General features: G+C 61.6%; 2 protein-coding genes across 13 annotated transcripts; one reads left to right on the forward strand and one right to left on the reverse strand.

Moving 5' to 3' along the window:
- Window positions 1-19,020: 19,020 nt before the first annotated feature.
- On the reverse strand, window positions 19,021-38,876 carry LOC123790578 (uncharacterized). 12 transcript variants are annotated; one of them, XR_015720880.1, is made up of 7 exons: window positions 38,186-38,819; window positions 36,835-36,910; window positions 36,447-36,652; window positions 35,741-35,945; window positions 25,389-25,529; window positions 24,314-25,062; window positions 19,021-20,062 (listed from the first exon to the last, which is right to left on the reverse strand). XR_015720880.1 is itself a non-coding variant. In XM_087853441.1 (6 exons), exons 1-6 carry the CDS (start codon window positions 38,300-38,302, stop codon window positions 19,920-19,922), a joined length of 996 nt encoding a protein of 331 aa, XP_087709567.1. In that variant the 5' UTR covers window positions 38,303-38,876; the 3' UTR covers window positions 19,021-19,919. The 12 variants fall into 12 exon arrangements, 3 of the variants coding, with proteins under 3 accessions (XP_087709567.1, XP_045651043.1, XP_045651049.1); XR_015720878.1 differs by having other exon boundaries at window positions 24,283-25,062; XR_015720877.1 differs by lacking the exon at window positions 19,021-20,062 and adding an exon at window positions 22,118-23,436.
- Window positions 37,657-49,621, forward strand: LOC123790653 (uncharacterized). The gene is made up of 2 exons (XM_087853442.1): window positions 37,657-37,812; window positions 42,786-49,621. The coding sequence occupies exon 2, from the start codon at window positions 46,753-46,755 to the stop codon at window positions 47,428-47,430; it is 678 nt and encodes a 225-aa protein (XP_087709568.1). The 5' UTR covers window positions 37,657-37,812; window positions 42,786-46,752; the 3' UTR covers window positions 47,431-49,621.
- The last annotated feature ends 11,578 nt before the right edge of the window (window positions 49,622-61,199 follow it).

A 61,199-nucleotide genomic window follows, 5' to 3' on the forward strand; every position in this document is an offset into this window, starting at 1 on the left:
ACAGGATCAGAACAGGGGCCGCCTCAGACATGCACACGGACATGCCCAGGACCCTGCGGGGGGGGGGGGGGGTCCCAAGGCAACGACCTAATCACCAGTAACTGCAAATATAAGAACACAACTACCTGTGAGCAGACCCGCAGCACGCAGCAGGCTGGGCCCAGAGCCCCAGAGAGGGGCTGTGAGGGCTCAGGCAGGGGGACCTATCCTCAGGCAGCCTGGACCTATCCTAGGCTCTTTGGTGGACATGTCCAGGTCCTTCCCAACCTCACCGCTCTTCCCAAACAAGGGACACCAGATCTAGGGGCCGGCCTGCAGCTCCTAGGTGGCAGGTGCGTGGTCTGGGGCCCTCGGGGCCTTGCTGCCCCCACCCCCAGCCCCTGCGGGCGGGTTCTGGGAGGCTCCCCCAGGGTGGGTGGGCGTCCCAGGGAACAGGCAGGGAGGGGCCCGCGTCCGTCCCCCTTTGGGTGTGGCCAGGGGGCGCACACGCCTGCACGTACCCTCCATCCCAGGCCGCGGTCCTTCTGAGCCGGGAGGGACTGTCGCAGAACGTGTGGGAGGTTCCCCTCCCAGCCCAGCCCGCTGAGTGACAGCCATTGCGGCCTCAGCCCGGGGCCTCTCCCAGCGATAGCACACTAGGGAGACGTTTGGCCGAAGGCCATTAAGCTGCGGTGGAGCTTAGGCCTTGCGCCCCCGTTCCTGCCCCGCGTTGAAGGGCCCGTGTGTGTGAGGTGTCTCTGCTGCCCATCTCTCCACTGAGTCACGGCCATTCAGCCGGACTGTCCCCACCCCCAGCTCTGAGCTCATCAGCTCTGCCATCACTCATCTGTCCCCAGAGCTGTGGCGTGGGGCCAAGGAAACTTGGGTCCCACGAGGGCTCTGCTGCCCCAAGCGGCTGGAATAGCTCCGAGAATGCCGGGGCAGGGCCTCCGTGTGATGGGGGGACACGGTCCTGAGGCCCCGGCTCTGCCCCTTCTGGCCCCAAGGCCGTGGGTATGTAGACAGGCCGGCTGCTCCAGCTGCTGCCTGAGTCTGAGGATGTTGGTCCGACTTCGAGGCAGAAAAGGAAGATGTTGTGTCCACACGATGATGCCATTTCCCCTCTGCCTGACCTGGCTTTGGCCACAGCCTCCCTGCCAGACGCAGGACAGCTCTGGCCAGCGCCCCGGAAAAGAGCCCCCTGCAGACCCTCACCACCTGCCTGAGCACCGGGCTCGGCCCAGTGCCCGGCACATGGCAGGGGCCCACACCGCCCCTCGGGGCTCATGGCGATCTCTCCACCAAGCTTTGCTGTCAGGAAGCCCTTGAAGGAGCGCGGACGTGGTGTCTCATACACAGCCCAGGGACTGACTGGGCTCTGGCCCATCCCTCCATGAATTCGGACTCAAGTCTGGACAAAACGCAAACAAGGAGTACTGCTGAGGACACACGAGGGGCTACGACTCTGATAGAAACCCCATCTTCCCAGCGAAAGAAACTGGGACGGGGCCCCTGTAGGCCAGGGAGCGGAGGGGATCCTGGAAGGGAGAGACGGACAAGAGGGTTTCCTCATCGGGTGCACGGCCCTGCACTCACCTCAGAACGACCCTGGAGGGCACACGCGTGAAGCCCTGCCCACAGAAGGCCAGGCAGGCCTGTGTGCCACACTGCGGTCAGCATCTCCAGGGGATGAGAACAGGACCCGGAGTCACCGCTCGGCATCCCGCTGCTCAGGACGTAAAACAAAATCACTCAGCACAAACCGGGAAAATGAGCCATCCTCAGGAGGACGGACAACGGCCAGATGCCAGCCCCGGGATGACCAGGTACTTACAGTGGGCGTCCTGACTATGTTTTCCGTGATCTCTCTCTCTCTCTCTCTCACAGACACACACAGAATATGACATAAAATGAATGATAAGAATTCTCAGCAGAGAAATAGGAAATATAAAAAATAAACCAATGAGTATTTTTGAATCCCAAAATACGGTATCTGAAATAAAAAATTCACTGATGGACTCATAGCAGAACAGAGATGAAGGAGAAAGTCAGTGAACTTGGAGGTAAATGGAAAATATCCAAACTACAGAAGAGAGACAGGAAGAGAAAGCAGAGCAGAGGCTCAGGGACCAGGGGGGACGACATCCGAGAGTCGGGTACACATTTGGAGTTCCAGGAAGAGAGGAGAAAGGTGGGGAAGGTATTTGAAGGAAAAACGATGGAAACACCCTAAATTTAGTGAGAGAAATAAAACATTCTAGAAGCTCAGAGAATCCCAAAGAGGATAAACTTAAAGAAAACCACACTGAGAAACATAATAACCAGATTCCTGAAAACCAAAGAAAACATCTTGGAAGCAGCTAGAGAAAAACAACACGTCACATCCACGAAACGATGATTCAGATGCTTGACGTTTGCTGTCGGAAACCGCGAAGGCTAGACGCCGCCGAGCAACGTCTCTAAGTGCTGAGAGAAAAGCGCGGTCAGGCCAGAGCTCCATTTCTGGTGACTGTTTCTTTCTGGAATGAAGGTAAATGGAGATAATCCCGGATGAAGGAAAACTAAGAGGGTCCACCACCTGCAGACCTTCGCACAGAAACGGTGTGGGAGCTCCAGGCTGATGGGCAGCGACCCCAGGAGGAAGCAGGCTGGTGATTCCCTGAGTAAATATCCAAGTTTGCTTTTCTTCCCCTTTAAAATGAAAAATGGCAATGCTGTGATGGGATTTTCAACACATGTAGGTGTCATAATGTGACAGCGGCAAAGGCCAGTGGGGCTGGGGGTGGGGCTGGGGAAATGGACCTAAATCTGAAAGCTTGCTTTCTTTTATGGGTAGGGGGAAAATACGAAGTCTACGCAGACTGTAAAGATCAAGGATCCTGACATCCCTAGGGCAACTAGTAAAAAAAGTATGTAAAACGAGACAGCCAAAAGCCAGTATATACATTAAAAGGGAATACTAAGAACATATTCATTAGAACAAATAACCAAACCCAGAGGAGACAAACAGAAAACAAAAAATAAAATGACAGACCTAAATCCAACCATGTGGGTAATTACATCAAATGCTAATGGTTTAAACATCCTAATTAAAAGGAAGAGATTGAGGGGCACCTGGGTGGCTCAGTCAGTTAAGTGTCCAACTCGGTCTCGGCTCAGGTCTTAATTTCAGGGTCATGAGTTCAAGCCCCGCATCGGGCTCTGCACTGGGTGTGGAGCCTACTTAAAAAAAAAAAAGGCAGAGATTGACGTAGTAAATATAAAGAAGCCAGATCCCAGTACATACTAGTTACAAGAGACACACTTCATATACAGACACAGGTAGATAAAGTCATCTGAAGGGACAGATATTCAGCTATTCCCCTCCCCACTCATGCTCTCTCTCAAATAAATAAATAAAATCTTAAAAAAAAAAAAACTAGGCTGTTTACTCCTGAGTTTTGAGAACTCTATATATTCTGGATTCAAGTTCTTTATCGGATAAGAGGACATGTAGATGTTTCCTCCCCGTCTGTAGCTCCTCTGTTCATTCTCTTAACTGACATAGAAAGACCGAAGTTCTTAATTTTTATTAAACTCAATTTACAAATTCGTTTTTTTTATGGATCCATGCTTTATGTGTCAGATCTAAGATCTTTGACCAATCCAAGGTCACAAGAATTTCCTTTTCCATCTTCTAGAAGTTCTATGGTTGCAGATTTTCTAGGTCTCTGAGCCATTTTGAATTAATTTTTGTATATGCTGCAATGCATGGGTCAAGAGTCTTTTCTTTCTCTCTCTCTCTTTTGGGGGAATGGGTGCATGAATATCTGATTGTTCCAGCGCCATTTGTTCAAAAGACTATCTTTTCCCCATTGTGTTATCTTTGAACCTTCACTGAAATCAACTGACTATATATGTGGGTCTAATCCTAGAATCCCTGTTTTGTTCTACATGTCTATCGAATCATAAATACCACGCTCTCTTAACACTGTGGCTTTAGAGTAAGACTTGAAATCTGTTAGTGTGAATCTGTCAGCTTTGTTCTTTTTCAAGCACTTGGTGATTCCAGCTCCTTTCCCTTTTCCATAGGTTTTGAAACTTGGTTTTCCAACTTCTACGAAAAGATTCTGGTGTTTTCGCTTTTTTTTTTTTCCCGTTTGTTTGGATTTGCATTGGACCTATAGGCCAGTTTGGGGGAAATGGACACGCTAACAATCCATGAACGTGGTTCATCTCTCCGTTTATGGGCATCTTAGCTGATTTCTATGATCAGTGTTTTGTGGTCCTCAATTTACAAAATTTACACTCATCTCATTAGATTTATATCTAAGTATTTCATAGGTATTTGGTGCCATCGTAAATGGTACCGTTTTTAAATCTCAGTTTGCAGTTATTCATTGCTAGTAAACAGACATAGGATTTTTGTATAGTGACTTGGTATCTGAGGACCTTGACAAACTATTACTTCTTGCGGTTTTTGTCAATTTTTTGGGACTGTCTATACAGACTCATGTTATCTGTGGATAGAGACTGTTTATTTCTCCAGACAGTAGGTTTCATACCAGCTTGTTCGTTGTCTTATTACGTTGTCTAGGGCTTTCCCCATCAAAAATAATGTTAAGTATGGGTTTCTTGTTTATTATTATATTTTTATGCCTTCAATCAGGTGGAGGAGTTCCCTTCTATTCCTAGTGTGCTGAGGGTTTTCATCATGAATAGAAGTTAAATACTTTCAAATATTCTTACAGCATCTCTTGAGACGTCCACATGGTTTCTGTTCTTTAAACAGTCGGTACGGGGACTACAATATTGAATAGCGAACCAGCCATGCATCACAGGGATAACTCCACTTGGTCATGAGATAATTTAATTTTGCTGAATTCAATTTCCCAGTATTTGTTGAGGAATTTTGTATCTGTTATAGACTGAACGTTTATGTCCCCCACCGCAAATTCCCTCAAAATTCGGATGTTGAAACCCTAAGTCCAATGTGATGGTATTTGGAGGCGGAAGTGATTAGGAGTAGATGAGGCTGTGAGGATGTGGCCCTCCCAGGGGGATTCTGTGCCACAGGTTGGGTCATTCCATCCACATGCATGCTACGGAAGGGCCATCTGAGGACATAGTGACAGGATGCATTCTGCAAACCAGGAAGAGGTCCTCACCCAGAACCAGATGGCCCCAGCACCCTGATCTCAGACTTCCAGCCTCCGGAACCGTGAGAGGAGGGGTTTCTATTGTTGAAGCAGCCAGTCTACGGTGTGGCTATGGCCACCTGAGCTGGCCAACACACCACTGAGGCTCACGTGGCCCAGCCCTCCCTTCAGCCTGTTTCTCCAGGGCCCACACCCGGCCAGAGCGAGGCAGACATGGCCAGAGCCCCCAGTGGCTGTCCAGGCATGTTGACATGAGCTTCAACTCCCCACAGCCAACCTGTCCTCCTATAGGCCCCATGGGGCCTGACGGGGAGGGGTGCTCCCAGCCAGATGGACCTGGCCTCTGCCCCAGTTGGCCACCGGCCCTGTCACCCCTCCTGGCTGTTGAAGTCTCAAGGTCATTGCCCCCCCCCCCCGAGATGACTTTAGGGGGCTCATCTCCACCAGATCTGAGTTCTGGGAGCAGGAAGGGGCTGGGCTCAGGGCCCACTGCGTGCTGTCCTCATGCCTCCCCCTGGCTGGGGCCCTCCGGCCTGTGGGGGCCTCTGTCCCCTCCCCTGAACAAGGGGACTGCCCTGTGGTCACCGTGAGGATGGCACAGGTAGATGCCCCAGGGAGGCCCTCCTCGGCCCACCGCTAGCACTGGCAAGGATCCAGCACGCGCCATCCCCACGGGGCCTCTCCGTAGGTGAGCTGGTGTGGGATGACAGCAGGCAGGTGTCAGCAAGGCGTGCGGGGCCAGGCGTCCCCATCCACATTCTTGTCTCTCTGCAGACCACCAGCTGCCCCACACCTTTGCCATCTGTCTCGGTGCCTCCACAGGGTGAAGAGGAGAGATGGAGCCCCACCTCCCTCACCCCTGCCCCAGCCCAGCCTGGGAAGGTCTGGCCCTGCACAGGGCTCTACTCGGAGGCTGGGACTGGCTCCCGGGCACCGCTGAGAGCTGGCATAGGAAAGGCCGGTTCAGGGCAAGACCATATTGTGCCCGTCACCTGCGCTTTGGTCCTTTGCCAAACCTCGGCCTCGCCCGGCACCGACAGACACCTTTGTGTCCAAGGCCCAGGGTGCCGGCTGGCTTTGAGCACTGGCTGTCTGCTGGACGTCAGGGTGATGGATGGGTTGAGTCATTGTCCCAGGATGAGCGAGGCCTGAAGGGACTGCTGGACACGTTGACTCGGGACCTGAGCCTCCTGCCCAAGGAGGCCCCAGGAGCTGCCTCGGACACAGACGTCCCCAGGTGCTCCTCTCCTCGCCCCCTGCTGGGTTGTTAATAGATCACCAGTATCGTGGCTGGGGAGAGGCGGGCATGGTCGTCCCAGCGCAGGCAACACCGTCTTCGGAGGATTTACAGACACTAGTAAACCCAGGTAGACGCCAGAGGGGTGATTCTCAGGAGGGGATGAGGAGTCACCACTCTGCCCAGTGCTGCCCATCACACAGTCACCCGCACCGGCCGTGCCGTCCCCGAGCCACCTCACCGGGCTACAGACAGGTGGGTGCCTCTCCAGGCGGGCAGGTGCTGGAGGCCGGCCTGTGTGTCTGTGCATGCCGTGCCATCCAGCCACCCGTTTCTCGCTGGGTCTTTGAGCTTGTCCCACAGATCCCCCAATGATCCTGTCCACGGCCCCAGCCCCCCGCCCTCCCTGGGGGCTCTGGGCGGCAGGCCCGGGCATCTGTTCGCACAAGCCCCGTTGCTGGGTCCTCCTCTCAGACGACCTGGGAAGCGCAGACCTGCCCCCCCCTCTGAGCTCCTCACCAGCCCCCAAGAGACCTTTGGAGAACAGAGCTTGTAAAGATTCTCTCACTCCACCCAGTCCCTTCCCCCCTTCAGTGGGTCTGAGATGGGGCCAGGCTCAAGTTTCAAAGCTCGGCAGGTGATTTAATAGGCAGGCCGGCTAGGAACCCCCAAGTCAGTGGTTCTCAAAGCGGGGTCCCAGACCAGCAGCGTCATGGAAACATGCGTTCTCAATGCCCTGGACCTGCTGAGCTCTGGGCTTTGACAAGTCCTCCGGCCGCACCTCGGGACACTGGGAACCGCTGCCCCATCCATCCCTACCCTCTCCAGGCCAGTGAGGCTGCCAAACTCAGCGAGCCCTTCCGCAGGCTCAGGGTCGTGGGGACCCTGGCTGTGCTCACGTATATACGGTCAGCATCCTGCGGGCAGGAGGTCGCCCTGTGGTCCTGCTGCCCTGTTCACTCGACCCCCATCAGGGCCCATGCGGGGCTGAAGGCGCTGCCTCGGAAGAGAGTGTGCTGGGCAGACTGGCCGGGAGGGCAGGGGCGCGGGCAGGGGTGTGGCGTGCGCAGGGTTCCGGGCATCGCATGGAGACCAGCATCGCGCTTCCCACCTTCTCTTGACAAGGTCGTCTGTGTAAGTTTGGGTTCCCCTTGTGGCAAGCGGAGTCTGGAAATCTCAGGAATCCAAGCTTCTCGTGTGGATGAGGAGACGAGACTCCCGACCCCCCCCACCAACCGTAGCTGCCAGGTTAGGAAGCTGGTCACCCCGCAGGCCTCGCGGGAGAACACTGGCCGTGGGCAAAGGACTGCTTGGGTGCTGGTGCAGCCCCGTGAGATCCCACAGTTGGTTAACCCGAGCCTCAGCTTCCCTTTGCAGACGATGGCACACGGCCATGGAGATGGTGCGGGAATACACGAGGAGGGGGACGAATGACCCTGGAATGAGCTTGCTACCAATTTGGACCAGAGCAGCTGAGCACCATGACCCCTGACCTTTGTGCCAACTAACGATGTCTTATTGACTTCACGCTCATCCCCTCAAGGCTCCGCTCCCACACCCACCGCATCACCTTCTTCCTCTCTCGGGTCATAGGTGTCAGAGGCCACAGGGCTCAGCTCCCCCTCCCCATTGACACCTCCAAGATCACCCATGCATTGACGATCCCAAATTCATACCAAGGTTCCAGAGCTTTCTCTGAGCTTGTCTGAGCCCTCGGTTCCGTGCTTGGCCCCATGAAAGCCCAGCAGGCGGCCCAGGCTCAGGGAGGCCAGGCAGCGCTGTCCAGCAGCTCCCCCAGGCTCAGGTCACCCCAAGCTCTGCCATCAACGCCTGAGAGTCTGGGCGTCCCCCAACCGAGACGCCTCACCTCACGCCCACCCTTTCTGTAGCTCGTGGCTTCACCTTCAAGATAAATCTGAAATTCCCCTTCTCGTCCCACCACACCACCGAGAGACCACCTTGAAGCCTGGCCTCCTCACTGCCCTCGGCCGCCACAGCTCCGCTTCCCTCCCCAGAGCAGCCAAAGGGATCTTATGGGCACGGGGATCAGGTGCGCTCCCCCCTGCACTCAGGATAAGCCCCAGCTCCATACCGGGACCCACGAGGCCCCTGAGACTTATCGGGGGGCCCCCTCAGCCTGGGCCCCAGGAGGACGTCCCTTCGGGCCGTGGACCACCCATCCTGTCGCACCCACCTCAGGGCCTTTGCACCTGCCGCTCCTGCCTCCGCAGTGCTCTGCCCCACAAGGCTGTGCAGCTGCTTCTCCCCTGGGCTCAGGCAACATTTCGGATACTTCTCCCCGGGAGGGGTCTTCCTCGACCCGCCCCATCAGGCCCATCCGCTCCGGTAGACACCTGACCGTCCCTCAGCTGCTCATTTACACGAACCGCCCCCTGACTCCTCCGCTAGGTTGTGACCCGTGGAGGCAGTGACCTCCTCTGTCCATTGTGTTCACTGAATCCTGCTGCCCACTGTGCTAAGAAGAAACCGCAGAGCCTGCTGGTGCCCAGAGCAGGGAAGGACAGAGCAGGATCGGGACCCAGCCCTGGGGAGGCCGTGGCCCCATCCTGTCCTGCACAGAAGGGACTGACCCCTGGCTGCCGGTGGGCGTGCTTGCCTGGGGCCTCTCCGCCACGCTCCCTCCACAACACAGCCGGGTTAGGGAGTCTGCTCCCGCGGGGTCCAAGCCTGGCCTTTGAAGGCTCCGGGCCAAGGCTGGTCTGACAGGGCTCCTTCAGGGCTGGGCAGGGCCCCCCAGGAGAGGGGCTGGAGCAGGGGTCAGTGGCTGGCCCAGCTGCACCCAAGCCCAGCCCCCAGGGCCGGGCCCCAGAATGTCCTCCCTGGCCCCACCCCCTCTGGGCGGGGGGTGGGGAGCCCAGAGGCGGAGCTAGGGGCCTGGGGGCGTGGCAGCTCCCTGAGGGGCGCGGCTCAGCTGGGACCAGTCTGCGGACTGGCCTGGGAGGAATGAAGCAGCAGTACTGAGATGAGGGAGCTCTGTCTCCCGCCGCCCGCTGCCTGTGGTGGGCCTGCCGGGTGGCTCTGCTGCTGCTCCCGAAAGTGCCTTCCGAGCCTCAGACCCGGGGCCACGGCACCTGCTGCCACACCCGCAGAGGCTTAGGCCGGGAGCTATGCAGCGGCCCTCTAGGCCTCAGTTTCCCCACTCCAAAACAATCACAGCTTTCCAGGGGCGGGGGTGACACTAACCCACGAGCAGGTGTGCCCCTCCCACCAGCGTCCTGCCAGCCCTTCGTGGCCGCCTGGAGCCCGCCCTGCCTGCTTCCTGTCTGGGTCAGCCTGCTGAATTATTCAGGCGGCATGGGGCAGGCCCTGGCAGGACGGGCAGGGGGAGCGTTCTCCTGGACCGCGTCCCATCCCTCCGATGCTCTGACTCAGCTCTGGCTCCAGCTCGGAGCTTCCGTCCTGTTAATGGAACCACAGTCCCAGCCGCCTCCCTGACAGCCTGACAGCCGCTGGGCGCTGCAGCCAGGCTGGCCCCTCCCTCCCGCAGCCGCTCCTCCCACCCTCTGCTTGCAGGCTGTGGGGGGGGGGGTGGGCAGAAGCCACATTCACCAGTTCCCGACGTCAGACGCGGTGTTTGCAAACACAGGCTCCAGCCAGTCGCTGCGCTGACCCCCAAACTCCACCGCCCACCAGGCAAGGGATGAAAACGGGCTGCAAGACTCCCAGGGCTGGGGCTGCTGCCGGCCTTGCCTTGTTTTCTCAAAAAGTATTTCCCAGGGACATGGAAAGGGCTACTGTAGGATTGCTTTGAGGTCTGTGTGTGTGTGTCACATTGCAACACTTTGCACAGAACATGGCTTCCGTTGCCCGCTGAGTCCCCTGTGTGTGCACGTGTGTGCGCACATGTATGTCTGTCCATGTGTGTGCGTGTGCGCGCGTGTGCTCATGTGTGTGTGCACATGTATGCGTGTGCACGAAGGCCCTGACCGAGCAGGAGCTGGAGTTCAGGTCCCGTGTGCTGCAGGCCCGGTCAGCCGTAGTGCTCCCAGATTTGGTTTAGGGCTTATCTTCCCTTTTCAGTTCCTGCTGGTTTGCCCAGAACCCGCACGGCCAGCACGTCTGGGTCCTGTGAACCTTTGGCACCAGGTCTGCGCAGAGAAGGGCCCCCATGGGTCGTCAGGCCCCCCCATCAGTCCGGTCCTGCCCCCTTCAGCAAGGAGAGGGTCTCTCGGCCACGAGGGCCAGGGGTTCCTGGCTAGAGGCCCCCAGGAAAGGGCTTGTCCAGGACGGGCAGTGTTCCCGGGGTGCGGGTCAGGACGGCCGCCTCCCCCACCCCATTGTGCCTCAGGCTGCCGGGAGGGCCAGGTGAGGGGACTCTGGGCAGACGTGGAACAGCCCTTGAAGGTCCAGTCCACGGGGTCAGGACCACAGCGCCCCCGAAGGGAGATCCAGCTTTGGGGTCTGCCACCCCGGACCCTCCTTACCCCCAGCCTAGGCCCCCCCCAACCCCGAGGGGGTTGTTCAGCCTGCTGTCCTGACCTCCGATGTTTCATAGAAGGAAACTCATTTGGACGCCCTCAGGGACTGCAGGGAGATCCCCCTCTCAGCGAGTGAGTCAGGGTTCCTTAAACAGAGCAGTTAAGAGGGGGACAAAGGTCAGGAGGAGGGGCCTCTCCAGAGAGCGGGTGAGCAGGCTGCAGTAGGAAGTGCGAAGGGCACAGAGGGGGTCCCGGGCAGGGTCCTGGATGGCATCCTGGATGGAGGTCCCAGGTGGGGCCCCAGAGCCCGCCCAGCTCCTGCACAGGGAGGGGTGGGGGCTGCCCCAGGGTCTGAGGTCTGCCCTGTCCACACCCGACCAGCCAGCCCAGACACTGGCTCATGTGTGGCAAAGGCTCCCTCGGATGGCCCCCAGCCACTGGCCATTCCCCTCTGGCTGGCGTACTTGGGGCCCCACCAGGTCTGATCCCGTGGTCTCCTGTGGGCATCCAGAGCTCCCCACTATCCACCCATCTGCACTATGGTCCCCGTTCCCAGCATGGATGGTAGCTGTCAACCGTCAAACCCACACAGCCACCCTCGCAGAGGGCCCCCCGGGGGCAGAGCCCTTTGAGCCCTCGGTGCTGACAGAAGAGGCTGACTTGACCACATAAATCCCACCCCTTCACTCATGGTGTCACTTCCCTCGGTCTCAATCTCGTCATCTGTGACATGGGGACGTCAGGGGGACCCTGCGGGAGGCATGTGCTGGGATAAAGGGAGGGGGCGTGGGGAAGTGAGAAGGGGGCCCAGCAATGCCCAGGAGACGCAGAAACCATGCTTTTCTGGCCCCCTAATTCCCCCAGATGCTTTCTCCAAGCTCAGTAGGCCCAGGGCCCCCACCCGGGGCTCCTGACATCGCAGGCCAGCCTGTGCTGGACCCAGAGGCCGGAATTCAAACCGCAGCTCTGCCTCCCAAGTGCTGTGTGGCCTTGGGAAGCTGCCTGACCTCTCTGGGCCTTCAGCTCCATCTGTGGCTTGGGGAAGCCACCTCCCCCCCACCCCAGTTGGAGCCATGGTGAGGATGCAGCAAGCTGACCACTGGCCCAGGCTGGATGTGGGGTCACCTTTCCACCAGCAGAGCCAGAGTCCCGGCTGTCTGTCTGGGGGGAAGCCGATGTGCAAATAGCCAGCCATGGAGAGCCAGGCTGAGCTGCCAGCCAAACCAGTAGTATAAAGAACGAGCTTTTGGAGACCAAGAGGCTGCCATTCAGTGTGGACAGCCTCACAGCAAAGGTGACCTTGAGCATGACCTTGAAAAACAAGTCAACTTTGATAAGCAGTAAAGAGGGTATTAGGGCAGGGAGAGCATTGCAGGAGATAGGGAGATACCCAAAAGCAGCACCCACGAAACACAGGTGCCAGGTGGAGCCCAAGCCCCCTGCCCAGCTGCATGGCAGAAGCCATCCTCTGCCCCAGGGCCTCCCTGAGGCACAGCACACTGACCCCCGGGACCCCCTTCTCTCCTGCTTGTGGTGATAGGGACTCAGGCCCCACAGGACACGGAGGCAGGCCAGGAAGGGCTAGTGTTTGAGCTGCCTGGGCAGGGGTCTGGGGAGCCGCCTGGGGGCCGTGCGGTGGGTCCCCACATGTGGGAGCGTGTCCCGTGGCAGCCTCCTCCCCAGCTCCCGTGAGCTCCTCGGGCACCTGCTGCCTGTGAACCCTGCATTGCTAACGGGAGCTGAGAGCCCCCCGTAAAAGGCCTTGGGAGATGGATTTGATTTGGTCATTCTTGCCGGTAAACCTGACTCAAAAGCCCTGGCAGATTTGTGGGAGATTGGTTATTCACGCCCAAAACGAGAGAGTAAATCTCGGCCGCGCATGAGTCACGGCCCGCGGAGCATCTACCGTCACCAGCTGCGGAACCTTTGCCTGGCAGGCCGGCGGCATCAAACTCCGCCTCCGAGTGATTTACAGACCCGAGCCGAGCCAGCTCGCTGCCCGCCTGGGTGTGCGGCTGCGGGTGTGAACGCGGCCCCCAGAGTGCGCGGCAGGTGGCCGCTCTCCCAGGTGCCTGAAGCTGGCAGGGGCTGGAGGGCCGTGGCGGATGTACCCTGGCCCACCCCGGACACCACCTTGAGCCCGGAACCACCCGCCGGAGAACATCCGTGGCCGAGAGTGGAACGTGGTGGGCAGGCTGAGATTGCGGGCGACCCACGCCTCCAGGAGACACCCCAACCAAGACGGGAGGGAGTTGTGGACAGATACCCAGCGTCCCCACTGGGGGCCGCTCCCCGTGTGCTCCCCGGCGTGTCACAGGGGCCTCGGCAGCATGTCTCACGACACGCCTCCTTCCTCCCCTCCCCTCCCGGCCTCCCCTCCCGGCTTCTCACCACACCTGCGGGCATCACCTCCACACAAACGATGGGCCCCAAACCTCTGACCCAGCCCCTGCTTCAGGGACCCCAGACTAAGACACCAGTACACCCCACTTAGGCAACCTTGATGCCCAGACCAGGGCTGGCTTTGGAGAGGGTGTGTCGCCCTGAGTTTTTCTGGAGGGAGAGCCCCCTCCTCTGCCCGCCGGCCTCCAAGTCCCTGCCTGGCTGGAGCTGCCAGCGAGGCCCAACCCTGGGCTGAAAGTCTGCTGGAATCAGCTCTTTCTGGAGTGTGTCCCCAGGACACTCGGTCTCCCCAGGCGCCCCAAGAGCTGTGTGGCCAGAGCCTCGGCACACGCTTCCCAGAGATGTGCTCTGTGGGCTGTGGTGCACACATCCGTGGGGCCAGCGTGGGGGGCTTGCGGGACGTCAGTGCGGGGTCTGCAGATGGAGCCCCACCCCAGCCGGCCTGTCCCCCCTGCTCTTCTTAGTAGCTCTCAGCTCACCCGGCCATCGACCAGACCTGCTCCCTGGGTGGGTGTCCTTCGTGCGTGTAAATAGTGTGAAGTCACCTCCTTGGACTTCCACACTCACCTCGGAAACATGTAGATCGCACGTCTGTGAGATCCCGAGAGCAGGAGGCAGGCGTCATCCTTGTCTTCGGGGCCCCCAGCAGCCCACCCAGGGCTGTGCGATGAGGACAAGCTGCCAGGTCCCACCGATGTCACCGGGCCCCGGGCAGGGCAGGGTGTGTGGTGTCAGCAGCCCCACCGTCTGTCACCCCAGGTCTGGACCTTGGCCCCCTTTACCCGAGGACTCACCATGGCTGAGCCATGCTCCCTGCTCTCACATGCCACACTGGTTTTCTGTCATCCCCATTTCACAGACAGAGAAACGGAGGCCCACAGAGGGGCAGCAACTTGTCTGGGTCACACGGTGCAAGCAGCGTCGGTCTGAGTCTCTGGGCCCGCGGCCCCAGACCACACTCCTGCTCTGCTGTGGAGTGCGGCCAGCTGGGAAGCACAGCTCTGGGCAGGGCCACCTGCAGGCCACCTGGGCCAAGAACATTCCGGATGCTTGCAGGCTTGGCTGCGTCTACGCTGTACCAGATCCGCCCACAGCCAATTCTCAGTGCACAGCCGGCCACCTCGTGGGCGTGGCTGCCTCGTGGGAGCAGCGCGTGCGGTGTGACAGCGCACGTGGCGCGTGGTGCCTGCTCAGAGAGTTCCTAATTCCTGCAAGTGCGCGAGCTCCTGGCGTCAGTTGCCACGGAGTATGGAAGGCCACGGTGGCCACGGGGCACACAATGGTTGATTTCACATCAACGGCCCGACCTCGGTGCCCACGTGTCCGGTCACCAAACACCGGTCTAGAGGTTGCCTGGAGGTATTTTCAGATGTGATTGACACTTAAATGGCCGACTTTGAGTAAAGTGGCTGAGCCTTCTGCAAGCCGCTGAGGCCTTCGGAACAAAGACAGAGGTTTCCGGAAGGACTTCCGTGGCACAGACACCCTGCCTGAGCGTCCAGCCTGCGGGGCTGCCCGGCAGGTAGAGAGATCTCTCTATGTTCGCGTCCAGAAAGACAACCAGGTGGGCTGCCGGCGGGCACACGGTGGGTAGATACAGAGACTTACGCCATAAAGGGGCCGACACCACGTCTGTCTGTCCCCAGGAGCCTGACTGACACAGGGAGACACAAAGCTGTCTCCGGCTTTCCGAACCTGTCCCATCCCGTCCTTGGAGACGCGAGTCCGTAGTCCGAGGGGCACCGTCTCGTTCACGGTCGGAGCAGCTCAGAATAACGCACCGTTCCCCAGATTTGCTCCCCCCTTTCTCCACGATCCCAGATCTCCTAGAGTCCCCAGCAGTTAAACTCCCTCTACCCCTGCAGGGCTCCGCCAGGCCGCTCCTGTCAGTCCGCCCACGGGGCGGCTGCCCTTCCAGCCTGGCCGTGGCCCCAGGCGTGGGTGGCGCAGGCGGGAAAGGCAGGGGAGCATGGCTACCGTGAGGGCTTCTCCTGTGTCGCCCATGTGCCTGGACAAATATTTTCCGGACAGCCTGGCTCCATGGGTGTGAATCACAGGACACTCCCATGTCGCACCTACACGGCCCTGCAAACTCGGGGCAAAGCACTAAATGCTTTCTTTTTAACCAGCCCGCCGTGTGGGGCCAATAACAGTCAAGCGAGAGGTCTGCAGTGTGAAACCCTCCCCCGGGAGGGGGCCACCAGCCACCACAGCACCCGCAGCCTGATTTCTCCGGACCTGGGATCTGTGCCTCCATCCACACCTGAGTTCTGCTTTCCAAAAGTTTCCAGAGCCACTTTTTCAATAAAAGCAGCCCTTGCAGCAGATTTAACATTCAGACTTGAGAAGAGCCTCCCACCCCCAGCCTTGCCCCCCACCCCCCGCCTCCCTGCACCACCGACTGCCTCAGCCACGGTTTCTCCACAGCCGGTGGGGCAAATGGTGTTCAAACCCTGTGCCGGTGTAGACGCTTTAAAGCAAATGGCCCAGGGGCACCTGGGTGGCTCCGTTGGTGAAGCCTTTGCCTTTGGCTCAGGTCATGACCTCGGGGTCCTGGGATCCAGTCCTCATGGGGCTCCCTGCTCAGCGGGGAGTCTGCTTCTCCCTCTCCTGCTCCCCCTGCTTGTGCTCTCTCTCTCTCTCAAATAAATAAAATCTTAAAAAATAAAATAAAATAAAGCAAATGGCCCCAATGCAGCTGCACTGTGAGCCCTTCCGTGACCGCGCGCCCTCCCGTGACCGCGCGCCCTCCCGTGACTGCGCAGCCTCGCATGGTGGCACAGACTCTGGTCCCAGACGGGCAGACCCGCCGCAATCTGGAGCTGTCCCGGAGGGCTTGGTGCAGCCGTGCTGTGATGTGCGCGCCAGGTCCCCACTGTCCTCACGCGGGCTACAGGGTCCACCCTGCCCAGGAGCTGCCCCCTCCGGGCTGAGGGCGTGTGGGCACCCACAGGCCTCTGGCTCCAGGGGCCCCTGCAGGCCAGGCTTCCTGCCAGCTCCCCACTCCCCACCCAAAGGATCGAGCACCGCGCTCCCCGGGGCCCGTCAGCAGCTCACGCAGCACATGGCCGGCCCCTGTTGGAGAGGAGGACGCTGAAGTTTGGGGCGTGCTGTCCCTTGCTCAGGTCACAGCAGGCTCCAGGTTGGGTCTCAAGGACACCACTCTCAGCCCCTCACAAGACTCTGTGCCTTTGCTTTTCCTGGAAAGCCCTCGGCCCCCATTTCCCACAGGCTACTGAGGTCCCTAAAAGGCTCCCCACCTCCGTCCCATAGCAAACCCCACCTGCTCACATCCGCGCTTTCCCAGCATGGTCGCTGAGCCCCACAGGGAAGTGCTGCCCAAGAGGGGCTGTGCCACGGGTCCTGCCGTCCCCGCGGTGTCGGCCCCGCTCCAGGTGCGCTGGGGGCACAGGGGGCTGGAAGGGACCCACGCTGCCCGTGCTCCTTCCTACCACTGCTGTGGGCACAAGGCCTGCCCGGTGTGGGCTCAGCTGAGTCCAGCCTCTGCCCAATTTCCTGGCTGAGATAAAAGCCAGCCTCCAGGGGACAAGTCATTCTTCTCCAAATGAGCCCCAGTCCCACATCCTCACGCAGAGGGGACACTTTGCTCAGGGGTGACAGGCCCGTTCCAAGATAAGTTGCTAAAAGGGAATAAAAGCAAGTTGCATGACTCTTATTCATCGTGCCAAGCTCTGGCCCTCGTCCTGCTGCCCCTGAAGGTTGAGGACATGAGCACATGTGGGCAGGCGCAGGGGTGGGGGCTGCTGAGCACCCCGGTTATGCTTGGGGCACAGCCCGCAGGAGCTCCAGTAGAGGGACAGGCCTCACAAGGACCTTTCCAATAACCCTCCTGGGGCCACCATCTCACAAGAGAGACAGAGAGAGAGAAGGAGGGAGAGACAGGGAGGGAAAGAGGGAGAGACAGAGAGAGAAGGAGTGTGAGACAGGGAGGGAAGGAGGGAGAGACAGGGAGGGAAGGAGGGAGAGACAGAGAGAGAGAAGGAGTGTGAGACAGGGAGCGAAGGAGGGAGAGACAGGGAGGGAAGGAGGGAGAGACAGGGAGGGAAGAAGGGAGGGGGCAGAGACACACACAGAGACAGAGAGAGGAAGAGGAGGAGAGGAAGGGGGGGCGCCTGGGTAGCGCAGTAGTTGAGCGTCTGCCTTCGGCTCAGGGCGTGATCCCGGCGTTATGGGATCGAGCCCCACATCAGGCTCCTCCGCTGGGAGCCTGCTTCTTCCTCTCCCACTCCCTCTGCTGTGTTCCCTCTCTCGCTGGCTGTCTCTCTCTCTGTCAAATAAATAAATAAAAATCTTAAAAAAAAAAAAAGAGGAGGAGAGGAAGGGGGAGAGGAGGGGAAGGAGGGGTCTGGGGCAGCAGGAACACGCTCTCTTGCTCTGGAACCTTCTGCCTGTGTTTGAAGCCGGCTTGGCTCTTCCATGAGACACTAAACTTGCCAGGGTTGGGCTGATAACGGCGATCTGGGTGGAAGCGTGCCTGTGGCCGTGCCCGTGGCCGGAGGTCACGCGGTCGGGAGACTCCTGGCGCCAGCCGGGCCCACACTGCAGGAGCCGAGACTTTCATTGTCCCCGGGCTGTTTTCAGCAGGGCTGTCTCTCCCAACACCAGCCCTCCGGATCTTCACTCCTCAAACAAGCCTATGCCCCCCACGTTTCCAGGTCGGGCGGGGGGAGTGATGCCAGGGATTGTGGCAGTTTCCAGAATTTACTCCAGAGCTTTCCAAGGAGAGAGATTAGGCAAAACACTCAGGGGTAGCAACAGCTACTCCACGCGCGCTCTCGCCAAGGGCCGACGCCTGCCAGGTCTGAGCCCTCGGCAAGGTAGCGCGGCCACCGTACCCATTCCACAGATGACACCACGGAGCCTCGGAGAGCGGAAGAGCCTGCTGCCAGCCTCGTGGCCAGGGGGTGAGGCCCTGGGACCGGAAGCCAGGCTGGCCTGGGGCTCCCGTCCCCCACGTCGCGTCCCTCTCTGCACCCGCCTGTACCCCTACTCTGCGCGTGAGCCGTGCTCCCCAGCGGCCCCTCCTCGCGCTGCCGGCCCCTCGGCGGTGCACCTGCGCCATCCCAGGGCAGGACCTCACAGGGAGGACGTGAGCCAGCAGCCCTCGACTAGTCACGATGGTGATTATTAGCATTGTTGTTATTAATTATTAATATACCAATACAATTAATACGGTGCGGCATGAATAATTCATGTCCGTGCTCCAGTCTGTGGAGGGCACGTTAGAAGCTCGCAGGCCTGTTTTCAGATCCGGGAGTCCCCAAATATATGGAGTCTCTGCGTTAACACCCTCCTTTCCAGTTGTGCCAGGAACCATTAGCAAGCAAGCATTTTAATTAACTCGCGCAGACTCAGATTAATGGCCCTCATCTTCTAGCTCAAGGGTCCCTGTCTGCCTCCGGCTGGAGACTCGTTCCTGGGCTCAGGCACACAGGCAGGGGAGCCAGCCCTGCTCTCCACCCTGCCTGCCACCAGCCTGGGGCGCGCAGGGGGCTGGCCCGGAGGGTGGGGGCGGGGAGCTGTCCTCCATCGGGTCCTGGAAAGGCACCCATGGTGGCCGCATCGTCACGGCTGCGTCTCATCGTGCACTGAGCTCGCGTCCCCCACCCGTCCTTCCTGGACAGGTTCTGCACAGGTGCAGGGGGCAAAGCTCACACCCGGCATCCTCGGCGGACTGGCCAGCCCTGCAACTGGTCTCCAGCCTTCCCGTCCCCAAGCAGGCTCCCCACGCCGGGAGCTCCTGGTCCAGGGGCGGGAGGACTCCCCATGCGGGGCTGACAGGCCATGTGACCCACAAACGCAGTGCCGTTTTTATGGCTGTGTTATTGTCGTGTTTTTATCATTACAGATGGGGTTGATTAGAAGCCGTGCCGAACTCAGAGCTGGCACGACCTTCGCCGACAGTGGCTGGAAGGTCATGCCGTGGACTGGGGCAGAGTCCACTCGGGATGGCTGGAGTGGACCCTGATTTCCCTGCCACAGCTCGTCTCTCCCCGTGGGACAGGGGTCCAGCCACGACTACTGAGATGGACGAGGTAGGTGGTGGGTTGAAGTCCCCGCGCCTCCATGGCTTGCTTTGGCTCTCGGGCTCCCGTGAGGAAGAGCGACCCCTGTGACCTGAGGACAGCAGCGGCATACACCCACTCCTCGAACAATTTTGTCATCCTCCGTTCAAGGAACTGACTCCCCGGCTGCGCGGGCAGCTGCACGAAGAGCCGGCCTTCCTGACGAAAACGGAGCCGGGGCCCCGGCGCCCCTCATCCAGTCCTGTGACACGGTCCGCTGTTCCTGTTCTTGGTTAGGGCAGAGGCCCGCCCGCCGGCCCTGCCACCTTTGCTGATGACTTCAGCGCACCCTTGGCTGAGCGCTAACCCCCCCACACACACCGAGAGGTCGGGGTGAGAGGCCCCCGGGCCTGGGCGTAACAGCGGCAACCCAGGGAGCTTCAGAAGGAGCCCCCGGGGCTCTGGAGAGAGACCCCAGAATAAAGCAGGGCAGGTGGCTTCCCCAGCCTCTGCCCACGCCCGCCCCCAACACCAGCAGGTGGGCAGGTGGGAAGAACAAGAGCCAACCCAACAGCGAGCGGCGTGTGGAAGATGCAGTTCTGCTCCTTTGGGGCGACGGCTGGCTAGTGAGTTCATATTTTCATGCATGATGGGGGCACTTAGCAAAAAAGTGGGATTAGCAAATTCATAAACTTTGTCATCGGTGTCTCTTCAGGGACGCAAGTCCTGGGTTTAAAAGATGCAAATTATCCCATCCACCATGTGTCCATGGGTTGGGGCTGGAAGACACAGACACTCTCCATCTAGAAATTTCTGTAGGATTCAGCCCTGCTTCCCTGCCTGCAACGAGAAATACGGCCCAGCTTTGCGTGGGTGAGACATGTCTTGTGATTCATTGCTTCAAGTTTCAGTCTGGTTTTGAGTAGGGGGCACAGGTCCCCGGCCGTCTCCCAGTCAACCTGCTGACCAGGGAGGCCTGACTCACACCTAAGAGCCAATGCCCGTGGAGGGCCCCCACCCCACGTTCCCACCCACCCTTCTCGGGAAGCACCCCACGTCATCATACAGCGGCCCCACGTGTCGTGGGAGACACACAGCCTCGGGGCCTCAGAATGTCCAGAGAGGGGCCTCTCCCACAACGCGCCCACACGGGTCTGGACGACGTACTCCCGTCTACTCAGATGAGCCCCTGGGGCTGCTCAATCGCCGCCCACCCTGGGCTCGGCTGCCTGGCATTGACGAAACGTGCTTCTTGTGGCTAGAACCCACATAATCCTGGTGCTTCTATTTCTTCTTTGTTTTAAAAATAAAGGAAGGTCAAAGCATCACGGTAAAGCAGAGAATGCCCACCCACTACTTGTCAGGATGACAGAGCTGGGGAGCTGACCCATGGGGCAGCGGCCAGCCCGCACGTCTGTACCACGTGTGGCCCAGTAAGGGGGCTCCCTGTGCAGGGTGGCCTTCGTCTCTGTCTGACCTGCACCCTTCTCTTGGTAAGAGGGTCCCAGGTTCTCATAGGGGAGCCTCACTGATTCTGGAGGATGGCCCCCACCCCCTCGAGGGCTCATGTGACCCGGGCCCCTGCCCAAACTCTTAGAATGAGTTCCCTCCCCGCCTGTCTCTCTCTGGAGCTGCTGTTGCCATCCCGGTCAGAGGCATGAGCCCGGAGCTTCCAGAGGCCACCTTTGCCCCCACCTGCCGAGATCCTGCGCCAGAATGAAGCCAGCCCAGAGGAAAGGGGCTATGAGACTTCTGATCACACAGTTTGAGGTGCCGGATCCAGCCCGAGTGTCAGACCTCTCGGCCACGAGACACTAACGTCCCTTACCCAGCCAACCCTGAGGCAGTCCGGACCCGTGAGCTATGGCAGGCCTGTCCCCAAGGTGGCCCTGCAGCCCAGCTTCTGTGCCCAATTCTCCCTGAGGTCGGCCCCGGCTCCCTCCCGCAGCAGCGTCCGCCCACGGGTGAGGGACTGTGGCCTGCAGTGAATGGAACCAGAGCGCAGGGACACCCGTGTGCGTGCATCGCAGGACAAGTCCGGGAAGGAAGACGCTGAGCAGAGCCGGCCATGTATGGAGGTGTTCCCTGAAATTTCTGGGGGACACTGGTCGAATCTTTGGTGACAGAATGTAGATGGGGGGAGTGGAGACATGACCCCCAGGCTTCAGGGGTTGCAATCGAGTCCCATCGAGCTGGCATAGCACGGGGGTGCCGAGCGGCCGTGGGCCCAGGGAGGGGAACGGGGGCCGGGGGCTTCCCTGGAAGAGGGGGGCTGCATCCTCAGGAGAGGGCTTGCCAAGGAGAGCCCACAAGCCCTGGCTTGACCACCTCACTCTGAGCCTCACCCCCACTCACCACCCCCACCCCAGGTGCCAGACCCTTGCACACACTTCCCCCGACCTCCACCCACCCTCCCATCCGCCTCCCCCTGCCCACCCCGCCCACACTAGGCTGCCACCCCAGACTGTGATAGTGAATTGGGTCTGTGTGCTGGGGGGCCGGGGGGTGTGCGTGTCTGTGCGTGTGCACACGTGTGGGCCCGTGTGTCTGTGCACACACTTACTGCTGGGGGCCTGGACAGAACCAGACCGGCAGCAGGCAAGCAGAAGCGCACTGGGGCCAAGCCGCACGGAACCACGCGAATGACTGTGAGAGCGGGGCGCCTCCCCAGAGGGTGTGGGGCTGAACGCACACACCTCCTTCACCAGACGGCCACACAAGCTCTTCAGAGGCTGTCGAGACAGCAGCCCGGCCTCCCCCACCCACACAGGCCCACGCTGTCCCCATGGCCGGGGATAAGCCACCTCGCTCACAGTCACTCACTGTCCACGGATGAAGGACTCGGGGCCGCCTACTGGGAGACCATCTGCCTATCGTCCAAGAAAGAAGAATCTCTTTCAAAGAATATTTTCTTTTCTTTACTAAACTGTAACGGGCATCCAGGGCCCCTTAGAGGAAAGAACTGTCCAGGGTAAGAGCTGGGACTGGGATTCCCATCGAAAAGTGCCAGGCCCTCGGCCGCTGAGCCAAGATGACTCCTGCAGCTCAGACGGCCGCCGGAACCCCTGGACGCAAACGTGGGGGGGCGGGGAGCAGGACTGGGTCTCTTTCTCTCTGAGCTCCAGAGCCACGATCAGAAGAACTCTGGGCTGAGGTTGTGGGGCGCATGGCCTTCTCAGGGTGGGTGTCACTGCTGGGGGCCCAGCCTCTGACTCATGTCATTTTCCCCTCTTCAAGAGCTTCTGGACTCATAGCTTCTACCCGGAAGGCCGAGTTCCCAACTGGCCCCATCCCTGACTCCTGCATAGGTTCTCAGAGGTCCTTCTGTGTTCACCAACATTCGCCAGCTTCCTCCACACGTGCGCCCAAGGATAGTCTTGGCCGGGCACACAAGGGCATGGCACTGCGGGACCACCCCATCACGGGACCCCGCAGCCAAGTGCTAGGGACGGGAGGCACTGTGAGGATGCATGGCGGGCCCCCTGGTCAGCGAAGCCTAAGAGGGGGAGAGCGCTGGGGCAGGAGGGACAGAGAGGGCCCGGCCAGCGGGCAAGGTGAGGCTGCAGGGGCTGCAGGAGGCCCAGGGGACCTGCACCCTGAGCTCCCGGGGAAAGCAGGGGGGTTCAAGGGGGAACGAGGCCCCAGGCAGTCTCAGGAGTGGCCCAGGGAGATCGTCATTGGAAGGAGCCACCACGGATGGGGGGGTGCGGCGAGTGACCCGGAATGGGGCAGCAGGGAGGTACGCGGAGTTGCTGATGACAAGGAACAGGGGAAAGACTGGCCCCTGCAGGTCCTCCCAGCTCAGGGGCCAGGGTCGGATGTGCAGCGGGCTGCAATGGACACCGTGTGTGAGCTTAGGCCGCTCAGACCCTCTCCCCAGTGCGGAGCTCCCATCCTCTGCCTGCCCCCGCCCCCGCTCCCCTAAAGCCTCGCCAAAGGCAAGATACTCAGGCCTCTGTGAAGTCGAATGCTCAGCACAGCTGGAAACCGTGGGCAGGACCCGAGGTGGTGACTACCCTAGTGGCCAAAGCTCAGCCTAGACAAGGACCCCCGTGTGGAAGAGGCCAGCCCAGGACCCACGGCCCTGCATGCCCATCCCCCGCCCAGCTGGGCCGGGACAGCCGTGTGACCACAGGTGCACCCCTCAGCTTCTCTGATGTCCAGGTGCTCAGCTGAAGGCCATGCCCAGCCCCGGGAGACACAGACCGCAGGACCTGACGAGCAAACAGTGTGTGAGGCTGGGAGTGTGGCCCCCCAGGATAAGCCCGTGCCCTGTGCCCTGCCCCACTTCCTAGGCCCCTGGGGTGGCCTTTGCCCAGTTGGGGTCTGGTTCCTGGTGGACACCTGCTCCAGAAATGGGCTCCCTCTTGTGGGCACGTGCAGACTGCCTAGGGACAGGGGTGATGAAACAGGCCCCTGTAAATCTCCAGACCCAGACCCCAGCCAGGGCTCAGGACAGAGCCCCTGCACAGCACGGAGAACAGGGGCAACAGCCCTGGCAGCTCGGGCTCAGGCCCAGGCTCTGCCCTACCACCGGACACTGGGTGCCCTCTTATCTGCTCATCTGCGGGGCGGGGGGGCTCTTTGTGTCCCCTCTCCCTGCTCTGTGAAAGCTGGAGCTCCTCGGTGGGTGAGGGCCTCCCCTTGTTCACTCACCAGGTGTCTACTGACAGCGAGAACCAGGGGCAGAACCAGGGGCAGAACCAGGGGTCTCTAGAGCCTTCTAGCCCTTTCCGCACCCACTGTGCCAAGCAGGTGTCTTTGCTGCTCCTTTCTGCACTCAGCTCAGCCCGGGGGCAGGGGGGCGGCGAACTGGGGCCCCAGGGCCAAATCCCACATGGCTGCATTTATACTAGTTGCTAAGAATGGCTTTTATATTTTTAAATGATTAAATGATTGAGGGGAGAAAACTCAGAAAAAGAATCCTATTTCATGACGACTAAAAGTTGCACGGAATTCAGATTCCAGCATCCAGAGCCCACCGAAGCCCAGGGTTCATGTCCCACCAGTGGTGGCTCCCTGGGGCCGCCCAGCCCTCTGCCGGCCCCTGTAAGGGTCACCTGCTGCCCGCCCGGCACCGTCCGGCCTTGCCTGGGGTCTCAGTTGTCTGCCCCACGGCATCGGTGAGGTCCCCCGTGGTGAAGGAGGCAGAGTGGGCAGCTGGCCAGGGGAGGCTGGAGCCAGCATCACCCCCGCTCCAGGGGGTCCGCTGAGATGGCCACGGTGGTCCACGTGCATGTGGACATGGGGGCCATTGTTACACTGGGCCATCCTCTCAGTGAGAGGGGAGAGCCAGGGCCAGGGGCGGGGCACCAACAGCTCTGGCCGCCATGGAAGATGGATGTGAACGTATCTAATTCATTGAAAAGTGAATTGAGCAACTTCTTGGGCGGCAGACTGTGGCGAGGACCTGAGTTTTCCTCTCCTGAGGACGAGAGGGTGTGTCCCAGAGTCCCCAGGGAGGTGCGGCATTTCACACTGGCCTGAGAGCTGCCTCGGGCAGGAACGAGCAGCAGCGTGGCTGAGGGACGGGGCGGCGGGAGGCAGGCCTCCCCCAGGTCCTCTGCATGGGCAGGATTCCCAAAGTGGGCTCTTTGTGCTGGTGCCCAGGAGAGAGGCCCGGGCTCTGCCTCTCCTGTCCGTCCTAGGCCCCCCGGGCAGGGCCAGCAGCTGGCGGTCCCGGGCCCTGAGGCGGCTCAGATGACCTCTGGATGTGCAGGTGCAGGGACCTGGCCGGCCGCGCGCTGGGCCTCCCCCAGGGGCCACCAGACCCGCTGCTTAGGTCATCAGCCTCGCATGGACGCCTAGCACTGGGAAGGGCCTTCTGGGGCCAAGGTCGCCTTCAAGGAGAAAGTGGAGCAAGGGCCGGGGAGGGGGTTCGCCTCCTTGGGAAGAGGCAGGACGCGGGCTGCAGCCCCAGACCCTGGCCAGCGCGGGCTCCAGGATACACTTCCCAGCCACACTCTGGTGTGGACACGAACGTGTTTTCACACTGAGCCGGCGAGGGCTGTGGGGGGCGGGCAGCCGGAGCTCTGCCGCCACCCTCGCGGCCCCAGGGAGGGCACCTCTGAGGGCCCACACTCGGAGGAGGGCAGGTGGGCCTCTGGGTCCCGGCTCAGGTGGGGTCGGCCAGGCAGGGTCCCGGGTGGGGCAGGGGTTCTCTTACTTGGAGCTGACCAGACTGCGCTGGGCCTGCTTGTGGCGCTGCCGTGGCCTCCGAGTGGCCGCTGTGTCCTCCAGCCGTGGGCTCTGCGTGGCCGCCGTGGCCTCCAGCCTGGCTGACGGCGCGATCAATGCACAGCTACAGCTGGTTGAAGGGGACCAAATCCATTGAACGGTTGATTTGGTTCCATTTTACCAGCTTTAGCAAAGCATTTGGCTCCAGGATCCATGGGAAGCAGCGGCGTGGATGATGGTGGATGTGATGTCCGGATGCGGCGGGGGTGCCCAGGCTCTGCCCCCACCTCCCCTGCAGGACCCGCCATGGCTGAACATGAGAGGGAAGTGCCAAGGTGGGGGCGGGGGTCACAGCAGCCACACGTGCTGTCACACACGCAGGGAGGCCCTAGGCAAGGGCGCCCCTGCCTCTCACGGTTCCTCAGGCACCATGGCACCCGCCACCGGTCTCAGCCCTGGGGCACAGCCGGGACCATCGGGGCCCTGCCCTTAGGGGGCTAACAGCCCATGGACAGAGACCCCTGCCCCTGCCCGGATCACATTCTCAGCGGGAGCTGAGGCAGGACAGGCCCGGGGTTCACCATGAGCCTGGCCCAGGAGGGGTAGGTGGGCTGGGACGCTGCAGGGGCTCTGGGTGGGCAGGGGCTGGAATTTTCCAGGGAAGCCCCCCTTATGTGGCTTTGGGAGGTGAAGCAGGACCCCCGCCCCACACAGCTGAACCCACCGGTGCCCGGGGCCCTGTCCCCCAGCCCTGTGGCCTGTCGGGGGTGCGAGGATAGTCCCCTTGGCTCCCGGGAACAGGCCCGCGGTCTGCGTGAGGACAGCACCGGGCCAGCCGAGGCCGCACAGACCTCATCACCGTCAGTGACTCTGACACACCAAGTTCCTTTTTAGAAAATTAGTTTTCCTGCCAGCACCCAATTCATCAGCATCGATGACGAGGGGGGACAGCAGCTTCAGCGGTGCCAGGGACACAGCGTCCTGGCTGTGTGGACTTCCCTCTGAGCACAGACCAGCCCGACAGCAAGGGGTGACCGCACCTGCCCCCCACCCCGCCGAGTCGTCCGGGTCCTTCTCTCTCTGCCCCGCCCTCCTGATGCTGCAGGGGAGACGCTCAGCCGGCTGGGCCGGACTGCACAGGGTCCAACCCACCCCCACAGCCCCTCCGGGTGCATCAGAGCCCAAGACCCCAAGACCTCACCCCCACCACCCCTGCCGCCACACCCCTCCTCCAAGACATGAACTAGTTAGTGCCGCGGGGTCCTTCCTCTGGGAGCAGCCCTGGCCTTTCACCTCGAGACCAGCCACCAAATTCTCCAGGAGCCTTGGGGGTCCGACCGTTCCAGCCTCTCATCCCATGACCCTCGGACGGCCCTGGCCCCTGACGGCCCTGGAGGATGGGGAGCTGGCCCGATCCCAGCTCTGCAAATACCCTTTCCTTTTGGCTCCAGAGCACGGGAAAGAGGGGGCACCCTAAGGATTCCCAGAGCCGGCCCCTCCCCTGCCCTCCAGGGAAGACGGTGTAGACGGAGTGACTGGGCCGGCACTCAGCCTCGCTGTGGACATTCTGATGAAGCGGGGGGCGGGACGAACCTCCATGCGGCCACTGCCACGGGCAGACACTATCACTCTGGGATCTGTCCTTCCCAAATCCAAGCACACGCCCCAACCCGTGGGGGCAGCCCAGCCCCCCCCCCACCCCGACCATGCTGCCTCTCCCCTTTGACACTCTCACGGCTCTTGGATGTCTGCCCCTGCGTCTCCAAGTCTTGGAGGAATTGCCCCAAAATAACAGACCTTTGCTTCCACATGGACGTCTACTGCCCTGCGGGGGGTTGTCCCAGTGCGGCCCCCAGCCGTCAGTCCACCAGAGCGCCAGGCAGGGGCTCGAGCCCGGAGCCGCCACTTCCTGCCCGTGAGCAGCGGGAGCTTCGCCACCACCCCCCCCCCCCCCCGCCCACGGGCGCAGCTCAGCCGACAGAGAGGGTCACTCCCCAGCTCCAGGGCAGGGCCGTGGCCACAGAACCCAGCGGCATGGCCAAGCGGCCTTGACCAGCTGCCGGCGCACGTGAATCGATGCCCCACGCGCCAAGGGCTGCCATTCTGCGGTCCCGGGGGGGTAGGGCACTGGGCACGGGCGCCTCCCCGTGGCCGACCCCCGGGAGCGTGGAGGTCCAGCCGCCCACTCCCGCACCCGCACGCGGCCTTGTCTGGGGGAAGTTCTGGCAACTCTTCGCTGACTGACTAGCGCACGTGGCTACAGGTCTGAGGGTCTGTGGGGTCTGTCTGCAACACGGTACCTCGGTGAGCAGTCCCTGTGTCTGACTCAGTTGCCTGGTGACTGTTTTAACTCAATTTGGCAGATTTTCTGCATGCCCCCACCCCGGGCATCCTGGGGTCTCAGCCTCCATCAGGGGCTCCCGGCTTCCCCACAAGCCCCAAAGCCTCCTGAACGGCCCATGGCTCTTGAATCCGCCCACCCAAGAGCCCCCAGCTTGGCTCAGCTCCCTCCACTCACCTCCACCAAGCGGTCTCCGGAGCCCCCACAGCCCCTTCTCACCGCCACCTGCCATCGGGGCCTCTGACCCCAGGCCAGAAGGAAGCAGCCAGGGGCCGGGCCCAGAGGACAGCAGAGAAGCGGACAAGGCCAGGGCCGAGCCTTCACCATGACTTGCAAACGCGTCACCAGGTCTGCACTTATGTGAGCGATCTCCCGTCAGAAGGTAAGCTTGCCTGGGGCAGGGACTGCGTCCCAGGCTGCAGGGCCCTGCAGAGAGACGGCCCCGAGTCCTGGTGAATTTACCGTTCGCCAGCCCGGCAGGCCATGGCTTCTTCAGGACCCTCTCCCCGGCCCCTGTGCCTGTCTCTCCACAGGGCAAGACGGAGCGAGGCTGTAGCTAACACAGTCTGTGCGTTTTACGAGCCACACAATTAAATAGGTTTTAAAACATCTGCTGGTGGAACCGTCCCGTCCAGGGAACTACACTCAGCATTTTTAAGCAGCAATGGATCCTAGATGCGGGGAATCACCATGAAGACTCCCGCAGCCCTGTTAAAATCGATACAAAATTAAACGCTATGAGCATGTGCATATGTGTCCAATCAGTTCTAATCGGAGCAAACCGCGGTGCAGGTGAAGGCTCGGCGCGTTCGCCCGGACTTGCGGCCAGCCTCGCCGGAAAGGTCCCCGTGGGGCAGTGGCGCCACTGACACCAGAGCCAGAGGGCATTGGGCTGCTGGCGCTGCCCCCCAAAGGCTCCCCAGGGCCCAAGCAGCAGCGGCACCTCTTCCAGGAAGCCCTCCTGCATTTGATAAGGCCCTCGACTCAGAGTGAAGACACAGTAAGCGGTTGAAGCTCCCCAGGCTACCTGGGCCACACCAGGCTGCCCCTGTACCCTAAGCCGTCCCTAGGTCTGACCCACCAGTTGGGGGCACTTAGGAGGCTTCCTCGGTCTCTCTGAGCCTCAGTTTCCCCATGTGCGAGTGCCAGCCACATTGTCCATAGCTGTTGCCATCCTGTGCCCCCTCACCACTGCCAAGACCTTCCCAGCTCAGAGGGGGGCCCTGGCCCAGGACCCCAGGACATGGTGCTCACTTGGGGCAAAGCCCACCAGACTCCCCCAGAAGGAGGTGTCTGTGACCGAGTGCTTAGTGAAGAGGTGGCACCAAGTTTCCATCTTCTGTTCCAGGGCAGCCACTAGCAGGGACACACGTGCAGCTCAGAGGTCACAGGCCAGGGCGCAGGGGAAGTTGCACCCCACCTGTCTTCACGGAGATGGGGCGCCAGGACCACGGCAGGGGCCTCCCACCCAGGGGTGCAGCTCCCAGCCAAGGCAGCGCCCTGAACTCCCGCCCACCCGGGAGGGTACCAACAACTCATATCTGGATGCCTCTTGTGTTTTTTACTATGAAGCTTTTAGAATTTAAACATCAGTAACCTAATATTTCTCCAGCAGCAACGTTACCTATTAGCACTCAAATTCACCACTAAATTAATGTTTAATTCCAGATTTTGGTTAATTATTAAAATAACCAGCAAAAAAACTATAGTTAGCCCCAGGAGCGCGAGCAGCCCCAGCCAGGGCTGTACCGAGGGAGCCTTCCCACGGCTTCTGTTTGGGACGCGGGGTCCTCACAGAGGAGTCTCCAGAGAGACCCACGGTTAAGACACAAAAGGAAACCCCACCCCCAAACATTTCTCATTCTTGCCGATGCTGACCCAGACCTGCTCAGCCCAGTCCTGTAACTTTTCTGTCTATTCAAAAAAATACGTATTATTTCTCAACACTGATAAAAGTTTAATATGGAGTTGCCCGTGTTTTTAATAAACTTGTCAACAAACAAGCAGGACAAATTGATGGGGCCCCTCCTAGAGATAAATTTCACCTCAAATAGACCCAAAGAGCAGGGGGACAGGATGAGGGGGGAGGCAGGGCACGAGGGGGATGCACCATTGTTTTGCTGTTCTTTGCAGAAATGGTAAGATGGATTTTTGTGTCTTATCATCTCACAGATAGGGCCGGGGTAAAAGCTGGTATAATTTCAGGAAAGCAAGCTTCCTGGCTAAGAACCAGATCAGAGAGCTCTGAGGTCAGGGGAGGGTGGCAGCTCGGGCCACATTCACAGCCAACATGCTCTGAGATAAGAGCGAGCCACTCGGCACCACAGCCCCTCCGTGGAGCCCCTGTGGCACCCCTCCACCTGCAGAAATGGATCCCAGCAGCCGCCAGAGCTCAGACTCAGGGAGGGTTGCACCGCCGGGTCTGGTAAATGAGCGGGAGGGCAACACACCACTGTGCATATCTGTCCCTAAATTCTGCCAGTTCGGCAAGGCCTTCCATCGTGTGGAGACGTGGAAAGTGTAACTTCCAGGCTCCAGGCCGGGAGCGGCACCTGTGCTTTGAGGGGTACCGAGCAGGTCCTTTTATTCCCTCGCTCAAGGTCATCTGCTCCACCAGCCGCAGCGCAGTTTGAAACTCCACCATTAGAGATTCACTTCTAAGGCTAAAGATGGAGGGGAAGCAAGTTCCCCTGGGAGGCTGCTGGCCTACAAGCTCCAGGGCCTCGGGGTGTGTTGCCGTGTGCAGCGCAGGAGGCGATGACCAGGGACAGACCAGGAGGCATGGAGGGAAGCCTAGCAACAGCGTCCATACTGCAGGGCCGAGCCTGCGGAAGCCAGGCCAGGCAGAGCCCTGCCCTACCACACACAGCCCCAGCCCGGGGTCGGGGTCCTGGCCCTCTTCACCCCTTCGGTGGGCGAAGGCCCTGCCGTGCCCTTGGAAATGGACGACAGGAGGTCTCCAGGTCCCGCCCGGACTTGGCGCCCATGAAGGGGGCGGGGGAGGAGGGGACAGGGCTCCAAGCCCCGCCTGGCCTGTGCCCGCTGTCACTGTGGCCACGACTGGGCACTGCAGTGGTGGGCGGGGTTCTAGGGGGCCGCCCCTGGGCCTCCCCCGGCCCTGAGTCATCTGAGTTCAGCCTCTCCAACAGGACAGCTGAGAATGTGCACTATTTATACCGGCCAAGATGGGCAGGCGGCCGCAGAGACACACAGCCCGGGCGCCATATGTGGGCATGACGGACGGCAGGCAGGCCTGCCAGGGGGACAAGGACCCAAGACAGTGCGTCTGTCCTGGGTGTCCTTCAGCCTCCAGCCGTCTCCACCGAGCCCCCTCCTCCCCCATCCCCCATGACAGGTTCCCGGACAGCTGCCATCCCCCCTGCTGTTAAAAATACTCTAGTCCCGGAACCTCCTGTCCTGCACTGTCCTCTATGCCCCAAGCTAGACATTTGACCCCATGGGGGCGACCCCAGACTCTCAACCACCAGATCCTTCGTGTGTCCACTCCCCTGGATGGGGAAAATCCAGTGACCTTGCCACCCGACATTGGTACAGTGAGGCCTTCTTTCCCTTGTCCTCCCCCCAGGCCGGACACGGGGGCCTGGGAGGCACCTCTGTGCCCACTGCCTTGGCCCCGTCACACATGCCCCATAGGACAACCCCCCCCCCCCCGCCCCAGCACAGGAAGCCGACCTCGGCCTCTGAAAACCTAGGTGGATGGCACTGATTTCCAACGCCCCAGGGAGTAGGCGCCTATGCCCCACCACTCTGCGGGACCATCACCCCGAGTCTCTGCACCCGGCTGTCAGAGACTGCCCTCCCGCCCCTGCCCTTGAGATGCACAGCCCCGCGTGCCACCCGCGCAGCACCCCGGAGGCAGCTCTGCAGCAGGCTGTACCGTTCCGCCGCTGCAGCTGCAGCCCCTCCCCACGGGGCGGGCCAGGCCTTCCCACGGTCAGAGCCAGCGGTAAATGCAGTCCCCACTGGGTACCCAGGAGTGCAGCCTAGGAGTGGCCCCAAGCTCTGGCCAGCCAGCTCCTGGGCCTTGTAGGGCCCGTTGAGAAAGTCCCAGAGCGGGATGCAGGTGGGAGCAGACCGCGGGAGCTCCTGGGGGCCGCTGGCACGGTGCCTGGGACCCCTTCTCTTCCCGAAAGTCACGCCAGCCTCTTCCCATCTGAGGCTGGCTGCTGATGGGCGAAGGGCAGTGGGCGAGGCCAGGGTCCCCCAGAAAGCCACACGCTCTGTTCCTGAACCCCCTGTCCTGGCAGCACTGACCCCAGGCCTGGCCACCCTAAGGAGCGGTGGGCGTCAAAGGCTGGGAGCAGAGCAGCCGTGAGCGGAGGCCCTCTGCAATGGGACGTGCGGCCAGCCAGCGAGGCTGAGTCAGCACAAAGCTGCTCTGACAGACACCCAGCGGTTACCCTTTATGCTAAGGTGGCACAATTAATGCAACCGCGCTGGCCCCGCCCCCTCTGCTGGCCCCGCCCCCTCTGCTGGCCCCGCCCCCAAGCCATCCAGGTTCCATCTTCCCGGGCGATGCCCTGGCCCTAAAGATTGCTGAGGTCCTCCCCGTGCTCATTTAGGCCGTGGGGGGTTTGGGATTTGCAAGCCAAGCACTGCTCACTTTGACTGACAGGCTGTGGCAGCTAAGACATCATCCTGGGGGGCAGCCTGACCCTGCCATCACTCCTCGGTTCTCACGTGAGAGAGTTTTCTGGGAGTTTCCCAATGCCCCCCACAAACGCTTTCAGCAGCCCTCCTTTGGAAACCTTGAGCAGGAAGATGCTCTCTTGCCAGCGAAGAGCCCACCGCCCAGCCCCCATCTTTGGAAGCAGGTGCGCCTGGCTACCGACATCCAAGACAGTTTGCGGTCGAGGCAGACACACACACCCGGCACGACGGGGCTGCCCCCACCCTCCCAACCCCCTCGCACGGCGCAGGGCTGGATTTAGTGAGCCGTCGCCTGGAGGAGTCGAGCTAATCTGACACACTGAAATTAGGAGTGCCGCAGTCCTTGGGCCACCATTTCCACCTGCACAACCTGGGCCTGCCGTCCGACTGCAAACGTGTCCCAAGCGCCCCGGGAAACCTGGGGGCGTCCCCGCTCCAAGAGCTCAGAGAAAGGGGCACCAGCCGCCCCTCCCAGCCTTGATGTCTCCCCACAGCCTCAGAAAAACCACCTGGGTCCCCAAGTTGGCCAGCAAGCCCTAAGAGGGTGGGGCTTTGACCCCCCTGCCCTGGGCACACCCAGACCCCTGGTCCTCTGCAAGAGTCCTGGAGCCCCCATGGCCGCCTCTCAGGGTGGCAGGCCCTCCAGGGAAGGCCCTCTGGGCAGAGCACACACATCCTGCTGGCCTCTCCTGTCCCCACAGAAAGGACCAACGACCCAACTCAGAAGCCACGCTAGCTCTGGGTTCCCTCTCGGGCTCCTCCCCCAGGAAGCCAAGAGCAGGGGCTTCATGTACAGAAAATTCCAGCCGCCCCCGGGGCTCCCGTGGGGAGGCGTCCAATTGGTGCCCGTTCTTAGTTCGGCCAATCAAGAGACGGTGGCAATTTACAGCTCTCTCCCTGCGAACTCCCTCGCTTTACTGCTCAGTCAAACCTGATTCCCAAACACTAATGTTTTTATTTAAACACCACATCCTGCAGTAAAGCCGTAATGTACATCGCGATGCATCTAGGGGAAGGGCTGCGTGTCTGTGGCCAGCCCTGATGGCCATGCACCCTGCTACTTCCCTCCCTGTGGCCGGAGCTGGAAGCATTGGGCAAAGATGACCTTCCCAGGGACACTGGGCACGGACCCCTCTGGGCCCAGTGGCCGGAAGGAAGGCAGTGCCCAGGGACCATCCTACCTCCCAGCTATGGGTGTCATTGAGCAACCCTCAACTACAGTCAACCCCCTGGGAGCTGGGAGCCGCAGGCGAGCTTGGAACTGCCCGTGTCTGCCTGTCCCCAGGCTCTTTGGCGGGACCTCAGTGGCTCAGGGAACCTGTCTGCCCCCAGACCCAATGCTTCCAGCAGCTGGAGGAGGCGGCCTCCTCCCTGCCCCTCCCTTGCCTGCCCCTCCCTGACCAACCCCTGACACGAGAGCCGCATTCCTGGCAAAGGTCAGCATGTGGGAGGGGCTGGGGCACCTGCCATGGGCCCAGGGCAGCAGTGCCAAGGACACCCAGAAAAGCAGAGATGACACACGCATTGGAAAAATAGCCCTGAGGCTGAGGAGGACATGCACTGGGCAGACACGCTGGCCTCACCCCCATGCCAAGGGCCAGAAACTGGCCGAGATGCCCCTCCCACAGTGGCCCAGCCCCTGGCAGCCACCCCCAGAGCCCTCTGCCCTCTGCCTCACCGGAGGAGGACCGGCACGGGGGAGACCAGCCCCACAGACCAGACAGAGCGCCGGCCTTCCTTTCGTGGTCCATCATGGTCCAGCCGTGGGGCCCACGGGACGCACCCCAGCCTCTTCTCCTGGCCAGGACCTGGATGGTGGCACAGCACGCAGAAAGCGTCCAGGCTCCTACCCGCAGCCGTCACACTAAGCAGGCCAGGGAGACCTCCCCAGCCTTCACGGCAAACTCAGACAACAGCAGCGTGGGGCTCGGGCTGGCGTGGGGGTGGGGGGCAGGACCAGGGGGGACCCAAGCTCAGGGCCGGCCACCCTCAGCCCCTGTGGTCTCCGTCGGGGTGCCCTTGGGGTAAGGGGCGGGTGTTTCAGAGGCTGGAGTGGGGGCCTGGGGCTGCAGGTGCCTCTAACCCTGCTGGGGCCCTACAGCTGACCCGAGGCCGAGCTGCACGGCGCCCTTGCCTCCGCCTCACGGTGCAGCCCCTGGGGCCAGGGAGGGGTGTCTCCCTCGAGGAGCGTCCCCACGTGGCTGCAGGAGCCCCTTCCCTCCTTCCTCTCCTTGCCGGGCCTGGCTCCCTGACCTCTGGGTACAGGCTGCTGTCCTTGTGTCTGTGAGCAGCTCTCTGCCCTGCCGCGCAAACAGCCCTTTCTACTGGCGAATGACCCCTTTGAGGGCGTCCGGAAGTGAGGCCCCAGAGCCACGGGCACCCTCCATTCCCGAGCCCAGGCCCCCAGCCCGGCCCCTCCCAGCCCCCGCACTGGACCCCACGCCTGCCACGGGGCCACCTTCCCTCTGCCGCAGTCAGCACGTTGAATATTTAATGTCTGATGAACGCCTCCACCTGCTGACACAGGCAAAGTGACAGAACAATGCTGGTAGGGGACAGGGCCGTCCACGGACACCCAGGCAGCCTGCCACAGAGGCCTCGCCCCGGCCACCGCCACCTGCCCGGCTGTCTGCCTGTCTGTCGGTCCGCCGGGCGACCCCGCGGGTGAGAGTTCCCCACCTGAAATACATACTTCTTTACATTCCATAGCTCCGCACGTCCATATGGGCATATAAAGAAGTATGTTCCCCAAGCGGGTAGTTCAGCCTGGACTGCTACGCGGGCTCGGGGAAGGGGCCCCACCGAGGCCGTGGGGCTCCCCCCGGATGCACACCCCGGAGCCGTCCCTGGGTGTGGGGAAGCCCACCGCGTCCTCCAGCTCTGCCCCTGCCCGCCTGACCTCGGCACCCCTCCGTCCCGCTCTCTGGCTCCCAGGCACACGCGCGCACGTCGTCAGGAAGGGCAGAAGCAGACAGCCCGCTCCACCGTCTCAAGAATCCCTTCCTTCACCCCACAGTTATCTGGTTTTACGTCAGTGGAACAAGAAAAGCAAGGACCCAGGCTGCCACCTCCCACCCTCACCCCGGAGAAGGATGTACCATTTCCTCTTAGAGACGTGCCGAGCCTCAGCCAGCACCCTCCCTCTCCATCTGGGCACCTTGTCCCAGCCAAGTGCACAGGGAGGCCGGAGTGAAGACACCGCAGCTCGGAAGGAGCCCACCGTCAGTGATCAGGGAGCAGGGTGGCCTGAGCCCACGGGGAGCCCAGCACCACGCGCTGTTAAGCCCACATGAGAGCGCCAGGAGACCCGAGGAGCAGACAGGCCTTACCTGGGCAGCTGGCAGCTTCCTGGGCAGGTCCCTGGTGGTTCTGCCTCCCAGGGCCAGAGCCCTCGTGGGCAGGGCTCGGTCGTGCCTCTGTCTTTGAAGACACACGTGACAAGGACAGTTGCGGGTGGACCCTGCATCTCCAGAGGGCGGCTGGGAGCTGCTGGGAGGTGGTCCTTGCCTCTGCCAGCCCCTTCTGCTGCTGGGCCTGGCCGGGTGCGGGACTAGAGCTGGCTTCTGCTTCCCCTCTCTGGCCACCTCCTTCCCCTCCAGCTCCTTCCCTCCCTTCTTTGCCCTCTCCCTCCCCTCTGCACTCCTCACATGTCACCACCTCTGCCGTGGCTACCTGAAAAGATGCTCGCACCAGCAGGCGGCTCCCACAGGCGCCCAGGGGCCACCCAGCACCGCCACCCGCCCAGCGACGCAGCCCAGGCACACCTGGCTCTCCGTGGCCCACGCCCGGCCTCCACCCAGCCTCCACCTGGCCTCCACCCAGCCTGATCAATACCAATTTACAGGCAAACGCAGGGGCCTCCTTCCTGTTGATGAATTTGCTGGTGCTCACCGGCTTCTAGGGTTAAGTAAACTTAGCAAGTGGCCGGCTAAGCACTTTGGAACACTTAATTGTATCGATACTGTTTTTCACTGCCTTTCAGAATTTGCCTGTGATGGAGAGTAGCCCCTCTTCCCCACCAGCTTCTCCGGATACCCCGAATCCAGGCGTCAGAACCACGGAGAGTCTGGCAGGGAGCAGTGTGGCCTCTGGGTCAGATGCCCGCCATAGGAAGGCCGGCCACCCCCAGCCTGGGCCCAGGGGTGTCCGGAGCGCACAGGTAGAGGTCTCGCTCTGGCCAGGGTGAGGCCCGCGGCTGAGCGGTGGGTCACTGAAGAAGGGCATCCTGTGTTGCTGGGCACCTGCAGAGGGGGACAGCAGGGGACACGCTCACTGGGGATGGCAGCCGGGCTGGGCACAGACACACAGGACTGGGACCCAGGGTCCTGCTGTGGCTGCACGAGGCCCCAGGCCTGCACAGACTTCCATCAGCAAGACGAGGCCTGGGGTGACCCTGCGCGCCCCTCCCCACCGGGCAGCCCACCTGTCCTGCACAGACAGGCCCAGAGAGGGTGTCCGGGTGCCGCCATCCCCAGGGCAGGGCCACGTCTCCGCAGAGCCTGCAGCGTGCGGAGACAGCGAAGCAATTTCTCAAGTCCCTGGGCCGTGGCTGCTGCACTGGGCACGGCCGGGCTAGAGTTTTCCGTGGGGGCGTGTGGTCTGGACTCCGAGAAGCACCCCACCCGAAGGAAAGAGCCACTTTGCAGAAAGATCCTGAGGAGTGATGTCCCATTTTCGTGCGGCTGCGTTTTTTATCATCTTCATGTAGCCGGAAGGAAAAGAGCAACCGGGATGCCCCCAGCCCCCTACGTCCCCCCACGTCCCCCCCCCCGCACCCTGGAATGTGCCCTCCAGAGACCCTCACATGAGAACAGAAGTCTGGCACCCCCTCTGACAAATGAGGCCTCAGAGGCCCTGCTCAGGCCTGGGACCCTCCCCACGACCCCCACCCCCACCCCCACCCCGCGGCCTTCACACAGACCGAGTCTGGAGCTCAGGGAAAAGTCGGGGGCTCCAAAGGGCAGGAGGGGCAGCCCAGGTCCAGCCAGAGCCCTGGGAGCCTCTGCCGCACACCAGCAGGAACCCCAGCCACTTTTCAAACAGTTTCCCGTCCTGGCAGGACGGGCATGCAGCCCTCTCCGAGGGACCCCACGGGGGTGGTAGGGGGTGGCAGCAAGCTGGCACTGTGCCCTGCCTCACCCAGCGCTCCTCATTTATGACCCCCCCGCCCCCAGCCCTGTGGAGGTCATGCTCCCTCTAAGAGATGCCTGGCTGCTCCCCACCCCCACCCCATCCCCCATCGAGCCCCCGGTCTCCGCCCACCCCCGCGGCACACACCCAGCACAGGGACCCTCCCGACCGAGAACTACAAAAGTCCAGAGTCCCAACCTGGGGCAGCCACACCGTTCGGGCTTGGGGCCCCCTGCCCACCATTTCCGCGGTTAATGCTGCAAGTTCCAAGGTAAGTTTAACCACACTCCCGGCGCCGCGCTTTGTGCCGTGGGGCAGGTTAACCGCGCCCCCCCAGCCCCCACGGCCCCCACCCCAGCACCAGGACCCCCATCCACCCCTGGGCATCTGGAGGCAGCCGCTTCCTTGCAAAATGCCCGCATGTCAAAGTTCGTGCCTCCCGGTTGGACGCGCCCTCCCGGCCTGCTGGCTGCTAGCTCTGCAGTTTTCCAAATGCGGACGGAGCCACGAGCCAGGAGGAAACTCCAAAGCACCCCGCTGGAACCACGCGGCCGGCGCCACGGCTCCCACCCACCAGCAGGCACACCCCCACCGCTGCGGCCGGCAAGTTTGTGGGGCTGTCCGGGCAGGCTGAGCAGACTCACCGCGGAGCCCCTCCGGCCGGGCTGGCGACGGCGGCAGCGGCGGGCGCAGGGTCGCGGCTCCCGGTACGATGCGCCCGCGTGGCTCCCAGGGAGATGCTGCAGCCGTGGCAGCACCATCCACCTTCTCCCCGAGCCAATCGCGAATGCAGGGGTGGGGGAGGCCAGAGCTCCCGACGCGTCCGCACTGGGGGGGTGGGGGCCCGGCAAAGAGAAAGAAGACACCGCGCACCCCCCTCCGCACCCTGCCCTTCCCCCAGCCCTCCCGCAGCAGCGCAGACTTAGCAGGAAGGGAGATCTTGAGAGGAGAGAGGGAGAGAGAGGGAGGGAGGGAGGGACCAGGGGCGATGCAGAGTTCCGGAGAAGCCTCCTCTCAAGCCCCGTGCACCTTGAGCCCCTCCCTGCTCTGGGCTGTGTCTGCAGACGCTCCCGCACCCCCAGCCGGGTCAGTGCAAGGTAGAGGTCAGGGTGAAACAAAAGGGGACGGTCCCGCGGGTGTGCGGGCTCTCACATGCACACAGCCCATCGCTGAGACACGCGCAGGCGGGGGAGGGGAGGAGAAGGGAGGGGAGGGCTGACCCGAGGGGCCGGAGCGGGCGTGGGGGCCCCCCTCGGGTCAGGAGCCGGCCTCACCTTTGCAGTCCTTATATACCCGGCCAAGCATCCCAAACACGCGGCCCCGGCCAAGTGGCCCCCTCGGGCTGTGCTCCCTGACCATATTTAGTCAAGCAGGGGAAAAAATAGCGTGTCAGCTGGGCCTCGGCTGGCCGGCCACCGGGAACAGGGTGGGAGCGCCAGCGCCATTGACGGCCGGTCCTGGGCCTGGGCTGCTGTCCGCGGCCCCCTCCGGCCCCTCCCCACGGGCCTCCCACCGGCTGTCCCTGCCCTGCCATCCCCCCTGCTATTTTTAGCGCGGCCCAGTACAGAGGCGCCTCCCGCAGCAGGCCAGCAGCCCTCCTGGCCACACAGCCTGTTCCTAGGGGTGCCCTGGGGAGACCCAGGCGGCCCCTAGGGCTCGAGCCAGGTGGGGAGGCCTGCCGCCTCCTCCCTGCTGTTGGCCTCCAGGGACTGGGCCCCACCCAGGCCACCGAGCCCCCCATTCGGTGCCCTTCTGCCCAGAATGGGGGCCCAGATGAGGTGATGACAGAACCACCGGGGTTTCCGGAGGCTCCCAAGCCGGCTCTGGGGAATGAGGACCGCAGGTCACCTTGGACAGCAAGCCGGGCCACCGGGCTTGCCACAGTCTACCCCAGGCCTGCAAGCAGGGGGCATGCGTGAGTGGGAGACCCCTGTCCTCACACTGGCTACACTCCAAGCGCCCCCAGCCTGGGGTCGTGCTGCAATGATGTCGTGGATATGTGCTGGGCACGGCCTGCAGGGGCCTGTCCTCATGGGGCCTGGACGTGGAAGCCAACGTCCTCCACCACTGTGTGAGCTGTGTCCCCGAGACACAGGACTGGGCACTGCCATGGTAGGGGGGGCCCACTTCCCCAAAGGCCAGGTGCAGGCCCTACACGGGGAGGCAGGGGGACCGCCAGCTTCACTGTCTGTGGAGTCCCGGCCACGAGAGTGTAAGCAGCAAGATGCCCTATTGTTCCAGAAAGCCATTTCACGACCCTCCCCACCTCCCGTGCCTCACAGGCCTGGCCCGGCGACAGGTGTGGGGAAGGGGTGTCTATGGCTCTTCGAGCAGGCTCCCACGTGCCCAGTCCCCTCACGACACCCCCAGCCCAGAGCTGCAGGATCCCAGCCTTGGGATACAGGGTGCCATGGGGAGGGTCTTTGCGGATCCCACGTAGGCCCAGGTGAAGGGAGGAATGGAATGACCAGCCAGCAGGGGCCATGTGGGCCCAGGAGACCGGGCAGCAGTGTGCGGGTCCCGCACTCCCGGGAGGGTCTGGGTGTCTGGAAGGTGGATGTGGGAACGCCCACTGGCCCAGCTGAGGGGTCCTGGGTTCACCCAAGGGAGGTGGGGACCCAGTGAGGTTTCAAGCTGTGTGGTCCAAGAGCTTTCCCAAAACCAGACAGACACTTGGCCCCTGACCGAGACGTGGGGTCTGCACTGGCCCGTCCCCTCTGTGGGCAGGGGGTGGGGAGAGGAGGGCGTCCAGAGCTTGGGCAAGGAGGTCAGGGCAGCTGGGGACACTTGGCTGGGCCCGCAGGTGGTTGGGGTCGGGCGGTGGGCACGGGGCCTGTCCCCGAGGGTAGCTCCTGTCAAGGGTGCTCCAAGGCGGTGAGGGCGGGGGAGAGAGTGTGGAGCAGGCCCTGCCATAAATCACATGATAATCACCCTCATAACGGCAGCCCAGCACTCACAGACGAGGGTGGGGGCCTGGGGCTGCCTCTTCCGGGGAGAAGGGCTGGTTGGGTGGCCATTCCTCGGGGGTCCCCAGGGCCTCAAGGACAAAGCCAGATGACATTTATCCACAACACCAGCATTTCCAGGTATTCCAGAAGCTTCTGTGTGGATGATGGGTTGATCTTTAAAGCATCGCTAAGAGGTGGGCCTCCTACCATCCCCAGTCTGTGAGGAGGAGCGGCTCGGAGGGAGCAGACTCACCCAAGGTCCCAGGGCGGGGGCAGTGCTGGGCAGTGGCTGCCTGTGTGGCCGCTGCCCAGGCCTCTGCTGTCCTCCAGAGCCCCTTGCCAGGACAGTGAAGACAGACCCAGTGTCCCCTGCCTTGGATGCTCATGGAACCCTGCCCCAGTGAGACCACCAAGTGTCGGAGAGACGGGGAAAGTGGCCAAGACCCCCCTCAGGCCTTCCTCCCAGGCGTCCCCAGAAAGGTGGCCAGTGATGTGATGCCCCGAATGCCCGCCTCCCTCATCCATTCACCAATAGGGACATGGGGAGCTGTCCCACGCCTGCCGGGGCCGCGGACTCAGGCCACGCCACAGCTGGGGGAAGGTCCGGCGTGTGCAAATGCGTCTCACCAACAGGGCCACCTGGAGCGTGTGGCTGCTGAGGGTTCGTAACGGGTGTGACTGCAGACCTGAACCTTGGATTTGATTTGATAATTTTAGTGTCCGTAGCCACGTCTGGGCAGCTGCCACCGTGCGGGACGCGGGGAAGAGGGGTGCAGAATCAGAGAAGCCGTGCTCCTGACGCTGTGTGGGGAAGAGCTGCGGAAGGAGTGGTCGGGGAATGGAGGAGCGGGGCCTGGCTGGTGGCGTAGGTCAGAGGTCAGGGCAGGCTTGGGGGGGGCGGGGGGAAGCCCAGAGGAGCACCCGGGCCTGGCCGGGCCAGAGACAGCCAGGAGGCCACGGCACGACAGCAAGGACGAGCAGGTCAGCCGATGGTGGGGCCCCTCTGGCAGGAGGCTGCCGGGGTGAGGGGAGAGCTGGCTGGGCCGTTAGGAACCCCAGGCCACTACGGCCGTGGCTTGGACCCACGGGGCCATGATGCGGGGGTGGGGGGGAGGCCCTGGGGCTCTGGCCGGCCCCGGAGAGTCTGCCCACCAGCCCTGCCAACGGAGCAGAGGCGGCTACTGAGAAGGATGGAAGTCAGGAGAGTGGACCCCCAGAAGATAGGGTGCTTCTCCTGGGAGCGAGAGGGGCGTGTTGCAGGGGAGAGGCTGGGGGGCGGGGGGCTCCGCCCTAACGGGAGTGCCCAGCAGATGCCCTTGCTGCAGTGGGAGGCCCAGGGGCATGAGGAAGGGCTTTCCTGCTCAGGGGCTGTGGCAGATCCCAGAGGGGTCCCAGGAGTCAGCCTGGGGGTAGGGAGCAGCCCCTGGTGAGGGGCCTCTGGCACACGGATGGGGGGAAGCAGTGTGGTTTCTGGGCTACGGGGCCTCTCGCCCCTCGAGCTGAGTGGAGGGCGGAGCGGTCACTGGAGCTCAGCGGTTTCCTGGAAGCTCGAGGACAGTAATGGAGCCAGGAGCGCCCCCGGGAGCAGTGGCTTCTGACTGAGAGCTTTTCCTGGAGCGCCATCCCTGGGGGCGCGGGCCCGGTGGGGGGGCAGCCCTCACGTGCCTCCTGCCGCATCTTCCAGCCAGAAGAGAGAGGGCTGCAGCCCTCAGCAGCGCCCCACCAACTGACCCGTCGGGGTGAGGGACAGGCAACTCCCTGACTCTCGGAGCCTCGGCTTCCCTATCTGTCAAGTGGGGCCGTCGCCCGTAGGTGCTGATGGAGGCCTCCGGGGTGGGGGGCTGACGCTGTGGTGTTAGTTCAGGAAAGGCCCCCACACAGGATTATTCTATCCCCCACCCTCCCATCCTCACCACACAGAGGATCTACTGAAGGAATGAATGAGTGAGTCAATCATTCAATCACTGGGTCAATGGATGGATCGACCGTGAGACTGCTGGGGCCGTGGGTGGCACGTGGGGGGGGGGCATGGATAGAACCATGTTAATGTGTGTTCAGCTTGGGGGTTGGGGTGAGGCTGGGGTCTTGTTTGGAGGGGGCAGGGGCAAGGTAGGGCCAGTGCCCTCAGAGGGTCAGGCCACAGTCAGATATGGGGGCTCCCCTCACCCCTGCCTGGGTGCCCCTCTCCCCAGTGCTGTGCTGACGACAAGAGCCGGCTCCTGGTCACTTTGCTCTTCCATGAATCTTTGAATAAAACAAAACCTAGGTTTTTTTAAAAATGTGATTGTACTTTCAGACCATGGCCGACACATGTCTCTGTTCAGACAAGCCCAGCTCACCCGCCATGACAATGGGCCGGGGACTTGGACAGACATCTCCCAGAGAAGACACACGATGGCCAGTGCCCCGTGAGAAGATGCTCTGTGTTGCTGGTCGTCGGGAAGGGCAGTCCAAAACCGCCGTGAGAAGCCATCTCACACCCACCAGGACAGCTGTTAAAAACACAAAAGCCCCAAACCGGAAAACAACGAGTGTTGGCGAAGATGTTGTGAAATTGGAACCTCGGGCGCCAACCTCGGACGCAGTGGCTGGGGACAATGGTCTGCAGCTCCTCCCACAGCGACACCAGCAAACCCAGACCCCACGCCAGGCAGGAGCCTGAAGAAACCGAACAAGGACTCACACACTCACGGTGCCCCTGAGCACCGGGGCTGAGGGCGGAGACCACCCCGTCGCCCGTCTACGGACCAACCTGACCACAGAGAGGAAACGGAGCTGTGACGTGGGCTGCCTCGCGGAAGCAGCAAGAAGACGCGAAAAGCCAGCCCAAGGCCCCGGGCACTACGACGCCTCGCACACGAGTTGTCCGGAGCAGACCGCGCAGGCAGGGCTTCCCGGTCCGCGGGAGGGGATGCAGACTGGCCCCTTCCTGGAGGCTGGCCTCCTCGGGGACGGGGAGGGGGGTTAGAATGTTCCAGAATGACAGAGGTGGTGCCTGCTCAACGCCGAATGTGCTAAATGCCAGTGAGCTGTTCACTTTAAAGTGGCTGTGTTTTTGTCAGGTGATTTTCCCCTCAATAAAAACACAGCAAAGATACGTGGGGCTCGGGGTCTGCCGCGCCCCGTCTCCCCACTGACCCCCACACCCTGGGCACGGCCCTCGGGCTTCGAGGGCTGAGCTCCTGCTCCCCTGGGTCCCTGCACGACACGACAGCAGAGCCACTGATGTGACCCCAACTTCTCCTCTCCCAACAACCCCCCATGAAAGAATCAATGCGTATTGTTTTAATTACTAAAGGTGTGGCCGCAAGAAGCCCATCCCCCTGCATCCTTCTGTCCAGGAGACCCTCCCAGGCCTGGATGAGGATGGAACCCGCACCGGGGGTGGGCAAGCTGGAGGCAGATGCCCATGTGTGCTCCAGGAGGCCAGGGCCAGCTGCTGTGGGTCAGGAAGCCCACTGGGCTGGGAGGGTGACTGGTCAGCATGGGCCAGAAGCAGGCGTGGCCCGGGAAGGGCTCAGCCAGCTCTGGAGGGAGGTGAGGCGCCCAGGGGACAGCCCGCCCAGCTTCCAGCACCTTCCCATGGACCGGCCCCTCCATGCTGGCCAGGCCCACATTAAAGAGCACAGGGTCCCTGGGCTGGGCCAGGCCTCAGCGCTCCAGCAGGCACACATGCCTGTGCACACAGGCACACATGCACACGCATGTGCACACACAGCAAAACAAATGGGCACGCATTGCCTTAACGGCAGCGGGAAACCCTCCCTGACGGCTTGCAAAGAAAGTTCTATTCCATTGCCGTGGTGTCAGCGAAGAGCAATTTGTTTCCAGAGACGGCCCATCCAGAATGGTGGCAGCTTCACCGTCACAGAGACGTGGTCCGCTGCGGGGGCCTGGCCCATGAGGCCCACGGGGCCTCCCAGGACGGCTCCTCCAGGGTGGCCTCGGACCTGCCCCACGATGCTCCGGGGCGAGAGGGGTGCTGGGGGTCCAGGCTGGTCCCCTCCCCTGGGGCTCTGAGGCTCAGATCCTGTGGGGTCAACGCTCTGACGTCTTCCGCCCCGGTCTCCCCCTTCTCTGCCCCCGCGGTGTGTGTGCTGGGGTCACAAGGGCTGTGCCACGTCCTGAAGCCTCCCCACTGTGGAGGACTTGCATGGACTCCTCTCGGAAGCAAAGGACCCTCAGCTGGAGTGGGGGTCCCTCTGCGCCTGCCCCCCGAGCCTTGCCCCTCCCCACAGACGTGCCCAGGCAGCCCCGTGGAAGTTCTCTCTGGATCGAGAGACAGACTCCCATTTCCAGGGAGCACGAAGCTTCTGGCCACGTGCACCTGGAGACTGGGCGGGGGAAATGGAGGCTTGGGGCCATTTCTGGCTGCGTTTTAAGAAATTTTGCCTTAAATGTGAAAACGTACCCACAGTAGAAATCTCTCCTGGCTCCTGCAAGGGGTGAAGCCATCAGAACACACTCTAATACGGAGGGTCACATCTCCACCCACAGGCCGTGTCACCCAGCAGAGAGGGAGGACTGCCCGCCCCCCCAGAGGGTGCCCCTCCACCCCCCATAGACACCCGTCCCCTGCTGTGGGCCCCACCCCATCGTGGTCATTACTTGTGGTCCCAGACACTCTTCAGACACCCCTGAGGGCATGGAGGACTGGCAGGGCCCTGGCCACTCTCCCAGGAGTGTGGGGACAGCCAGAGTAGGATGGACGTGGCCTTGGTGGCCAGGGGGCTGAGGGACATGGCAGCCGGCCATGGGCAGGAGGGCCCTGGTAGAGGGCCAGCTCAGCTGCTGCGGGCACCTTGAGCCGGGAAGAAGCCAAGATGACCGGGTGCATTGTCACCGACCCCAACAGCAAGCTGGGTTGGGGTCCGAACTCCGTGGGCTGGCTGCCCGCACCCCAGCAGCCCCGCTCTGCTGGGCACCTAGGAAGACGGCCTGGCTCTGAGGGACACACGGAGAAGAATCAGCTGGAAGCCCTTGGTCTAGCCCTTCTCACCAGGCTTCAGCCCTTCCTTTCCTTCTGAGCCGCACAGAGCTCCCCACTCTGCACTAAAGGAGAACTAGCTTTCTAATCCTTGAGACTCAGAGAGTAGACAGAACCACAGACCTAAAGGTCGAAATGTCCAAAGACCACTTAGCTTCAGGCCCGTCAGGCCCCGATGTTGTTGGAAAGGGGAAGCCGTCTCCGTCCAGGGGAGGAGCCTCCCCGTCCCGCGCACGGGTTCCAGCGACGTCGTGTGGAATGTGTCTGATGCCTGGATGCTCCCTGCCCACCCACCCCTTCCCGCCCCGCTCTGGCACACGCAGGGGGTGGTGCCTGCGGGTCACCTGTTCCTCCTCCTCTCCCCTTGCTGGGGCTCAGCGGAAGGGGTGGAGGGGGCAGCCTCCGAGAACCGTTCCTTTCCGTGGTGGACCCCTGGCCTCCCAGGTGGCACAATTCAAGTCGTCCCTGATGGGTGCCCGCGGGGTGCAGGGGCCCTGCCTCCTGGCCATCGCCGTGTGCAGGCAGGTCCCTCGGGTCCCAGGGCAGGCTGCAGGAGAAGACATAAAGCGCCTTTCCTGAGAGCGCCCCCAGAACCCCCGATGGGCCTTGACCAGCTGTAGCAGGCTGCCACCTGCTGGGTAGGGTTCTCTCTGAGCTCCTCCACGGCCGGGAGCCCCCGGATGAAGGGCGCAGCTTTCTCTCTCTCGCACGCTGTCCTCCGGGAGCTGAGGGGTGTTGATCCAACAGGATCTCAGCCACAATTAGCTGGTTCCCTCATTCTTGCCCTATAAATATTCATTCTGAGATTGTTATAAAGGTGCTTTAAAAAAAAAAAGTGCCAAACTCATTTGGAGTAAGGAACTGGACAGCTGCCAAAGCTCAGGCTGCCGCGCGGAGTCCCGTGGCGGAGCTGATGAAAGCGTCGCCGCCAGGACGGCTCCTCTCAGGGGCCCACGCAGGTGCTCGCTGGGCTCTCGTTTAAATTGGGATGGGTTTTCTGGTTCCCTGCATGTAACATTTATAAATGTCACAGCGTGGTGGGGAAATGCCGTGCGGAGGGGCTGGTGTCCTCCGAGAGGGTGGCCGGGCCCCCACAGCCACAGGGAAGGTGTGCCAGCCACCCACGGGGACACCGCATGCAATTCCTGCCCCTACTGGGAGCCCGCTTTCCAGCCTCACCTCCCCGCAGCCTCGCTCCCACACCCCCAGGGGGTCTTAGCTCCAAGGCTTTGCCAGGTTGTGACGGTGCCGATCTTGAGGGGATCCAGCAACCCCAATGAGCATAAGGAGGCGCCCCTGGCCCTCAATGCTGGAAGGAGGCGCCAGGATTGGTTCTGGGACTGGCTGGAGGTCATATGGTCTGGCCTTCCATGCTGGTAGCTGGATGCTTCCCTTAAATGCTTGCGGGAGGGGGGGGCTTGCTGCCCCAGAAACGCCTTCCCCTCCTCGAAGAGAGGTGATGGCAGTGGACGCACAGCAACACGGTGATGGGGATGACGGGGATGGTGATGATAAAGGTGATGGTGACAGTGTCAGTGATGGTGCTGGTGACAGTGATGGTGACAGTGATGGTGACGGCTATGGTGATGATGAAGGTGATGGTGGTGATGATGATGATGACGGTAATGATGGCGATAGCGATGGTGATGGTGGTGATGATGGTGATGACAATGGTCCTCTGGTGATGGTGACAATGACAGTGATGGCGGTGACAGTTACGGTGACAATGATGGTGATGATGAAGGTGATGGTCGTGATGATGGCGATGATGGCAATAGCGATGGTGATGGTGGTGGTGATGGTGATGATGGTGATGGTGATGGTGACAATGACAGTGATGGCAGTGATAGTTGTGGTGACAATGATGGTGATGATGAAGGTGATGGTCGTGATGATGATGATGATGACGGTAATGATGGCGATGATGGCAATAGCGATGGTGATGATGCTATGATGATGGTGTGATGATGATGGTGGTAGTGATGGTGATGGTGGCTGTGCCGGGTCTTTGTTTGCCTGCTGAGAGACTGCCCTGTGCCTACTCCCTCCAGGCCCAGCTCCTACCTCTGCTTCTAGCTAACTTTGGGGAAGGCAGTGGGCACCTCCTGGCCCCACGGGCCGGTCTTATTGGGAGGTGAGGACCCTGCTGTTGCTTCACGATCTAATCCTCCATGTCTCTGGGGCAGATGGCCCAGCGCCCAGCCTAAGGCAACCCCCCACACCTCCCATGGTCAGGGCTCCCCCTGCTGGGTCCCCTAGGAGAGGACCTGGCAGATGTGGACATGCTGACCACACTGTGGGCCAGCCACATCTGGCCCGGGCTTTTGTCAGTGGAACCCTCCCCTCCCTTCCCCTAGGGCCACCCACTTGCCTCTGCCCCGAGTTTCTAAGCAGCCAGCAGCAGAAGCCCCAAGCCTGGGGGTGGCCACACTCTGGGATCCCTGGAGGACGTTTGCCTTCTTGACAACACAGATTTTCCTGATAGCGGGTTTGTGGACATTGAGAACTAGCCTGCCCTGAAGGGAGCTGTCCCATTTAACAAATGGATCTCTGCTCAGTCCTGATGGATGGCTTTGCCTGATCGTAAAACTCTGGAGGAAGTCAAATTCGGGTTCTCAAAACCTTGGAGATATTCCTTGAATTTATTATGTGACCTGATAAATTATTGAATCTGAGTCCTCAAGTATCTTGAAGAGGCAGCGCAGGCCTGAGACACACGCCCCCGGATCCAGGGGGCTTGCCAGCTCCAGGTGATGGTTCCCGCCAGAAAGCTCTTCCGCTAACTTGGGCTGAGAATCCAGCATCACAGGGAACCTCTTCTGGGCTCAGAAGGCAGCAAAGCCCGAGAGGTCCCCTAGGGTGGCCTCTGGGGCTCTTCCATCCCCATCAGCGCAGGGTCTTGGGTGTCTCCCCGGACAGCCATCCCTCCCAGGAAACGCCGGGCTCAGATTCCTCTCCTTCTTTTGCACCAAACTTGTGGGAAGCAGATCCCCTGCCCCCTTGAGCGCACACCTTATCGTCCCCTCACCTTGAGTGAAGCAAGGCCAAGAAAGTTTCTAGGAAATCACTCCAGAGATCAAGGCACTGATGAATCGACAGCAAGCTAATCAATAGGAGAGATCTGCTAGGTGGGCCTGGCCTAATCGGGTGAGACCATTGAAAGGAAAAACAGAAAGACTCCATCCAGCTGGTCTCAAGGAAGGAAGCCAACAACCAGGTTGTAACCTATCTTTGAGCGCCACGCAGCAAGGACCTACGAGGGGCCCCCGGCCCATAGCCAGACAACTGGGACCTCAGTCCTACAACCACAAGGAACTGAATCCTGCTGATAACTGGAACAAGCCTCAGATGGAACCCAGCCCCAGCCACACTTGATTTCAGCCCAGGGAGATCCTGAGCAGAGGAGCCAGCCACGCTGTGTCGGACTTCTGAGCCACAGAAACCAAGGTGATACATGAGTGGCCTTTCACGCCACTCAATGTGTGGTGGTTTGTCACACAGCATGGAAAACGGACACACAGCCTGGGCATTAATGCCCCTCTGCCACCCCCTGCCCTCTCCCTGTGCTGCTGGGCTCCTGTGGGTGGAGAAGGATGCTGAGCTCGTGCCCCACTCCAGTGGTCTCAGGGACCCTGAGCTCGGAAACTCGGTGAGTCGCATGACCATGGCTTTTTCACTGAGATCCTGGGTGATGCACGTCTGCTTCTGCTTGCTCTGGGCAGCAGTGAGATCCTGCCCCTGCACGGGGACCACAGCTGCTGGTGGTTCCATCCAAGGGCGGGCGCAAGGACCCCCGTCCCCCACTCCAGTGCTCACTGGCCTCACAACCCTGTCCTTGAAGCCTGTGCAGCTCGCCCGGTCCCACCGCCTCTCCACTCAACAAAAACCCTCACCCTTGCAACACCCCGTCCCCCACTAAGCTAACCTCCCCTGGATTTGAGGAGGAGAGACTGGCAACCAGCTGACGGTGCCTGGGTCACTGCCTGATGGGCACCACTGGCGGAGCCAGAGGTGGTGGGCAGGACCAGCCCCCAGGAGCCGGGGTGTGTGGGAGGGAGGCTCTCGGCAGCCGGGGGGTGGGTCTGCATTGACTCTGTCCGGGACTGGCTGCAGCCCCACATCCCCTGGGCCTGCCTGTGTTTGGGGCTCAGCCTCTGGGGGCCACCAGCCCTGAGACAGCCTCTCTGAGCCCCAGGAGTGACCTTGGCCAAGGCCGTGAGGCCCGCGGCCAGCTCTGCTAAAGCACCGTGCGTCCGCGGCTGTGAGCTGTTTTATTGCCCGGTCAGTAAAACCTTCTGATTACGTCACTGCGCAGGCAGCTGAATGCCAAAAAATAGAAATTTCCTTCTGTCCATCATGACCCTCTGCCTCCACCCTGGCCTCCGTTCTGGTTCTTTCCCTGGGCTTTCACTATCGAGACACGGCCACTGTACCAGCCAAGGGCTCCTTTCCTGGCGGGGGCTGGGACGCAGGATGGGGGAGGGGGTGTCAGGACGGAGGAGGGGAGACAGAGAAAGGGGCTGGGGACAATATGGGGGAGGTGTCCCGGCACAGCTCTGGGATGGGTTCTGGCCCTCAGAACCAAAGGTGTGGGCACAGGGACGGCCCCAGGCTGTGAGCTTTGCCCCTTGGACCCTGGGCCCCTCCCTGGAAACCAGGAGTTCGCAGGTGCAAAGGGGTCCTCTGTGCTCCTGTCATAGGGATAGAGGTGGGTGCACATTCATTCACTCATTCAGGAGATATTTGCTAAACCTCCACCGAGCGCCTGCTCTCCTGGGTGCTGGGACGAGGCACCCAGCCTCTCGGGGTCTTGGACTCTCCTCTGTGAATTGGGTAGTCACCATGCCAGCCCTTGGAGAAGGGGTCTAGCATGGGGCCTGGCATAGAATTCGACCCAAACACCAGCTCAGACACAGCCCAGGCCTCCCCCAGAGAGCCTGGCTTTGAACCAGCAATGACATGGTAACAGGATGAGGTGGAGACAAGGAAGGCTTCCTGGAGGAGGTGATATCCATCCCCACGTTAGGCTCTCAGGCCCTCTCTAGTCCTGGAGGAGGCCTGAACATCAGGACGCAGGCTGCCAGCTGCAGCCTGGAGCCCTCCCCACAGAGCCGGGCCAGGACGAAGCCGGCCCTCAGCAGGCCCAGGGGGCACCTGTCCAACCAGGGGTGGAGGCAGGCTCGGCGCCGGACCAGGACACTTTGGGAGGCTGACATCAGCGCAGACTCGAGCTCCACGCTCGGCACCTGTTGGGCAGACCCAAGAATAGCCTTTTCCAAGAAGCCAAGTTGAGTCGGATGTTGGGAGGGCTCCGGGGGGAGGGGGGAGTTGTTGGAGTCACTTGCCCCTTTAGGGCAGGGGGGCAGGTCCCCGTCATTTGTGTCCGACCCTACCACCACTCCTACCTTGGCCTCGACCTCCCTCTGGAAGCAGAGGAGGGTTCCCACCTACCCTTCCTGTGTCCTGGGGGTGGCGACCTAGCCGTGAGGGTCCAGCCCACAGTAGGGCAGCCGTTGGAAAGGCACACAGCTGGTGACGCCCTCAGCTGCCTGGATGGCAGTAGGCCAGCGGTCCAAGCCGCCAGGGGTCCATCCCCCCAGGGCCCTCAGCACCCGGTCACTGAGGGTGCGCACCTGACCACCCAGGGATGAGCACTGAGGCACCCAGGACACCCCCCCCCCAGCGATACACCTTCACAGGCCCCATGAGGGGTGGGGCTGCCTCAGACTCCAGCTCCCCGGGACCAGCGGCTTTTCCCTCCTCCACCCACCTTCTCCCCCAGACCCCCACCCTGGGGCCTGACCCCACAAGCCCCTCAGGGCCAGGCCTGGAGGCCCACTGGGTCCTCACTCAGAGCAACAGCCTGGCCGGGCGTGGGGACCTCGCTGCTGCATGGGGAAGGGCCGCTCCCCCTGGGGGGTCTGGGATCCACCCCACCCCCACCCCACCAGAAGCTGCCACTTCTCCAGCAATTTCCCATCAGAGGCTGTGATTTCTGGAGGTGTAATTAAACATGGCGACAACGCCCCCGCCAAGACCAGGTCGGGCTTTTTAATTAGCTCCACCAGTAAATGTGTCAGAAGTGGCCCTTGGAAATATATCTGTCTCCCAAGACCAAGCTCAGTCACAAAATAAACAGGGGCTTAAAAACCATCCTTGCCTCAAACTTCAACGCCAAATGACATTAGCTAATAACAGAGAGGCCCACTGCCTGGCCCCGGTCTCAGTGCTTGCCATGAGGCCCGTGACCATGACAGCCGCCGGCCCCTGCTGCTCCCGGGGGAAGTGAGGAAACGGGGAGCTGAGGTTGGCGGTGGGAAGTGTCTGTCCCCCAGCCACTGGGGACTAGCCCCTTGAGTTCCTGGCCCCGAGGTTGGGGGTGACCCAGAAGATGGAGGTGGGCCGGGGTCGTAAGCCCCCCTCTGGCCAGGCAGGAGTGCTTGCTGCATTTTGTCTCTGCAGCCGCTGTCCCATGTGTTAGGGGGGCATCCTGGTGTCCTGGGGGTCCTTTCTCCTACCGTGGGGGCCCCGCCCTCCAGCGCTCACCATGTCTGCCCCCGGCTGTCCCCACTCCCACACGCAGGAGAGAAGAAAGGGGTGGAATCTCACGTTGCGAATGAGAAAGTTCCAGCCCCGCTGTCTGGGCAGAAGTGGGTGGGGGTCAACAGGGTCCCCGTGGGGTAATTTCAAGAACCCTCTTCACCTCCTAGGAGGGTCCAGAACCCCCTAGCTCTTCTCCCCAAGCCTCACCTGGTGCCAAGCCCATGTCTCACGGACGGTCCCCCCACCTTCTGTCCACGTGGCCCCGTCCCAGAGGCGGCCCCTGGAAGCCCAGGCGCCACCTGCAGGCCCGGCCACAAGGGCCGCCCTGGGGACCCTCAACTCCCCTCAGCTCTTTGTGAGTGTCTCCTGAACCAGGAGGAGAAAAAGGTAGAGGCCAAATCCACTGACCAGAGCCAAAGGGACAGAGTCAGGCGCCCGGAGAGCCCCTCCCCAGCCCTGGGGAAGGTGGGCCGCACAGCCACTGAGGCGCCTGGACTCTGGGGCAGTGGGCAGCAGAACGCAGGCAGGGGGGAGGAAGGCTCTCACCATGGGCACAGCCAACATCCATTGGGCACCTGCTGTATACTGGCACTTTGCACTCAGCAGTGCGCAGCATCTCGCAAGCCCGTGGCCTGGTTCTGGTTTTAGGCCCAGGAACGTGGCACAGGGAGGGGCGTGGACTGGGGGCCGCCCACTGACTTTTGTGGGGACCGGGAGCTCCCCACCAGGGCTCCCTGGGCTCCTTGCAGCCCCTCGCCAACATCCCCCGGACACGCCCTTGCCCTCCCCCTCGGAGACCACAAGCAGGCCCTCCAGCGGGTTCCGGAGCACCACAGAGCCTGGGATCGACTGCCTGCAGACCCGGATTGGGTGAAAGGCGAAAGCGAAAGCAGTTGCTGCTGCCGGTAAACAGGGTTTTACTTGTTCAGCATCGAATCTCTGGTCACCTCCCAGGCCGTGGGGTGGGGGGTGGTGCAAGGGACTTCCATCCATCCTCAACCCCAGGCCCGGCCGGGTGGGTGCCCCGAATCAGGAGGCCAGGGTCTTTCCTCCCAGAAGCCCAGGACCTGGCCCCCAGGCAGGGCGGCAGCTACAGGACGTGTCGCCAGCTGGGAATCCCAGTGTTTGCCCCTGGCTCTGCCCTTTCCTCGCTGAGGGTCCCTGTGCAGGCCACTTAGGCCCTCCCTCTGTGCCTCAGTTTCCTCCTCCGTCAAATAAAACACTGACGGTCAATGACACGCGGCCTGGCGGGGCCAAAGCAGGCGCCAAAGCAGGTTTGTTCGGTGAAGGGCGACCAGTGCTTTGAATGCCTGTCTGACAGAACTCCGTGTTCCTAACCACACCAGCCTCCCCGGGCGGGCTCCGTCGCAGGGTCACGGAGCTGCGATGTGCGCCCCTGGTATACGGGGTCATGGCATGAGAGCCCTTCAAAGTCCGGGCTCCTAGTGGACTGGAGTTTGCATCTGTGTCACAGCTGAAAGCATCCAAGTGCCCTGAGTGCCTGGCGGGGGAGGGGCCCAGCTCGGGCACAGCCCAGGGCTGCGGAGACCTTCGCAGACAGCACGCCAGGCAGAAAGCACTGAAAGAGCCAAGGCAGGGTGGGGGAGGCCGGGGGAGGGGGACATGTGGGATCCGGGCCAGGTGAAGAAGTCTGACTTGGTTCTTAGACTATGGGACCCCCCACCCCAGGGGTTTCAGGAGGAGACAGTGGGTGTCTGGGAGCAGAACCAAATAGAACGGGCAGCAGGGCCTTCACTGCACTGGGAAGGTGGGGGTGGGCACTGGGGGGCGGCTGGGCTACTGGAGTGGTGACCTCCCGTGCCCCCATCCTCCCCTCCTCAACAGGGCCACCAAGGCCTGGGGCAGGAATTTCAAACCCTCAGGCAGCCCCACAGAGGCACCAGGACTGAAGCACGCCACCCCCACGCAGCACTGTGCCCCCAGCCCCCAGCCCCACCCCACCCCCCGTGTGCCCAACGCCAGGGAGCAGGTCTGCCTGCATGGCTCACGCACTGGGCCGCTGGCCTTTCTCCCAGCAGTAATTAACTGTGACATCACAAAGGGCATTTCCCGAGGCCAAGGTCATTTCAGGGCTGGCCGTGGCCTCTGTCCGCCATGGTCCCTCCTCAGCCTGCAGCTTTGACGAATGGAGTTTCAGAGACCTGGTTGCACAACTGCAGGAAGAAAGAGAGAGTGAAGCTGCTTTTCTTGCAGAAATAACTGCTTGTGCCTGGTCAGCTGCAGACTGTGTTGGGCGGCTGTAGGGCTACGGGGCTGCAGACTGTGCTGGGCGGCTGTAGGGCTGCAGAGATGAAGGGCTGGGGGGCTGCTGGGCTGGGGGGCTGTGGGGCTGTGGGGCAAGTGTGCCCAACTGCCTCAACTCCAACCCCCAGGGGACACGGGGTCAGCTCAGGGGGCTCCTCACTCACTGGTGGGCGACTGTCAAGGGCTAATGTCAGCCTCCTGCTCTTTGAGCACAAACTTCTCCGGGTCCCAGGGGCTGAAGTGTGGGTGCCGGGAACCAGCGGTGAGTGGGGTGGGCAGAGAAGCCGTGGGCTGGGGCTGCCTGCCCCGGGGCGCTGCCTGCACTCGAGCCCTCCACTGCCCATGGGACGACAGTGTGGCGACCTGGCGGGCTGGAGGAGCCGGAGTGTGCTCCGCAGGTGTGTGTGCCCCACGACTGCCACAGACACGGGGCTTCACCCGCACGGGTGGGGCATCTCTAGGTCCCAGAGGCCGGAAGCCCAAAGTGAAGTTGCTGGCTGGCTCCTTCTGGACGGGTCGGTCCCAGGCCTTTCCAGCTTCTGCTGGTCGCCGGCCTCTCTGGCCGACAGAAGCACCCCATGCTCTCGGTCTCCATCGTCCCCCCCTCCTCTCTGTGTGCACGTCTGCATCCCAACGTCCTCTTCTTATAGGGACAACGGCCATGTTTGGTTAGGGGACACCCTAATGACCTCACCCTCCTGAAATCCTATCCGCAGCAACCCTATTTCCACATAAGGTCCTTCTGAGGTCCTGGGGGTTAGGTGTTCGACATAGGATGTTTCGGGGACGCAAGTCACCCCAGCGCCCCGGGACCGACAGCGCCCCGCAGGGAAGGAAAAGCCCCGGCCCCACGAAGACCCGCACGCAGTCTACACGGCAGCCTCGTCTGTAACTGAATGAACGTATCCTTCACAGGTGACGGATAAACGCACTATGGTCCACGCAGACAACAGAACGCTCTCTAGGCCGAAAGATACGCACACTCATGCCACGAAGACAGGGAAGGACCTTCAGTGCGTAACTAGTGGACGAGGCCGGTGTAAGGCCACACGCCACGCAGTTCCGACCGTACAATGTTCCGGGAACGGCACGACTGTAGAGACAGTACAGAGACCAGAGTTTGCCAGGGGTGGGGGAGGGACAGGCGAGCAGAGCACAGAGGCTTTAGGGGGGTGACAATGCCGTGTGACACCGTAGCGGGGGAAGCGCGTCACTCTTCATTTGTCCAGGACCAAGGAACGCAGCACGCCAAGCCGACCTGAGGCAAACCGCGACTTGGGCGACGATGGCGTGTCCGTGGAGGTTTACGGGTGGTCGCAAAAGCACCCTGGGGGGGGTGCTGCGGGTGGTGATGCCGGGCGTGGGGCGGGGCTCGCGGGAAATCCCGGGGCTCACCGCACTTTCCACTGTGCAAGTAAAACTGCAATCTATTCGTTTTTCTTTAAGTTCACGGGAGGGAGGCTGGGAACAGGACCACGTTTGCTCATCACTGTGCCCCCCAACCAGTGATGTGCAGTCAGGATGACCGTGCCCCTCCCCATGCCCCCGGGTGAGCTCCGCAGGCCTGGGGGGTCTGCCAGCCGGGCTGTGCTTGGCGCTCAGGCCCACCCGAGGGCGAGCACGGCACTGGACGGGGGCTTGCTCAGCACTTGGCCGGAGAAGATGAAGGTAGCTCCAGGCCAGGCGCCAGAAGCTCCGGGAGGGGAGCAGGCAGGAGGTCTAGGCCTGAGGGCCTTCCCCGGAGTGGACAGGAGTGGGAACCAGGCCTTGGGCAACTGCCCCACGGCCCTCCTCACCAGCACCTTCTCCCCCGCGGCGCCGTGCTGGGGAGGGAGGCGAGTGCACAGACACGGCCCAGGCTCCCTGGCAGCCCCCTCACCCGCCTCCCACCGGCCCCTCCCAGTCTGGCTCATGCCTCCGAACTTCCTTCTGGTCCCCGATCAGCACCGCGATCACCTTTGGCCCAAGCAGGGGGATATGATTAGAAGACCTTCTGATGGGACGTAGCTGCCACACATAGCTGCCAGGGTCTTCCTGGGAGTGGCCACAAAGACTCGCCGAGATTGTGAAACCAGCGTGAGCGTCTGGAGTCCCAGCGAGGTGTGGTTAGGGCTCCAGAGGGAGATGCCCACCTCCTGGCGGAACCCCTGGGCATCACAGGCCACTGTGTCCACACGTGGGAGGCAGGACCACTGCCCCAAAGACGCCCGCGTCCTCATCCTCAGAACCTGTGAGTATGGCACCTCACATGGCCGAAGGGTCTCTGAAGACGTGGTTCAGTGACGGGCCCTGACGTGGGGACGTTATCCTGGATTATCTGGGTGATCCCAATACAGGACCACGAAGGTCCTCAAATCGGTCAGAGGAGAGGTGACAAGGAGCACAGATGCCGGCCGGAGCTGGGGCTCTGACTAGCAGGGAGGCCAGGAGCTCGGGCGCCTCCGGAAGCTGGAAGAGACGAGGAAACACGTCTGCCCCCGCAGCCCCCAGAAGGAGCCGCCTTGCCCACACCTTGGTTTCAGCCCAGGGACACCTGTGTTGGACTTCTGACCTCTGACCTGAAGGAGCTTTCCCTCTCGTGGCCCAGTACAGTTCTGGTTGGAAGTTGCCACACGGAACCTTCCTTTTTACTCAACGTTTGCTGCCCGGTTCAGCGCTTCATCAGTCCGCGCTTCCCCTTGGCGACTAAGCAGGAGAACCACGGCTTATACAGAAAGTCCATCTAAATAAACACAGGAGCCAAAAACCGTCTCCCCAGGAAGGGACTGGTTTCAGCTGTGACTTGTTACACGCGGCACCAAACACAGGTCCGTGAAAGACAAAACCGAAGAACCGGACTGCACTGAAATTTAAAGTTTCTGCTCTGCCGAAGACACTTCTACGAGAGCGAGGAGACAGTCTCAGGTGGGAGAAGATCCGTGCCTGCTCAGGGACTGTCACCCGAGACAGAACTCGATGGTAGGAGAACAACCCAGTCAAAAAACGGGCCAAAGACCGGAACGGGCCCCTCGCCGCAGAGGACACGCGGACGTGCCCCCGAACGCACGCTCCTCACGCCGTGTCATCAGGGAAACGCCAACGACAACGACAGTGAGACGCCCGCACACCCCTCAGAAGGGTGCAAACCCACAACGCCGACGACACCAAACGCGGGCCGGGACGTGGGGCAGCAGGCGCTCTCACGCGTGGCTGGCGGGAACACGACACGGCGCGGCCTCCACGAAAGGCAGTCTGGAAGGCAACCTGTACAAGGTTCAACATCCTCACACCGTACGATCCGCAACCACGCCCCGTGGTCTTCATCTGAAAGAGCGGAGATCTCACGTCCACGTGGATTTTAAAGCAGCTTTATTCATAACTGATCAAGTCTGGAAGCCGCCCAGGCGTCCTTCAGCAGGCGAGGGATAAGTACACCGTGGTCCGTCCAGACGGTGGGAGAGGATTCAGGGCTGACGAGAAACGCGCTCTCGAGCCACGAGAAGACAGGGAGGAAGCTAGACGCGCACCACTCAGCGAAGGAGACCCATCTGAGAAGGCCTCACGCTGTGGGATTCCAGCTCTGGGACCTTCCGGAAGAGGCACGAGGACGGAGACGTAAAGAGACCAGTGGTCCTTGGGGCGGCGGGAGGTGGGCTGAGGGCACAGGGATTTTCAGGGCAGGGAGACCACTCTGTGTGACGTACAAAGCTGGATGCACGTCACGATGCGTCTGTCCACACCCGCAGAGCGCACGGCGCCCGGAGTGACCCGAGGGGCAACCACGGACTTTAGTTAATAATCTGTCAATATGGGCTCATCGGTTGTGACAAACACCACACCAAAGCAAGATACTAATAAGAGGAGAGGGATATATGGGAACTTTCTGTACTCAATTTTTCTGTTAACCTAAAACTACTTTAAAAATTAAGTTTAGGGGCACCTGGGTGGTGCATTCGGTTAAGAGTCTGACTCTCGGCTTCGGTTCAGGTCGTGATCTCAGGATCGCGAGATCAGCCCCACATGGGGCTCCACGCTCAACGCAGAGTCTGCTCGAGATTGTCTCTCCTCTGCCCCTCCCCCCATGCTCGCTCTCTCTCAATAATTTAAAAGAAAAAAGAAATCAATTAATTTCATTTGAAAGTAAAAAAAAAAATCCACCTAGTGTTTTGATAGTGTTCATGTCATCTTGCGTATGGGAAACAGTCCTACACTCGATACCAGCGTGGGCACATACCCTGGAATTCATAAGCCACATTTTTAATAAAGGAACTTAAATATGATAGAGAAAAGTCTTCACAGCAGTCTGAGGCCCAGGGCTGGCTCCACCGGCCTTGGGCTTGGCTGGCGGCTCTGGTTCCTGCGTGGGCGGGGTGTCCTGGAGAGAGTGGTACAGACAGCCCACAGGGCGGGTGGGGGTCTGTGTGCCCGCACCCCTTCCCGCCCCCCGCCGGCCCCAACCTCCCTGAACTGGGCTGTGGCTCCGCTGAGCCTGCCCTCCAGTCCGTGAATCCAGAGCCAGCCTCTGCGAGGGGCGTGCATGAGGGGAGCCTGGGGTCCAGGGAGCAGGAATGGGAAGGACCCCACCCAGGGTGGGGGCGGCGTCTCCAGAGAGGCCAGGCCGAGGCGCTGCATGCCCTTCCCCACTCTTGATAAAGCCCCTTCGAGCCCCAGGTAAATGACTCCTCCCCAGGAAGCCTCCATCACCCCAAACTCAGCTGTCTCCCCACCTGTGGGTCCACGAGCAGCACCCTATCCTTCTTTTGAGCGTTTTTGGGGTCTCCCCCTGCTACACGGATCTGTGGTCATGTGTCCTACGCCAGCCTCCTTCCCTGGGCCCTGCCCCAGAAGGGACACAGTCAGGCCTTTCCCACCGCTGTCTGCCCAGCACCGAGGAGGACCAGCGTGCAGTAGGTGGTCACTACGTACTTGCCAAGTGAACACACAGATAAATGAAACCAAGGCCAGCCATCCAGAGGGACCTGGGGTCAGGAGCCATTCTAGGCCAGACGTCCAGATGCCCTGGTCCCTCCAAGGCAGAGCCAGCCGCCCGATGCCGAGGGCAGGCCCCCGCGCCCCCGCTGGCTGGTTCACGGGGGCACGTGTGCGGGCTCTGGGGCTGCCGCGCCCGCGAGGAGGACAGGAGCCCCCCAGCACTGCTACTGCTGTCAGGGCGCTTGCGCCAGGGCTCGGGCCAGGACGGGAGTCTGATCCCAGCAGCGGGGTCAAACATAAAACTTGATTAAAATGGAATTGGATCTGCGGGCACCCGAGCTGTGGGGATGTCGTCAATATTCTCACGTATGCAGATATTCACTGATGCCGCAGTTGAGGGCGGGACACAACCTACCATTTTCATTACTAGACCAAGTACACGGCGGGTACAGACCTTGCAAAGGCATGTTTAGCCTTGAACCCCTGAGAGCCGCGTTAATAAGAACCTTGTGGGGATAGCTCTCCGCGGGGCTTATAATGCCCACTCCAGCCACCACGGGCTCTCCAGCAGCCCCTGCCACCCCCGCATCCCCGGGACCCACAAGGGGCGCGTGGTTGAAAATCCCACTCCTTGGAAGCTCCAGTCTTAAAACAAGTGCCCGAGCCACCGTCCCTACGTCCTAAAGGAAAGGAGCATCCCGTCAGGGTTGCTGCTTGTCACCGCCCGTCGGGGAGAATCTCCACCGCGGTCTCAGGTCGGTGGGTGCTCTTCCCAGGGTTATGAGGGACCCCAGACTCTGCACGTTGCCATCTTTGGAGCGATCTCCACCGCCGGCTCAGCGTGGGCTCTCTCGAATCCAGGGATCTGAAGAGAACTCGGACTGTCTCGTACTCACGTCCGCAGAGCGTCACAGGTGGGGGTGCCGCTCCACCGACCCCTCTCAACTGTGAGGTGCTTGCACGAAGTCTTGCCCTATTCCACGCAGAAGGCCTTTTCCTCCTCTGCAAGATGCTGATGGTGAGACCCCGCTGGCTCCTGGCGCCTTCCTGCACTCAGGTAAATTTGAGAAGCAGCTTGGCCCCAGCTGCATAGCCATGGGTTCTAGCTGCCACGGCGGGTGGGCCCACAGGCAGCAGCCTTGGGACAGGGCCAGAGGGGTGCACGTCTGTCCCGAAGGGTGGCCTGTCCTGGACCAGGCACCTGACTCGCCCAAGAGGCTCTGGGAGACAGACTGCCAGCCTTGAGTGCCCCAGCATCTCGTTCCCGATGAGGGGTGCACGTTCCACCAGGGGGTCCGCCTGGCAGCATAGCGCACTCCCGCCCCTCCTCCCGTTTCCCTGTTTCCCGCTGGGGTGCAGTTGGTGAGTCCCCGGGCTCAATTCCAGCCCCAGCTAGAATCCTGGGATTCTCAGAGGGTGTCACAGTCATCAGACAGAAGCACCGTCCAGGGAAGGCCCCAGAGACCCTGTGGCTCAGACCCTGTCTCCCCAGGTCCTCCGACTGCACCCCGAGCGCCCTACTGGCAATGCGTCCATGCATCCATGGCTCTACAATCTTTTGGAATGCTTGATCTTTGCCAGGACGGCCAGGAACAAAGGGACCCCCAGCCCCCACATACATGCAGGGGACACGCGCTCCTGGTGGCTGCTGCATTTGATGAAAACCCCGGAGCAGCACTCTGGGCCCCACCTTGCACACACAGGGGGTGGGCGTCCCATCCCTACCCCTGGAGACCCACGGTCTGGGGGGACACACCATTACACCCCAGGGCAGCAAAACCCTAAGACTAAAACACAGGCCGAGTGTCCAAGGCCTTCCTGGGTGTGCAGTCACAAAAGGGGCCTGGGGAGCGGGGGGCTGGGTGGCTCAGCCATTAAGCGTTGCCTTCAGCTCAGGTCATCATCCTGGTGTCCTGGGATCGAGCCCTGCATCAGGCTCCCTGCTCGGGGGGGAGCCTGCTTCTCCCTCTCCCTCTCCCTCTCCCCTTGCTTGTGTTCCCTCTC

Source organism: Ursus americanus, chromosome 22 (assembly GCF_024610735.1).
Source record: "Ursus americanus isolate L20-20 chromosome 22, mUrsAme1.1.p, whole genome shotgun sequence".
NCBI classification, from domain to species: domain Eukaryota; kingdom Metazoa; phylum Chordata; class Mammalia; order Carnivora; family Ursidae; genus Ursus; species Ursus americanus.

Coding starts and splice junctions, on each gene's coding strand:
- LOC123790578 (XM_087853441.1), bottom strand. CDS start 38,302: ATGGTGCTGCCACGGCTGCAGCATCTCCCTGGGAGCCACGCGGGCGCA. Junction 36,911..38,185: donor CCGGCCGGAGGGGCTCCGCG/GTGAGTCTGCTC, acceptor CGCACGCTGCAG/GCTCTGCGGAGACGTGGCCC. Junction 20,063..27,917: donor CCGGAGACCGCTTGGTGGAG/GTGAGTGGAGGG, acceptor TTCTCGTTGCAG/GCAGGGAAGCAGGGCTGAAT.
- LOC123790653 (XM_087853442.1), top strand. CDS start 46,753: ATGAGCATAAGGAGGCGCCCCTGGCCCTCAATGCTGGAAGGAGGCGCC.